General features: G+C 53.6%; 2 protein-coding genes across 3 annotated transcripts; both read right to left on the reverse strand.

The window, feature by feature from the left end:
* Positions 1-285: 285 nt before the first annotated feature.
* On the reverse strand, positions 286-15,001 carry GHRHR (growth hormone releasing hormone receptor). The gene is made up of 14 exons (XM_065939537.1): positions 14,945-15,001; positions 11,134-11,236; positions 10,898-11,005; positions 10,028-10,125; positions 8,783-8,880; positions 7,959-8,091; positions 6,419-6,572; positions 6,070-6,130; positions 5,404-5,473; positions 4,436-4,527; positions 3,816-3,945; positions 3,064-3,105; positions 1,083-1,181; positions 286-354 (listed from the first exon to the last, which is right to left on the reverse strand). The coding sequence occupies exons 1-14, from the start codon at positions 14,999-15,001 to the stop codon at positions 286-288; spliced, it is 1,314 nt and encodes a 437-aa protein (XP_065795609.1).
* A 17,592-nt stretch (positions 15,002-32,593) lies between these two features.
* AQP1 (aquaporin 1 (Colton blood group)) lies at positions 32,594-46,077 on the reverse strand. Of its 2 annotated transcripts, XM_065939327.1 has the most exons (5): positions 45,500-46,077; positions 35,496-35,660; positions 35,100-35,180; positions 34,477-34,635; positions 32,594-34,244 (listed from the first exon to the last, which is right to left on the reverse strand). In XM_065939327.1, the coding sequence occupies exons 1-5, from the start codon at positions 45,887-45,889 to the stop codon at positions 34,173-34,175; spliced, it is 867 nt and encodes a 288-aa protein (XP_065795399.1). In that variant the 5' UTR covers positions 45,890-46,077; the 3' UTR covers positions 32,594-34,172. The 2 variants fall into 2 exon arrangements, with proteins under 2 accessions (XP_065795399.1, XP_065795398.1); XM_065939326.1 differs by having other exon boundaries at positions 34,169-34,635; positions 45,500-46,074.
* Positions 46,078-60,529: the final 14,452 nt, after the last annotated feature.

A 60,529-nucleotide genomic window follows, 5' to 3' on the forward strand; every position in this document is an offset into this window, starting at 1 on the left:
AAGTAAAGAGAGAGATCTGAGCATTTTCCAGAAGGACAAACCTAAAAGGCTAACAGGCACGAGAAGAGAAGAGATGCTCGCTCATTAGTTATCAGAGGAATGTAAATTTAAACAAGGAGATGTCACCGTACACCCATTTGACTTGCAAACATTGAAAAGCTGGGTAATGCCAAGTGTTGGTGGAGCTGCTGGTGGGAGTGGAGATCTCGCTGGCAGTTCTGGAGCGCAATCTGGAACCACTCTGTCACGTTAAGAAAAGGCACGTCGGCCGGCCTGGCACAGCTTTCACTCCCCGGAGGGTGTCCCGGTGAAAGGCTCCCCGGCCCGGGGATGTGAGGGCACGTGATCAGTCACCTAGAGGCAGGGGGAGATGGATGGTCGCACGCGGCTGATGACACCATGTGGCACCATAAGGCAGTCAGAACAAGCCACAAGATGGGCACATGGCAAGACGGGTGGCTCTCTTAAAAGTACCGTGCTGAGAGGAAAAGCATTAGAAGCAGGATGAGGCATATAACCAGCGTTTATGTAAATTACAAGTACAGACACGCAACACTCCGTGTTTTGCAAGAACACAGAAACAAGCGTTCGCATTTAACACATTGGAATGTTTGCCTGTAGAAGAGGGGAATGGAAGTGGAGACAAAAAAGAATATATGTTTTTTTTAATGAATTAAGCAAGAGGATCCCTGCACAGACACGTGATGGTGATATGACAAGAACTGAGATGTGATAAATGCACACAAGCACCAGGGTCCAAACAAAGCTTACAGATCCCTCCCCCGCAGAGGTATATGGGTTCACTCTAATGTGTATCCATTCATTTACAAGTTTACTGGCTCCTCTGGCCTTGGGCTATGGCCCAGATTCTAGGAGCAGGGACTTGAGAAGAACAGCAACGGACACACAAGGACCCGGGAAAAAGAGTCAGGAACAAGACAGAGAAGGAGTGCTGGGTGGAAGCATGAGGGCTCCCGTGGGACGCTGTGGAGGGTGGTAGACCCCGGTAGCTGCCCAAGTTCAGGTGTGGGCTCCAGTCACACGCTGTGACCAGCCTGACACACGGATGCTAGCACCTTCACACTCGAGTGTGGAGGCGTCGTCCACTTGATATGAGTCCTCCGGGCTGGCAGAAGTTCAGGATCGTGGCCATGCCATCTCCGTGAGATCTCAGTCCTCACCTCCGAGAACAAGAGGGAGGATGTTAGGAAGGTCCCACTGCCACTTCTTTATTCAGCCCCAGTGGGGTTGATGGGACCATGCAGGAGAAACTGACACAGGGCTTTCTGCAGCAGGAGAAGCTATGGTTGGCCACAGCCACAGCTAAGTACTCCCTCTAGAGGATACTACTTCCTCCTTCCTGCAACTATTTCTGACCATTCCCTTTGGTCAGAGACAGAGATAGAGACAGAAGACCTTCTCTGTCTTCTAGTACTGCTTTTGTCTTGGCCCACTTAAAGACAATTATGGGTGTTTTCTTGAGTTTCTGGCCAAAAAAAATAAGTATTCTGTCCTCTCCAAATAGCCTAGGGCCCATGAGCCATTACAGGCAGGTTCAGAAGTCCCGTGTTTGCTCCCAGATCCCAGATAAGTCTGCAGGAGACTCAGAGAGGCTAGTGGGAACAAAGAATGTCAGAGGAGTGGGAGCCGATAAGCGACAGAAGTGTCAGGTAAGGGGTAGCAATACTCCACAGTTGGCAGACAGGTCTGTGTACCCAGGTTTCCAGCAGAACCGTTCAGTTCGGTCAGTTCAGTCGCCGAGCCCACCATAAATCCATGGCCACTAGAGGGACCCCGTGAGTCTGCCTGTGCGCTCCGCCGAAGGAGCTGGTAGTCTGGGACAGAGTTAAATTCTCTCACTACTGCCCGCTTAGCAAGTCTGTCCGAAGGGAAAAGCACGAAGTGTCTTCTGGGTTGGATGTTATAATTTACTCTTCTCTGCCATCTCTCCATAATTCTACAGTGCACTGGCACCATCTATTCTGTCTATAGGGACTTTGCTGCTGGCTCAGACAGTAAAGAATCTGCCTGCCTGGAGAGAGTAACATGGAAACTTTCAATACCGTATGTAAAATAGGCAGCCAAGGGGAATTTGCTATATGACTCAAGGAACTCAAACAGGGGCTCTGTGACAATCCAGAAGGGTGCGATGGGGAGGGAGACGGGAGTGGTCTGATGGGTGTACCTATGGCTGATTCTTGCTGATGTCTGGCAGAAAAAAAAAACAAAATTCTGTAAAGCAATTATCCTTAAATTTAAAAAAGTAATAATAATTAAGTGCCCCGCCCCCCCCAAAAAAGAATCTGCCTGCAATTCAGTATATGTGCTGCCGAAGCGAGCACTGCCTGCAATTCAGGAGACTTGGGTTTGATCCCTGTGCTGGGAAGATCCCCTGGAGAAGGGAATGGCAACACATTCCAGTATTCTTGCCTAGAAAATCCCATGGACAGAGGAGCCTCAAGGGAAAGAGTCAGACATGACTGAGCAACTGACGCAAGGACAAGGACATTGTCTATTCATGTGTTTGTTCACCTCTGTTTGGTCTGTTCTTCTTGCATATCTGTCTTCCAGGTGCTCTCTCTCAGGACCCCTGCCCCTGTTCTCCATCACCTTCGCTGTCTTTCACCTGAATCTATTTTCCTGGGCTTTGTATGTCTACCTTAGACTTCATTGTTTCCTCTGTGTCTTCTCTCTACCTCTCTTGGATCTGACTTATTCCTTCCCCCAACTCTCTCTAATGTTCAATTTCAGAAATACAGAATTGAGGGACCCTTTTAACCCCCCAGCCCCTATATCCCTCTTCTAATCCCTGAGAGGCCTTTTCTACCTCATGATGAATGGATAGTAAGCTTGGCCAAGACCAGAGGAAGGATAGATAAAAGATGTTCACAGAAAGCATTCAGGTTAAGCTTGATCCAGAAACTCAGGACAGATTTCCACAAAGGATTGCAGGACGCAAGTTATGGCCTGAGGTGGGATTTACAGGGGCTGAACAGGAGAGAGGCAGCCTTAGGAGTGGTGGGAGGAAAGGCTTAGAGAATAAGGATAGTCTGAGTCACATACCTCTTGGTTGAGGAAGCAGTACAGGATAGCAACAATGAAGCCCTGTGGGGTCAAAGAGAAAGGACCCCATCACCTTGGCCTGGCCTCAGGTGTCTGTAGTCTTCCTACTACATTTCCCCCACCCTCAACAGGCTGTGACTTGGACCAGGTCTTTGGAAAAATGCAAAGTAGACATATTCATCACATTACTATGTGCTAGGCATATTGTCATATGCAATTGCCGTAGCAAGCATACAAAAGCTTTGTCATTGGCCTGTTGGCCCTTTTCTCTGAGTTGATTTATTTCTGCATCCCCCAGTATTGAGCACAGGGCCTGGCACATAATAGGTGCTCAGTAAATGATGAATTTATGAGATGGTTAGATGGCATCACCAACTTAATTGTCATGAGTTTGAGCAAGCTCCGGGAGTTGGTGATGGACAGGGAGGCCTGGCGTGCTGCAGTCCATGGGGTCTCAAAGAGTCGGACATGACTGAGCAACTAAACAACAACAAAATATTGAATAGATTGGATGGATGGATATATGGGTGGATGGGTGGATAGATACAGAGATAGTTGAATGAATAAAGAGATAGATGGACATAAAATAACAAACAGATGGGCAGTTGAATAGATGAATGAGTATCTGGAAGGAAGAATAACTGGTCTAGTCACCCTCACCTGCCATGAAATCAACCAACCCTGTGGACAACAGCACCCACCTCCTACCCAAAGACTCAGAGGGAAGGAGAGAGTGCTGTGGGGACACTCACCTGGAAAGAGCCCAGTCCCAATTCTAGGGGGAGGCGGATGCCCAGGCCTGCACTATCAGGCAGGAAGTTGAAAATGACATAGTGAATTCCAAACAGTGGAATGAGGAGAAGCGTTGACTTAGAGAGACGCCTGCAGAAGAAAACAAGGCCTGAATTCTGCTGTTCTCTTTCTCAAATGCTCTGGTCTCAATTTATCCCAGTCAAGTCTATGTATCTTTCAAAGTCTAATTCAAAAACACCTCTTCCAGAAAGTCCTCCCAGATTGTACTCCAACCCCACGATCCATTTAGAAAGGATCTCCTTCCGCAGGCTCCCATAGAAATTGATCTCCACACTCATCACCCACAATGTGGGTTGCTAACTGGCTGTTCGGGACCCCCATCCTTCCTATATTGTTTCACTGGAAGACAGGGACCAGATCTATTCTCTTTCTGGGAACCCGGGGAGAAGCACGGGACCAAGATGATGGATACCTAATCGCGAATAAAAAAGAACCATCTGACTCCTGCACCAGTTATGTCCCCAGAATTTCCTGAAACACATACACACACACCCACATGCACACTCACACACACACACACACACACACACACACACACACACACACACACACACGTTACCAGTACTGAGGCTGGGTGTGGAGGCTGCCCTGAGTTGGCTCCAGTTTCCTCAGCAGGATACGGATAATATTGAGAAAAAGCCCAAAGTTCACCTGGAAATGGAGGTGCAGAAAGATGGAAAGCAAGTGGCAGGAGTGACCCAAATGTCTTGAGGTAGGACCTCTTTGGGGACTAGAAACCTCAGGTCTTTGAGGGCCAGGATGTGCAGGTCATTGCTTGAGACCTTGTCACCTGGAGACTGGGAGGTCCAACATGGTGCTCAGGGGATCCTGGGCTCAGGGTCCCCCTCCTCCAGTCCCAGGCCAAAGTAGGAGGCCATACCTTTCATCCTGCTTCCAGCAGCTCTCAGGGTCGTCTAAAAAGCATGTAGCCTTCACTTTGCACAATTACAAAATCGACAAAGATGTGTGCATTCACCCAGGCCACACAAAACAGTCCTGGCTGCCTAGCCTTGAGCGTGGGCAAGGTAGGGGTTTCAGCTGCTTTTCCTTCTACGCCCCCAGCCAGGCCTCACTGCAATGGTAGGTGATCTGCAACCAGGCTACCAGACTCATCAAAATTCTGAGTTAGAAGAAGCCTGAGCTCTGGTTTTTCCAATGGGCTATCCATGGGCTTCCCTTGTGACTCAGCTGGTAAAGAATCCACCTGCAATGTGGGAGACCTGGATTCGATCCCTGGGTTGGGAAGATCCCCTGGAGAAGGGAAAGGCTACCTACTCCAGTATTCTGGCCTGGAGAATTCCATGGACTGTATAGTCAATGGGGTCGCAAAGAGTCGGACACGACGGAGCGACTTTCCCTATTGAGATCCAGAGAGGGCCTCACAGAGCACCTGTGGGTGGAGCCAGGCTCGAACCCGGGGTGTCCTGGCTCCCAGCCTGGAGTCGTCTCTCCTACTGTGTATGGCTGCTCGGTGGGCCCAGGGAGACTGGCTGAATTATACAGGGGACGCCGGCCTCAGGCACTGACCCCAACGGAGAGGACGATGGGTCCTTTGATGATCCACCAGTAGGGGGAGCTGTCGTCCAGGTCCCAGCACCTGAGGAGAGGGCAGGCCTGGACTGATGGCGGGGTGGCGGGGGCCAGAGCGCAGTTGCTGGGAAGCCCTTTTCTGAGGCACCCCTGCCCCTCTTTCCTCTCTTCCCTCTACCGACAGCTCTAGGCTCCTCCCTCCAGAATTGGATCCTTATAGCCTCACCTTACTCCCAACCAGCCTCATCTCCTCGAGACACTTAGGCCCTTTCCAAAGGGACACCCTAATTCAAGAGGGGCTCACCCTTTCCCTTCACCAAGGTGGATGAGTTTCTCAAAAATCAGTTGTGTTTGCTGCTTTCTTGTGGCCCCAACACTTCCCCTGTTCTGGAAGGCCTTACTTACAGCCCCTATCCCCTGAGATCCCGAAACCTGAGACCCTGTGCTCCCTTCCTGCCCAGGCTCAAGCCTCTTCTGTGTTATCCATGGACTGTGTCCCCCACCCCTCCCCACCACCCACCCAGCCCTGGGAGTTCCTGAAGTCAGGACCAAGGACCCCCTCCTTCTCATCCCAGCTTGGAGGACAGCCTCATCGCCCGAGCATCCAATCCACACCCCATCGAGACCTGGTACAGGTGTGATGAAGGGATAGCCCAAACTCACGCAACATCTTCAAAGGCCAACTTGCAACCCACCCACGTGCCGGTGAAGAGCAGAGGAAGCCCTGTGGGGGTACAGAAAGGACATGAGCAAGGGTCTGCATCCTGCCCACCTCCCACCACCACCACCAGTCACACGGGGCACTGTGACGGCAGGACCACGTGAAGCCCGGGGCAGGGGACCTGGTCCTGATCTCAACACTCGCTGGACGACTACAGCCGTCCTTCCCCTTTCTGACCTTGGGGTCATCATGAGTGAGCTGAAAGGACCTTTGTGTGAGCTCCCTGGTCATCCCCAATCCTCCACCCCCTCCATCCCCCCACCATGGTGCCCACCAGCCCTCCGTGCTCACCCCAGGCAGCGAGAACCAGCCACCAGAAGACCCTCCTCGTGCTGGGCAATGTGGAGGCTAAGAGGCAGGTCAGGTACACAGCTTCTGCCAGCAGCCAGCTGAAGTTGGTCATGGTAGCGAAATGGGAGGCGGCCACAGAGACCTTGCACAGAACCTGTGGGCCGGGGGCCTGGGCACCTCAGAGCCAGGGCACCCACTGCAGCCCACCAAGTCTCCCCCAGCCCCAGGTCTCTTCCACTTTGGGCTACCGCCGAGGGGATGTGGTAGTATAATGTGGTGGTGAAGAACACAAGTTTGGGATCCAGAGATCCTAGCTTCAAGTTTATCATCTGGGTAACCCACCCACACCTTAACTTTTCGGGTATAAAATGAAAAACTTCCAACCCCTAACTCATGGTCTCATCATAAGGATTAAATGGAAACCCTGTATACAAATTGCTACTATTTTTACTGATACTATCTCACCATCTCTCCTGAGCTCAAGTCTATCCCTACAGCTGAGGCTATGGAACACCATTTACTCTTCCAGTGCTCCATCCTGCAAAGACACACTCATGCACCCTTGCATTCATTCATTCACTGAGTGACTCTGCTCATCTGTTGGGTGGCAGAGCACTTGACTCTGAGCTCAGAGGCGAGTGCTCTGAGTGCTTAACCCCATTCCCACTACTCAGCAGCTAGGTGACCTCCCAATTATCCCTCATCTACAAATGGAACTAAAATGAAAATATACATAGGAAAGAAAATGAGACAATACATGTAAAGCATTTAGCATAATGCCTGGTACCTAAGCACGAAGTATATATACTATTATTGTTTCTTACGTTAAGGAATGAAGGTCATCTGTTGGTTTGTTCATTCATGTATCTATTCATTTTCGGTACGGTGTCAGAATACCTAGAGCTGCCCTCAACACAACTTCTTTTATTTTTGGTCTCCTCTCATTTGTCCGCCTCCCCACCCCCATGATGACTTCCCTGTTTCTTGGAACAGCCTCAGCTTCTCCCGTCTGTGAAAGCTGCTTCACCCTGGTCCTCCCCCCTCCCTCCCTATCATTGCTGCCCGTTCCCCCCTCCCCAGAGCTCCAAAGCCACCTCCTCCCTGAAGCCCTCTCCTGTTCTTTCCCAGCTTTCAGCTCCCTCTACCTGGTGGTCCTGTAAGCTGGTACAATCTATCCCCTTAGGCATCCTGGGTGCTTCTTGAAGAAGGGGCCTGGCTTTGTCTAGCCCCTGGTACACCCACACTCAGCACAGACAGAGCCAAGCGGAAGTATGGGATGGAAAGCACGGATTGGGCTATGGGATGGGGAATGAAGCGAGAATACAGAATATGGAGCAGAGAGTGGAGTAAGGGAACGATGGGGCTGGGCACAGGAGGATTTAGGACTTGACCACAGGGAGAGGCGGGAAGGGGGAGGGCTACTTCCCCACTCTGTCCTTGGCAAAGCCAGAGCCCCAGGGTCAGCCCACAGGACTGGACAGGCTGACATCTCTAATCCAACCTCCTCACCCGCACCAGCACCCCCACCCATGACTGTTACAGTAGAGAAGCTGCAGTGGTCCGTGTTCTCGTGGTGAAAGAGGGTGGCGTCCTTCAGGAACACAGCTCCCGCCTTGAGGATAAAGGTGATGAACAGCTGGGTGTGGATGTAGTTCCTGGGGCAGTGGAGCCTCCTGGAGGGAGTGGGAGGGGTGAGGAAAACAGGAGGCAAGGAGGGAGAGCAGGCTTGGGAGGCTGAGCAAGGAGGGAGGTGAATCACAGGGGCTTGGATTGGCTCTTATCAGATTGGATCCATTGAATGTGAGGCTTCAGCTTTAACCTTGTAGGACAGCCTGGCTTGGTGCAGGTGAAGGGACAGAAAACAGCAGTCCCCTGCCTTCAGGGAGCTCATTATGTGGAGGACAGAGGCAAAAATGACAGGGGATCCCCCACCCCCGGATAATCAGAGAGACGAGGCTCATTCCCAGGAGACAACAGCTCAGGCCAGGCTGGAGAGGGTTTTAGGAGGGCAAAAATTAAAGGCTTGAAATAGTCAAGGAGGGCTTCACAGCTTCTCAGAAGAGACAAAGAGGATTCTTTAAGGCATATGAGAACTGAGTTTTGAATATTGACAGGTTTGAGGGGAAATGGAGGCAGGCATTCAAAGGAAACTGAATAAGTTCCCCAGAGCAAAGACGTAGAGGTGGGAGCAATCCTAGGGTGCAAAGAGATGGGTCCACTCATGGGGAAAGCGAAAGGAGAAGTTAGAAATGGCCACAGTGCACCCCGGGAATGTCTTCAATATCCAGGTGGAGGATCAGGTTTGGTGCTGCGGATGCCGGGGAGGCAGGGAAGGTTCTGGAGCAGGGAATGAGGATGGCAAACCTGAAAGCAACCAGGATGATGATGGCCACTAGAAGGGCCGCGGCCGAGATGCTGTGGCCCATGGTGTAGACGATCCTCACCATGGAGAAGTAGGACTTCTGGGGAGGGTGGAGACAGAGGGAATCTCAGCAGTGGGGCCTCTGAGGAAAGGGAGGCTTGACCATCAAGCAGGTGACGCTTTCAGTTCTACCCCCAAACTGTCTGTGGGGACCACAGCAAGCTCTCTTTGGAGTTTTCCTTTTGGAGTTTGTTTACAGTCTGTAGGCTAGTGAGGGAACAGGAGCGGGGAGGGAAGCGGGGGTGGGGGAGAAGGGATGAGGATCAAGATGCTTAACTCTAGCTGCTGCTAGAGATGGGGGAAAGAAGCTGCCACGGAAACTGCAAGTCCCTGGGGAGTGTGAAAGCTCAGGAGTAAATCGGGCTTGTTTATTGACATCCAGCTTGCTCATCAGCTTGGGAACACGACATCCTCAAATAAAGGGGACAGACAGCAGGGACAGCTTCAAGGCTAAGCTCTTTCCACAACCAAGTATTTGAATCAATCAACTCAGCCTGGACCCCGGAGATGGAGACAGAAGGTGTAGCCTGGCTGGGAGAGGATCAATCAGGGACCCAGCTCCCCTGAGGGATGCAGGCAATCACCCCTGACTGCCCCTCCTTGACTCAGTCTTTTTATCTGAAAGAATGTCAGACTCATGCTCTGCCTTCAGGCCTGGAGGGAGAGAGCTATGGGGTTATAGGAATGGAAGCAACTTGCCAAAGCACTGCTCAGTTTGGAAGCATGGAGTGTGCTACTGGGGTAGGTAGGAGTCACTTCCATCATTGGGTTTCCCTCGCTCTCCCACAGCCATGCACACCACTCCACAGACTGAGGACCAGAGAGGGCAGGGAGCTTTTGCAGCGGTCCTTGCCCAGAACCACTCAGCTAGTTCTGGGAAATCTGGTTTGTTTCCCGGAACCACCCCCAGCTCCCAGTCCTGGAGCCTGGGCACAGAGAGGGTGTCAAGGAGACGCTGGCCAGGTAACATTGCCCACCCTGCCTTCTGCCTCCTCCTCCTCCTAGCCCACCTGTCACTCTGGAGCAAGTTAGCACTTGCTCTCTTCTAATTCTCACGCCTTCTCTTCCAGCCATCTTCCAGAAGTGTGCTGTCATTCATATTCCAAACTGCCAACTTCAATGGAAGTGGCAGCCCCTTCCATTGTGCAGTCTACCGGCCACACAAACATCTGTGATGAGCCTCTCACCTCCTCAGTCAGCAGCTCCAGGGGCACAGGGCAGGCCTCAGGATAAGGCGGGAAGGGCTCCGACCAGCCTACGATGGTGCAGTCCCTCTTCACTGCCCCTAGGAGGCAAGCGGAGCCGGGGAAGGAGAGAGGTGGTCAGGACGACTCCCCCCTCTCCCCAGGAAGGTGGGGGAGCTGGGAGTGACCTTGGTCGGGTCTACACAGACAGCCCATCTCTGCAGCAGAGAGAGGGGAGCCTGTTCTCCAGAGGCCTGGTGTCCTGCCTGCTTGGGACACCTTCTGGGACCTTCCTTTCTGGCCTCAGACTCACCTTCTGTTAATTGAGAGAACGGTTTCCTTGGGGCAGAGTAGCGAACTGGATCCCCAGCATCCTAAGGAAAGGAGGCCCGCTCTGCCACCGGAGGGACCGTCCACCCCAGACACCCAGGCCAGGGAGGTGAGGCAGAGCACGGCTGCTCATCCGCTCTCCCCCACCAAGCAACTGGTAGCGCTTTACAAGGAGATTGATTCTGCCTCTCCACTCCCATGGCCAGGCCTCCTGCTCACACCTCCTGCTCACACCTTCTGCTCACACCCAGAGAACAAGTACTCCATGCCTGACCCCAAGTGCAGCACTCCCGGACCTAACCACACCCCCTGTGCCGCTAGCCCTCTTGTTATCCCCAGGTCACAGGAGGTCAGGAAGCTGAAGGTCAGGGGGGATAACTGACTCATCCAAGTTCACAGCGAAAGACAGGAAGGGATAAGGCGGTGCTCCATCCAGGTCTGCCTGACTCCAAAGCCAGGATACGGCCACCACATTCGGCCACCGCCTGAGGAAACCACCTTACCTCCGTTCTTCCCCCCATCTCCACAGCCAGCACCCCTCACCTGGCTCCGAGCTGAAGTGAGAGAAGAAGGCTGGGCAGGGGAGGCTCACCCACTCGCCGGAGCCCGCCGTCGGCCAGCAGAGCAGCCCGTCCCAGATTCTGGGGCAGCCTGGACAGCGAGGTGGGAGCAGGAGAGACTCAGCCCAGGGGACAGGCTTGTCCACCATCCTGAGCGGTGCGACTGGAGGAGATGGAGAAACCCACGACGAGCCACCTCCTCCCTCCCCAGCCCCGTACCCAAGGTGGAGTTGGGCATCCCTTCAGCAGCTTGTAGACATGCTTGCTCATCCTCTCTCAGCTGAGTGATGACGTCACATTCTGGAGGCACGTGGCCCAGGACCTGTGCAGGAGAGGATTAATGCCATGAGCCAAGCCACGTGTGTGCTTCGTCTAGGTTTGCTGGTCAAACGACCTGAGGACAGAGGTAAAGCCTGATCGTTTCCATGGCTGGGCTCTTAGTTAAGTACGGGGACCAGGCTGATCAAAGAAACTTAATGGCTATTTGGATGAAAGGCAGGCAAGCAGGGAGGCAGGGAGGGAGAATAGATGGAGATTTGGACAAAGGCTTCCCCTTTTCAACTCATGGAAGTCAGTTCTGAGACACATTAAATAAAAGTTTCCAGAAGATGACATGGGGATGGTCACCTCAACAATGCAGCCGTGTAATGGCTTTTTTTTTCCCATGAATGAGGTGAAGGAACAAATGAATATGTCTTCATGGATGAATAAATGAATGGATAACTGTGTGGGTGGCTGGTAGAATGAGTGAATATACATACAAAATTTAGATAGATGGACTTCTCAGGTGGCACTAGTGATAAAGAACCCACCTGCCAATGCAGGAGTTGTTAGAGGTACGGGTTCGATCCCTGGATCCGGAAGATCTCCTGGAGGAGGGCATGGCAATCCACTTTGATACCCTTACCCGGAGAATCCCATGGACAGAGGAGCCTGGTGGGCTACAGCCCATGGGGTTGCAAAGAGTCTGACTGAAGCAACTTAGCACACATAGATAGATGGATGACCGGATGCACGGAGGCATGGTGGATAGGTGGATGGATAAGGGGATGCACATAGAGATGGATGGGTAATGGACGGTAGATGGAGGGATAACTGCCTTGACCTGTAGTCCAACAATCAGGAAGAATTAGGTTTTAGGAATGTCCCAGAGCCTGGTATCCTGGGAAATGACCTGTGGATCATTCACAGGGAATTATGTCTGGCAGCTAGGAAACAAGCTGCTTTTCTGGAAATCCTCTAGCAGTATTTCTGAAAGTGTGTCTCTAACCCAGCCAGAGATCAACTGCAATGGAGCCAAGAATACGCAGAGATCTATGGCTGGATCTAGGACTTCACATTTTAACAAGTTCTCCAGGGAGCTGGAGTCAAAGGCAGGAGTTCTTAACACCTCTCCCTCCCACTTCCCCAGACTGGAGAAAAACTGACCATCCATCAGGCACAGTCCCAAACAGACACACGTGAAGGAACTCAGCTTTACAAGACACGCTCCCTCCACTGTGAACATGGATCCAGAGCCCACGCTCGAATCCAACATGCACATCAAATTCAGTCAGTGTAGATTTCTGTCCCCAAGGATTTCCCAGGGAAGAGTGTGGTGAGGAAGGGAGGTAACACCTGGTCCTATTACATCTAATACAAACTTAGCAGGGGCAGGGTAGTCGCTACGGGAGGGTGGCCCTTCTCACAAGGACTGAGGAGGTGGCATTTGAGCTGAACATTTGAAGAGAAAGGAGCGTTATTTTTAGAACATGCCCAGACAAGAGAGTGGGCAGATGTACCTGAGCTGCGTAAGGGGAGAGCCCTACCCGTGGCCATCCTCACAACCAGATGCACACACACAAGCCCCCAATGTCTGGTACAGAGTCCATGTCAGCAGGAGGTTAATTAACTCCTAGGGTCCTTTGACAGAAACCCAGGCACAGCAAAAGCATAGAGGGTGTGAGACAGTGGCTGCGGTCAGAGACTTCAAACACTAGAATGGGGACAGTCGACAGTAGGTGACCACATGTAGGGATCCAGTGGACTAGGAGAGGACCTGGAGACCCTGACCAGTAAGGAGGGTCACCCCCATCAGACCCGCCCCTGCAGGGAGGACACCCCTGTCCTGGCCGGCTGACCCCAGTCCCCCAAAGCCAGCTTGGGCTCAGCTCCGCCACCTCCTGCCTGGGCCCTGGGACCTCATGATGCAGATTCCACCTGCAGCCTGGGCTCTGGATCTCTAGTCTGGGAGCACCTCTTGGCTTCTTCCCAGGACTCAGTGAGCCTAGGGCCACCTCAAAGGAGAACCCCAGTCTTACTCCCCCACACGTCCACAACAGCAGTCTGATTATCCGCAGGGGGCTAGACGGGGAGGAGGGGGGCCTGATATGGGACCATGGTCTCCATCTGCCCTCCTCCCCCCCCACATCCACAACCCCATCCCTTCCTGAGATGCCTTCTCAGGGCCTGACTGTGGAACCACCGGGGCCAAAGGAACTAGGGCCGCCAGTGGGAAGCCTCCCACCAAAAGGAGAGACAGACAGCCACCACACTTCCCAAGGGAAGAAAAATTCAGGGAAGTTCAACTCGTGACCCAGGTGTGTGGGTGGAAACTGCTGGGGGTGGGAAGAGGTGGGCCCTCCCAAGACTTATCTCAATGTTCCGGTTGGATCCCCCACTCGCTGTGGGGTCAGGGATCATCTGGCCCATGTCCGGGACCCCACTCCTCCTCAGGGGAGACTGTCGTCCTGCATACCTTGGCCTGGCTGACCATGGCTATAGCTGACCTGGGCTCTGTGCAGGACAGAGGCCACACCAGGAGACTGGGGTTTAGTGCTAACCCTGACTTGGCACCAGCTGCTGAGTGACCCCCACAGGATCGCAGTCCCCCTTCTAGAATAATCATTTCCTGTGGGGTGCACACAGATGAGAGGGAGGAGGCCCCACTCTGTGCAGTGCAGGGAGGGCAGGGGAAGCCACCCATGATGCACTGCAGGCCCAGCCTCTGACAAGTCAGGTCCTTCTGCAAGCACAACAGCCCTGAGGGGCAGATGTTATTTTCTTCTTTTACAAAAGAGACAAGTGAGGCTCAGCAAGGGACTTACCTAGGTCACATGGAGAATTCACAGCACCGGTATCCAAGCCCAAAGGCCGTGCACAAGAGCAGGTGCAGCCCCCACCACACATACACACACACATACACACACTCACACACATGCACACGCACTCTCAAACACACACACACTCACACACTCTCACACATAGACACTCACACACAAGCCAGTGGAGAAAGAGGGCAACCTCAGTCCATGCGGGCTCGCAGGAGACCCTGGGAGCCACAGCTTCCAACCCGGGACTTGTGTCTCCCATCCTGGTCTCCAAGTCTCTGTCACTTGCATTAACTCCGGAAAAGCACAGAATACATTCAGAGAGGGCCCCTCCTGGCAGCCCACTCCCCAGCCTTCTAGGCCTCCCGGCTCTACCTGAATGTGGAAAGCTGCTCAGGGTCCAGGGTGTGGCCTGTTAGGGAGAGGCTCCCAGATGCTGGAGAGGAGAGCAACTTCTCACTTACTACCTAGACACACTCAATCCCTGGCCACACGCTCTTCAAAGGAAGCAACTCAATCAAGTGGCTCCAGGGATGTGAGGACTGGGAGGGCTCTGCAAGCTTGTCAGAGGAGGAGGTGTGGAGAAGACTCAGGGTGTGAAAGGGAGGCAGAGGTACTGTTTTAGGACAGATTCTTGTGGCTCCGAGGGTGCAGACGGGCCCTGAGGGATGCAATGGGCAGGTGAACTCAGTTCAACTCCAGGAAGGACGCTTTACTGTCAGAGCTCCGCAGGGGTGAGCAGGCTGTCTGGGAAGGGAGGGGGAGGAGAGGTGGGGACCGCAGGTGTCAGGAGTTCTCCAAGCCAGGCCACCAGACTGCTTAGTAGAGAGACTCCTGCGCCGGGGAAGGGTAGTGGACCCCAGTGGACCCCAGTATGGCCCAGTGGCTCCCAGATCTCAAGCTCAGTGGGAGGGGCAGGAGGATCTGAGCTGGCTACTCACGATCGGCAAGGGACCCAGCAAGCAGAGGACGCAGGCACCCCACACCCTGCTGTCCATGGTGGGAGCTCGGCGACGGCTCCCTGGGCCAGCCTCGGGAACCCTGCGTTCCTTCCACTGTCCCCTGTTGTCACCGCTGCCAGCACACCCTCTGTTTCTCCTTCCCAGGTGGCTGTTTGCGTAGACAGGAGCCAGTGAAGGGGACAGAAGCCACTGAATATGCACCAAGACTACAGAACACTGTGCCCAACTCCACCGCAGCCTCGGGGTGGAACTCTGCATTCCCGGCAGGAAGGGGTTGACTTTGTCTCTAAGTCTGCCCATGCGTGTCCTAACATTACCAGGGTCACAGACAAATGGCAGCCACAGGACACCTCTTGCCCCAGTAGGTCAATATTCTTTATAATTTTCTTCTCTGAGCCCAGCCCTCTGAGGCCCCACCGTGGAAAATTCTCCCCAAATGAAGGAGACTCAGCAAAGCAGAAGGCCCGAGTCCACACTCAGGGAGCCCAGTTTGGTTGTGATCTCAGCCTCATCTACAGGGCTGAAGGTTGGGTTCAGAGCCTGGGGGACCCAGCAGAAGTGGGTAGGGTGTCAGAAGAGTCTAGAAAATAGGAATAAACTTAGAAAAGGAAGCACAGTCACGAAGTCCCCATGCACCCCCATGGGCTGGTCGTGAAGATAATAGTTTCAGCAAAACCTTGTTTCTGTTCCCAGCAAGGATACCAGTCTGGATGGCAAGGTGAAGTCTGAAGGTATCCAGGCTCTGGACTTTACATGGGGGCTTGTCAAAGTCTCTTCGGAAGTCCATATGGCAACAGGGAAAAACAGGAAGTGTGCAAGAAGATTCAGGTAGCTAAGCCATCCTGAGTGGGGCAAAACCAGTGTTATCAGGGGCGGAAACAAGAGAACAAGCTACACAGCAGCTCAGGTTAATTTGAATATTCATTACCCGGTCATTTTTGTTATATTTTCAGACTTTAAAATGAGGGATCTCAGTTGGCCAGATGAGAAACCGTGTTCTAAATTGCCCTGGAGCCTGCGCAGCACTGGGGCGACTGGTAATGGCGTTAGATCTTCAAGGGTCCCGACGGTGCCAGAACCGGCAGGCCCCCTCATCTGTGTGCGGCTCTGCAATCCCAGAGCTTGTCAGGCGGGACTCTGCGACACATGTTTACAGCCTGACGCGGCTCATGAATGATGGAGCGCCTCGGCCTGCCACATCTGGACTGGATCAGTTTACATCAGCGGGGCTGTGCTTTTCCGTTTGCGTTCCTCATCAACAAAGAAAAATATTTTGAAAGGAAAGCACGAAGCGCCCCCAGCCCCGGACACTCCTGCCCTGGTACAAGCGTCTTCATGTGCTTGGCCGTGACCTGGGGCACGTCTCAGTCACACCAAGCTTGCACATTTGCAGAGTGAAGCAGAGCCCCTCTGTTGACAGGCTGAGTAAGGATGCCGTTTGCCAGAGACAGAGCACTGAGCAGGTGTAGCTTGAAAGGAAAACCAGAGCCTCTGTCCCCTAGCTACAGAGAGGCAATAGTCCAAGGAAAAAATCTGCAATCGGTCACTGTTGATAATTAATATCAATTGGTGCTACTGAGGGTTAATAATTGATATTAATGCTACTACTGATTATTGTCTATTTGTCAGTGCCTAGAGACAGTTTTCAGTGTCACAGCCAGCAGTCAGGGGTGGGGAGGAGACGTGGCAAGGTACTAATATTATGTAATGGATAAAAACCATGAAAACTGGGGTGCTGTTAAAATCCTACCATGCACAGGATGGCCCCCTACAACCACCCATAGAATTATCCACTCCAAAGGTCAATAGAATTAAGGTTGGGAGACCCTGATTTAATTGTCTGTGTTCCTCAAGCTTCCCCCAGGCCCACTGTCCCTTCTGAATGGGCCAGGGTCATTGAACTTCCATCTCCAACTATTTCTGTATCTGCTCAGGGTTCAAAGTTTGACTCCATTACTTGGAGTTTAATGGCAGAATTAAACAGGTCTCTCTCACACACACAGCGCGTGTGACCTTGGGCAAGTTATTTAACCTTTCTGAACCTCAGTTTTTCATTGAAATGGTTTCTGGGATAAGCAGAAAAGGAAAGATCTACAGAGAACCTCATACCGAGCCTAACTCACAGAGAACATGTTATAAGGCTGGACTCTCAGCAAATTAAGTTAGAATAATCAATTCTTTGGATGGAAAATATAAGACTAGCTCTTTAGCTTACATTTACAAAATATAAATTCCAGAAGGCTTAAAGTCTCAACTATAAAGCAGTAAGAATTTTTTCCAAAAATGCAAATTTGTTTTCACAACCTCAGAAGAAGGGAAACTTTTTTACATAAAAAGAAATCATAAAGAAAAGAGTAGTAAGTTTCAGCACAATTGGCATTAATAAATATAAATGTTCAAGAAAGAACCCCATAAATAAATCTACACGCAAACTACAGACTGGCAGAAATATTTGTGACCAACAATGATAAAGATACAGTATCAAAAATTTATTTTAAAATGCTTAAAAATTAATAATAAGAGGAAAATGACCCAATAGAAAAGTGAGCAAAGGATATAAACAGCAATTCAGAAAATAAGTAAAATGGGAGCAATGAACAGATGAAGAAATGCTCAACATCACTAATATTCAAGAAGATTAAAATAATAATGGGTTACTCTTTTTTACTTATCACATTGCTTAAAATTTTATGTCTGATAATATGATGTTTAGAATTATGTGGGGAAGTGGTACTTCTATATTGTACAGATGAGAGTGACCAATGGTACATGTACTCTGAAAAGACAATATGATATGATCTTTTATATCTATGAGTGAACATACCCTATAAACCAGGCAGATTATTTACCACTGAGCTACCAAGGAAGTCCAGTATTATTTGTAATATGCAGTAAAACCCAGAAAACAACACAAAAGTCCAATGATAATGAAATAACTAAATAAAATGTGATATACTCACACAACAGACTAGTATAAAACAATTGAAAGGGTAAACTAATTCTCTTCTTATCAACAGGGAAAGATTTCAAAAATACATACTTGAGGAACTTCTGCTTCCCTAAAAGGCATAGTAACAGAAAGTGATCTCAGCTCAGTTGCTCAGTCATGTCCGACTCTTCGGACCTTATGGACTGAAGTGTGCCAGGCTTCCCTGTCCATCACCAGCTCCTGGAGCTTGCTCAAGCTCATGTCCATCGAGTCGGTAATACCATCCAACCATCTCATCCTCTGTCATCCCCATCTCCTCCTGCCTTCAATCTTTCCCAGAATCAGGGTCTTTTCTAATGAGTCGACTCTGCATCAGGTGGCCAAAGTATTGGAGCTTCAGCTTCAGCATCAGTCCTTCCAATGACTATTCAGGACTGGTTTCCTTTAGGAGTGATTGGTTGGATCTCCTTGCAGCCCAAGGGACTCTCAAGAGTCTTCTCCAACACCACAGTTCAAAAGCACCAGTGGTCCAACACTCACATCCATATATGGCTGCTGGAAAAACCACAGCTTTGACTAGACAGACCTTTGTTGACAAAGTAATGTCTCTGCATTTTAATATTCTGTCTAGGTTTGTCATAGTTTTTCTTTCAAGGAGCAAGCATCTTTTAATTTCATGGCTGTAGTCATCATCTGCAGTGACTTTGGAGCCCAAGAAAATAAAGTCACTGTTTCCATTGTTTCCACATCTATTTGCCATGAAGTGATGGAACCAGATGCCATGATCTTAGTTTTTTGAATGTTGAAATTTAAGCCAGCTTTTTCGCTCTCTTCTTTCACTTTCATCAAGAGGCTCTTTAGCTCCTCTTCCCTTTCTACCATAAGGGTGATGTCATCTGCATATATTAGACTATTGATATTTCTCCCGGCAATCATGATTTTAGCTTGTGCTTCATCCAGCCCAGCATTTCTCATGATGTACTCTGATTTTAGCTTGTGCTTCATCCAGCCCAGCATTTCTCATGATGTACTCTGCATGTTAGTTAAATAAGCAGGGTGACAATATACAACCTTGACGTACTCCTTTCCCAATTTGGAACCAGTCTGTTGTTCCATGGCTGGTTCTAACTGTTGCTTCTTCACCTGCATACAGATTTCTCAGGAGGCAGATAAGGTAGTCCGGTATTCCCATCTCTTTAAGAATTTTTCACAGTTTATTGTGATCCTTACAGTCAAAGGCTTTGGTGTAGTCAATAAAGCAGAAGTAGATGTGTAATACTAGAAGTTCTAGTCAGAATAATTAGGCCAGAAAAAGAAATAAAGGGTACCTATTTGTGTCATCTGTGAACAGAGGTAATTTTAATTTTCCTTTCCAATTTAGGTGCCTTTTATTTCTTTCTGACCTAATTATTCTGGCTAGAACTTCTAGTACACACTGACTAGAAGTGGCAAAAGTAGACATCCTGTCTTGTTCCTCACCTTAAGGAAAAACTTTCAGTCTTTCATTATTATGACATTCACTGTGGGTTTCATATATGGCCTTTATCATGTTAGGGGAATTCCCTTTTGGGCTTCCCTGATGGCTCAGATGGTAAAGAATCCTCCTGCAATGTGGGAGACCTGGGTCCCATCCCTGGGTTAGGAAGATCCCCTGGAGGAGGCCATGGCAACCCACTCCAGTATTCTTGCCTGGAGAATCCCCATGGACAGAGGAGCCTGGCGGGCTACAATCTGCGGGGTCTCAAAGAGTCAGACACGACTGAGCGACTAAGTACTTAAGCATATATAGATATACATATACGTACACATTTTTTAATGTCTGGAAGCTCCCACATCAAACTTGTAAAATTGGAGAAAAAGGAAAGGGGCAAGGTATAGAATGTAGGGAATGGAATAGCTGCGTTGACTCCAGTATTTCAATGTTTAAGAAAATGTATTTGTGCACTACTTGTAAAATTAAAATTAAGATCACAGTAGCTAGTGTTTAGTTTTTCCTTGTCACCAGTGGGTATTGTAGGTGTCAGGGTAGAGTCTGTCCTCGCTACAAGCAGGTTTCTCCTTGAGAACCCCTCCAACCCACAGCTAAAGCCCCAAGGCACTTGGCCACAGAGGCTTTTCAGTCCAACCTGTGTCTGGTGCCCCCTGGTGGTGATGCTGAGTAACTGCTGCCTTTTCCTGATGTCAGTGGGAGGGGCCAGGCTAGAAAGCAGCCCCTGCCTCCAAATGGCTCCAGGCATGTCCACAACTGGAGCTGGGGTCTTATAGCTGATGGACAGGCCCCAGGGGGCAGCTCTTTCTCGATATTTGGCCCTGATCTCCCTTGCTGGAGTGGACTGCAGACAGAGGGTACTTGGCCAGAGCAAGGCTGAAGCGAGCCCTGTCCCTGGCTGAGTTTTAGCCCCTCTCCCTGTTCCATGACTCTGTCCTTTCTTCAGGGCTGGGCAGGAACGGGCTAGCACAGGAGCTGGAGTCCTGGGGCCTCAGAGTGGATCCCTACGGACAGAAGCCCCATCCTTGGCCCTCTGAGAGGGAATCACTTAGCTGAGGCTCAAGAGCTCCGACTGCCTGAAGCCATGACCACTCTCACATGTGCCTATGACCCAGCTTTGCATGAAGCTGGGGTCAGGGCTCAGTCTCTGTCTGGAGTCATAGTTCAGTCTGTGATCTCTTTGGGGTCAGAGTTGAATCAGGTTCTGAGCTCAGACTGGGGTCAAGGTTAGGGCTCAGACTGGGGTCAAGGTTAGGGCTCAGTCTGGGGCTGGGTCAGGGCTCAGTCTCCATCCAGGGTCAGGATCAGGAGGAGGACCAGGGCCAAGGATGCTTAGAGCCTCTGGGCTCTGAAAGCAAATCCATTTCTCTTCTCAGGTTTTCAGGTCCATCTCAGAGTCCCAAAGTGATTTTTTTCCCTGAGCAGAAATTATGGCCCCGCAGGAGCACCTGCTAAATGGGAGTGGGGCAGGGTGGGACAAGGTGTGAATGGGCAGGGGTGGGGGAGGCGCATGGCCTTTAGCCAGGCAGCATGAAGACAATGTGACACTTTGTTTTCCTCTAACTGAAGAAAGCGCTTTGATTTGTCCATGGATAACTCATTTCTTGATAAACTTTAAACTTCCCGCAGACTTTGCCCTCCTTCCAGAGCAGGCTTTCTCCAGCCAGGCCTGACGAGAGGCACTATGTGTGGGAGGTACAGACCCAACCGTCCCTGGCACTTGCCCAGTGTGGATAATTGTCCCTATTTTGCAGAAGGAGAAAGCGAGGTGCCCGAGGTCACCTGGGAAAGTGTTCTCTGAGTCGGGACTGGGATCCAGGTCTACAGGTTCCCAGTCCCAGGAGCTGTCTGTGGCCCAAGTTGCATGCTGTCATTCATGGCAAGATTCTGACTCAACATTTCAGACGCTTATTTTGGTGTTAAAGAGGATATTACACTCTAACTAAAGGTGCTGGGTCAGGAAGATCCCCTGGAGAAGGGACTAGCAACCCACTCCAGTACTCTTGCCTGGGAAATCCATCCCATGGACAAGGGAGCCTGGTGGGCTACAGTCCACGGGGTTGCAAAAGAGTCAGACACAACTTAGTGATTCAACAACAACAAAGGTGCTGGGAGTAGCGTCCCTAGAGCTCTGGGACATCATCACCAAGGAAAGGTGCCCACCATCCCCTCTACCAAGCTACATATATTATTTATAAGTATGTTATTTTTAATGTAACTTTTAAAAGTTAAAATGTACAGGGAGAGATATGTTCCATGTGAGATATCGATGTCCCCATCTGTTCTTCCCTTCCTCTGGTAAAATCCTTCCCTCCCTCCCCACCTTCCCACCTCCCCTCCCACCTCCTCTCTGCCTACCCAACAGCCCACACTCTTCTTCTCTGGGCACCCAGCTTTCATTTGCAAGCAGGGCAACTGGTGCAGTCAAGGTTGATGCGCTGAGCTGAAAAGATTAGTGGAGGAAGCCTCCCTGGTCCCCACTTCAAGAACCTGAGGGCTGGACCAGAGTTGCCTACCCTGGGTTGGGAGGGGCAGTGAGTGAAGGAGGGTCTGGCTGTCCTTTGATGCCTTCTCTTGGCTTCTTTCTGCAGTGTGGTCCTCACTCTCCCCAACGCAACCAGCCTGGCCCCACCCAACCCCTTTATTTATAAACCATATGTCCCCGTGCCCCTGCCTGTCACTTCCATTTGTCCAAAGCCTTAACTGCTTCCTCTAAGGACCAGAGGCCCTGGGGCACTGGGAGGGACCCCGGGCAAGCTGTGTTCAGGGATGTTCAGCTGTGCCTCTCCTGCTCTGGAAACTTCAGGGACTCCCATGAAGTTTGCAGGACCTGATGCATAGAAATTGCTCAAAAATTGTTGTCCCCATTTAAAATGTTAATTTCTGTTGTTGCCTCCCAGGAGCAATTCCAGATGGCTTGGTCAAGTCCCTCAAAGTTGGGAGGGGAGGGGAAGTGACCTGTCTTCACTCACACAGCAAGATAGTTTGAGGTTCTCTCCTCCTCACTGCACTGCCTTTCTACTCCATGCTTCCTACCAGTACGAAGAGATGGAAAAAACTTGGGCCAGACCGTGGCTCTGAATCCTGGCTCTGCCCTTGCTAGCTCTGCAACTTTGAATTGGTTGCCTAACCTCTCTGACTTAGAGTTTCTTCATCTTTAAAATATAAGCATATCTGTTTTGTTCAAAGCTTGATACCCAGAACAGTGCTTGACAAGTAATAGTATCTCCAGAAACATCTCTCCATTGAATTAACGAGTGAGTGATCCCTACATCTCAGCTCATTTATGAGTATCAGGCAAAGCAATATGGATGAGAAATCTTGCACAGAGCAAACACACAGCAGGACATTGTAGATGGCTTCCCCTTTGCCCCTTCACGGACCACTCTGAGGGCTCCAGCCTCCCTTCTGATCCCATCCAGGATCCTCCATCTCCAAAGCCCAGATCATCCTGAAATTCCCAGGTACCAGGCACCTGGAACCAAAGAAGTCAGCTCAGAGAGCCCCAGCCAGCCTCCTCCTCAGCAGCTCCTCTGGCCGGTGCCCCAGCTCCCCTGCCTATCCTGTGGTCCCTTCACTCAGTGCCTAGAGATACAGCGCCTCCAACTGCCTCATAAGGTCCAACCTGCAAGGTCTGCATCCCCAAATACCCCTTTCCTCTATTCTCTTCGGTTCGGTGACCATTTCCCTCTCTCCATGACCAGTGGATGTGCACAGGGGCGCAGCCTGAGTGAGCTAAGAGCAGGGAGCCAGGTGAGTCTGACAACCATGCCCAGGTACCCACTGTGTTCGGAGTGATTCTGGAGGCTGTAAAGGCCTTCACAGAAAGGGATTGGGGCTGCCCCATGGGGACAGGGAAAGGCAGAGGTGAGAAATGACCATAGTGAAAAGCAGCCAGAGATGACAGTCAGGGAAGTCCCAGGCAGCAGAAAGAGCTCCAGTTCAAGTGAGGACGGAGCCCCCAGGTGAGGGAGGGAAAAGCTGTTTATAAACAGCCTGCTAAGGAACCCTACCCACCCCCTTCTAGACTCCTTCCTCGATCTATTACACCCCAGAACCTGCCTTGTAGAGCCCACAAGGGATTAGCAGCCATCAGGAGAAGGGGGTAGGACATTGTGAGCATGAGATTCGGGCTGAGAAATTGTCCCCTTGGACATGCTCAGCCCTGGGCAGGGACCTCTCTGGCTTCCTCAAGAGTTGGGCTGAGGTGCAGGGTGTTGCTTCCATCCTCGGAAGCCCCAGCGGGTGTAGAATAAGGGCCAGGTCTGTGGGTGCTGCCCAGTCCCTCTCCTCCCTTGGCAGGGGCTTAGGTCTGGGTCTCCAGCACTTGCATCAGGGCCGAGAGGGGTGGGAATGATGATGCGTGTGGTCAGCCTCTGTGAAAACCCACCATGACCCACCTTCCTCTCACCTCCATGCTGTTACCAAACTAATTTGGGGGAGGGGTGCCCCAGGTGCCCCAGCCCAGGAGAGGTTCCAGCAACTGGGGAGGATGAGCATAGTGCAGTCCTGCACCTTCTAGAGTTAGACAGGCCCCGTCCTGGCTATGTGGGACATTGGGTCTTCCAAAGCATCCTGGAGCTTCCAGGATGAACCCAAGGCCTCCATCCCTCTGCCCACCCCCACAGCAAGTGCAGAGCCCAGAGGGTCTCAGCTGCCGAGGCACAAGCAGGGGTCTGAATACAAAGACCCCCCCAGGCCCACACATGGGGAGAGGCCTTCCGGCATGTGATTTGGAAAAGCCTCTGAGAAAATCCCAGATCTGAGAGGGGTTTCCTGGACTCTCAAATTCAATCCTCCTTGTACAGCTGGGGAAATCAAGGCCCAGAGAGAAGGAACGAAGCCAAAGTTTCATGGGAAGCGGGCGGCAGAGGCAAGCCCAGAACCCAGCACGTCCTGGTGGACTTGCGTCAGCCTGTTTCCAAGGCTCTCTATGAGATGTGGTTCAGCTCAGACTCATCCCCAGCCCACACCACCTTTGCCCATAGCTTGGGGAGCTTGGCATGGACACCAGACTCCTCTGGTTCCAGCACAACGAAGGCCAGTCAATGATTCATGAAGGCTCTTTTCCAGGAGGCCTTCACTGCGTACACCAGGCACCTGCTCCTGGCCACAGTACAAGCCCCCCTGGACTGGGCAGGATGGGGATTAATCAGTGATGGGCCCTGAGGCGGGTCCTCCCCACCCATCAGGCAGACTGTACGCAGCCCACCCCCAACCCCTAGCCTCTCCCTTTCTCTCTCTCTCTCTCTGTGTCTCTCAACCTTTGTAATCTCTCTGTGTCTTCTGATAACTGGTTATTTTCCTCTCTCTCCTTGCCAGTCTCTCTCTTGCACACACACACACACACACACACACACACTCACCTGCCTCCCCCTTCCCCGGGGGCCCCGTACTCTCACCCTGAACTCAGAACTTGTCTCTCTTCCACCCTCTCCCCTTGCGCCTGCCCTCAGGGGAGGCTCTGATAGAACACTCGCGTCCCTGAGGTTTTAAATAAGGGAATCTTACAGAGGAGCTCTCAGAGACAACGTGCAGGTCACAGTGACAATATGTGCTCTGTGGAAAATCGGTTGTCCAAAACAGTCCTCAAATTGCTTTCAAAAGAGTTCTATGGACAAAAATAAGTGTGGTGAACACTGGCTTCAACAAGTTCTTTATTGCAGGACTTGTCAGAATCTCTGCTACGATGAGTTTCCCAAAGAGTGATGTGTTTTTCAAAATTACCCCAGCCCCTGGGAAAACCAGTCAAGAGCTGAGGGGGCCAGAGAGGGCAGGAGAACCACCCACGCCATTCACTCGGGCCGTGTCTGGCCACACGAATGGCACCTGTCAGTAAAATCCCATGGCTGCTAAGCCTTGTCTCTAAGCTAATTCTCCAGAATTTTCCCTCCAGCTTGAGGTGGCTTCACAGGGAGAAAGAGGGAAAGAGAAGTGAGCAGGGAGCTGGGAGCCCTCAGAATTTTCTGGAACTGAAGGTTTGGGCCTGAGGGAGGCATTCCCAGGCTTGGTGTCTCGAGGCCCCACATTCCTGGAGGCAGAGGCAGTGACTCCTCCCAGGCCAGGAGGTCAGCAGTGCCAGCAGTGGAAATTCTTGGAGTTCGTCTCGGATGGAAGGTGCCGCCGGCTCATCAGTCACAACCCGGACACATCAGCTAATCCCGGAACTTCACGAACAGTTTAACAGAGTCATCCTCTCCATAGAGCCCAGGAATCCTCTTGCAGGGTGTGGAGCAGATACAGAGCATCGAGGCAGTGGGGAGAGAGAGAAGAAAACAGGCAGGAGACAGAGAGATACCGGTGTACAGAGGACCGGTAAATTCCCGTGTCCCTGTCTTTGCTGCTAAGACCTGGAAATAGGGGTGAACACACAGTATGCTAGAACAGGAGCTCACAAACACTTCTTTCAGAGTTGTATGTGTATGCCTGCCGGCTCACACCTGCCAGAGCCTACAGACAACAGGGGCCATGTGCCCCTGGACTGTGGGAGAGGTTGCCTCCCAAACTGGCCTGGGTCAAGGATTTGACCTAAGACACAAAACTAGCTCCATCCTTCTTGAACGTGGAGCTCACCTCCCAGTACTGATTCACAGGAATGTCAGCTGAGGAAGCGTGGTATGTGAAAATAGAGGTTGCCAGCATTTTTATCAAATGTATAATTTATTATGCATTTCTCACTGGCCAAAAAGGTAAAAACACCGCCACGTTATGCGTAATCTGCCCAAGCAAGAAGATCTGACTTGGCGCGGGCAAGGAGGGAGTCTGATCTCTACCAGGCTCCCAGGAACTTGCTTTTCCCAGCAGGCAGATCCACACGGACTACCTGGAACTTAGCGCATGCCGGTCTGCTCTGTGATCTGGGTAATGTGCCTTCATGGTGTTCAAAAACTCAGGCTTGGTGATTTAAAGGTTTCCTTGGAGTTCAGACAAATCGCCCCAAATGTGTGAGATGTTCACATCATTCAGTAGCAAACAGATGCTATACGAGGTTCCATGGTCACCTCGGGCATCACTGATTCCTGCTTTATGGCCTTGACATCACTCTTCGCCACACCCACACCCACCCCCACCAAAGTATATTGACACCTAGCATGACCCGGGCACAACCCACAGCTGTCAATGTCTATATGATTATGACTAACTTTATTGGTTTTATGCGTTTAGGTTGTTTGGGTTTTGGTTTTTTGTTTTTTTTTCTTTGAGTTCCTTAGAGTCATAGGCTATCTAAGTTGCATTCTGGAAAATATAAGTGAGTGAAAGTCATTCAGTCATGTGACCCCACAGACTGTAGCCCACCAGGCTCCTCTGTCCATGGAATTCTCCAGGCAAGAATATGGGAATGGGTAGCCATTCCCTTCTCCAGGGGATCTTCCCGACCCAGGGATCAAACCCAGTCTCCTGCATTGTAGGCAGATTCTTTACTGTCTAAGCCACCAGGGAAGTCTGAAAAATATAAGCTAAGTTTTTTTTTAAAAAGATAAAGTCCACATAAAGTAAGGGGTCAAAGATATGTTAACCAATTTTCAGAATGTTCGAGAGTTCTGTCAATGGTGAGCACCCATCCTTGAGAATTTTTTCATGTTTATTAATTCTTTGGGTTTGCTTCTTTTAGACTGATCTCAATTAAATTCACTGAATCTCTCTCTCTCTCTCTCCTCTCTCTCCCCCTCCCTCCCTCTCTTTCATTTTTCTCCCCCAAACAATACTTTTCCCCCTCCAAATTGTAGTTCCTTTGTTTCAAGCAGTAGCTTGTTGAAAATATATACCAGCTCCCCCTCTTGAGCACAGCCAGGCCAGTCATCCCATGCTCATATTCTCCATGGAGGGCAGGCTGGCTTCAGGTAAATTGAGCATAGCACCTGGTGTTGGACCTCTTTTAAGATACATGACCATGAGCAAAGGAGGTTTCTTTAGCCTTTGACAATGTGTCAGGGATTGGTCTGGATGAGGCTGCAAGAGCTAGCAGAGCACTGGGTCTGTGTACCTACATAAAACTGTCCCGTGACTCTCCCATGAGAATCACTGGCAGGTTCTCAGGACAGATCAGAGGATGATTCAAATACAGTACTATAGGAATTAGTCCTCCATCACACACAGTTTCTAATTTGGACCTTACTGGAAAGACATCTCTTTAAAAATATATATATAGATAGATAGAGAGAGAGAGAGAGAATGCACTCTTTCTTTCCCACCTAGAGGTGATGTGCAAAATACATGTCTCATGTGGCAAGGGCACCTATCTACAAAAAGCATCCCACAACTGTTGAGCTGGACAGGATCTTGGAGGTCCCCTGCTGATGACACTTTATCCCTTTAAGTGCTGAACTACGGAGAGGTCTAGGGGAGGCTAGAGACTAGAGAAGCACCAGGGTAGCCCGAGACCAGACAGCTATGGCTGAGGGGTGGGGGGAGTTACTTGCAGAATTCAAAACATATGGAGGTTTTTTTTATATTAACACATACATGCTACTATATATACAATAGATAACTAACAAGGACCTACAGAGAACTATACCAGTATTTTTGATAACCTATAAGGGAAAAGATTCTGAAAAAGGATATATGTATATATATGACATTGCTGTTGTTTAGTCACTAAGTCATGTCTGACTCTTTGCGACCTCATGGACTGTATAGCCTGCCAGGCCCCTCTGTCCATGAGATTTTCCAGGCAAGAACACTGGAGTGGGTTACCATTTCATTCTCCCAGGAATCTTCCCAACCCAGGATCGAACCCTATCTCCTGCATTGGCAGGCAGATTCTTTACTGTTGATCTATCAGGGAAGCCCTATGTATATACAAAAAACTGAATCTATTTGCTATACATCTGAAACTAACACAACATTGTAAGTCAACTATACTTCAAATAAAAAGTAAAAATGAAAAAGTTAAGGGGGAAGAAATTAAAAGGAAATAAATATTTCTAATTCATTACACTTAAGTTGATGTTTAATATATTTAGTAATATGTTTGACTTGTACTCAATTTGGTGCCATTTAGTATTTAAGTAAAATTTGTTACTTAAAAATATTTTTGAAAGCAAACAAAAAAAGAATTGGCGAGGCCATGCTAACCCACATGGCCAAAGATCAGTTCTGCCCTGGCCCCATTCCTCATCAATACACTGGCAAAAAACAGAAAAATAAGCACACATCTACATACTGAGAATAAGGTTTATTAAAATGAAGTAGAGTCATCTAAGCAGGACATGCTTGTTACAATTTCTGGGCTCCCTTCCCCTGCGGCCTCTCTGCACACTGAAGTGTTGGTGGGAACTGTTTCTTGAGGGCCAGAAATGATGGCCCTGTTTGCAAGAGCCTCATTTGCCTTTCCTACTTTCAGAATTTCCCCTTTTGAAGCACGAAGGACAGTAAATATCACCACCTGTGGGTCCTCAGCCCCAGAAATGGCCTCTCCCTGGCCCCCAGATCATAGCAAATTCCACTCATCGTCCTCATTGTATTCTAATCCTAAAGAAAACAAGGCGTCTTGCCCAGCAGCTCGACCATAAAACATTAATCACTATCTCCTTCCTTGAGAGGCTCCTGTCCAGTGAAGGTGTGACCCCCAGGAGTGGTGGAAAAATCCTGATGGCTCAGCACGTGGCCGGGCCACGCTATGGGTGGAGGCCCCTGGCACCAGTCCCTCCAGTGCTTTTCCAGACTGGCTCCTGGCTTTGGTGGCAAGGACACTGGGGCCAGCCAGGGAACCCCAACAGGGAGTGAGCCCTGTTAACTTCTGCCAAATCCCCAAAAGGCACCATACCCTTGAGGCTAAGTGGCAAATGGATGCCCTAAGCCACCCACAGCCTTTCATTTGGGACCTCTTGGAGCTCACTTGAGCTTTGGAGATGGACAAGGATGCTGGGTTCAGGGAGAGTTATGGGTCTCTAACCCCACTGAGGTCTCACGGCGTCTTTGTCTGACCAGTTGACTGACCCCAGTCTTGATCCAGAGATCAATTCTTCTCCTGTAGACCTCTCTAGAGCCCTTCACCCTGGAGGAGAAGGATATATCAAAAGGAAAATGCAAGTCTATGTGCGTGTGTGTGTGCTCGGTCACTTCAGTCGTGTCCAACTCTTTGTGACCCTATGGACTGTAGCCCTCCAGGCTCCTCTGTCCATGGGGCTCTCCAGGCAAGAATACTGGAGTGAGTTGCCATGCCCTCCAGTGGGATCTTCCCGACCCAGGGATCAAACCTGCGTCTCCTGCGGCTACTGCACTGCAGGTGGATTCTTTACCACCGAATCACCAGGAAAGCGCATATGAGTTTACAAGTATCCCAGATTTCCGGATATTTAGAAATCCAGGACTGACCTGATGCAGGAGGTCATATATATGTGTGACTAAAAGGCAACCTTGAGTTGACCTGAGCATTACTCACAGGTCTCTGGCCAACGTCCCCTATAAAGGACTTTGGAAAAGCATGCAAAAAGGTGTGACTCAGAACAAATGAGGCAATTGTGAAATCACAACTTTTTGCTCTTGTGAGTTTAATGGAGGGACAAATACTCTAGGATTCACTAACTGCTGAATTACATCCTGCTTCCTTCGGGGCCGAGTGCTGAGGGCACAGCCTTCCGGGCCAAGTGAGCCCCCTTCATGTGCAGGTCTGCCCTGAACCATGGGGAGCCCAGGGGAGAAAGCAGCCTGTTATCTGGCCTCAGCATGGATGGAGCTGGGGAAGGGGGGTTGGTGATAGGTGACCACCCCCCATCCATCAAAGCACCTCATGTGTGTAGTGGCTTGAATGCTCAGCAGCTGTGAAACCAAGGCTGAGTCATGGAACATTTCAGGAAATATACTCTCTCCATTAAATTTTGATGAACAAAACAGACAAGAGTTCTGATTGCTCCAGAAGCTCCCCTTCAATTCAGTTACTCTCCGAAAGCCTCCGCTCTGTGCTGGGCTGGACAGAACATGAGCAGATTTGGGGATGGCCTTTGGGAGAAAGAGGCCCTAAAGCCCTGAACCCACAGGCTGGAAGACGAGGAATCTGAGGCAGCCTGGTCCCATGTGCTTTTGCCCCCAGGCCTGAATGGTGCATTATTATCCCTCAGGGTATAGCATTGTCCTACTTCTTCCCATATATTCTAGTGGGAGAGGACAACCTCTGGATGAACAAGTTTATCAAATATTTTCCTCCTGAATAGAGAGAGGGGCAGTCAGGCCTGGAGGGCACTGGGTGGGGCCAGTACCAGGGGAGCAGTCTCGGGCCAGGTGGTAACAATAGGCCTCAAGCAGACACAGTGTCCAGTTGGCCCCCAAATAAATGGCATTTCTCCTGGTGCTGGAGTCCCCTTCAGTCAGTTATTATTTTCCCTTACTTTTTCCTCTCAACACCCTCCAGGCAAAGGAAGCCTAGCTCATCCAGAGGTAAATTCAGTGGGAGTCTTGACAAAATGGGACAGCGCCACATGGTAGAAAGAGCCCAATCTTTGAAGCCAGATAGAGCAAGTTCACATCCCAGTTTTGCCACAAACACACTCTGTGGACTTGGGCAAATTATTTCATCTTCAGGACCCTTAGGATCCTCTAGAAAAGGAGGCTGTTATCTCTGCCTTCCAAAGGTATTGTTAAGATTAGAAAAGCTGCATGTGAAGTCCAAGGGGAGTTCCTCGACCTCTTCTTCAGGCTCTGTATCCTGGCACTAGCATCCTAGAAGTTAAAACTAAACAGTTACTAAGAAAGGCGCTTCCCTGGAATGGTCAGAGGACAGCAAAGGAAGAGCAGGCATTGAGGTGGGGGTGGCCAGGCCCCTGATGGGGACTGAGAGGGCTTCACAGCAGGGAGGAGGGGACAGGATGGAGATAAGCCGAGAAGGGCTGTGACAGACAGTCTCGGCACCCCGCACAGGTAGGCCTAGCTGCCGCAGGCTCGCCTGGACCCTGCTCCCAGGGCCTGGCCTGCACCCTCCCACTCACAGCAGCTTGCCCTCAGCCTGGGAGGCGCAGAGGCAGTTTGCATGGACTGAGGCCCTAGCTGTCACTCGTAGCGGCCCCCTGCACCCTGGGATAAGAAAGCCTGCTCTGGCCACGCTGACCTCACAACTTCCACAGGCCAAGCTGCCCCTGTATCACCATCAGCAAAGGCCCCCACAGAGGGAGGCAGGATCTGGGCATCTCTCAGAGCAGAGTGGGGGTGCCAGGACCTTCCCTGGCATCCCTGACCTGCCCATGTGGCCCAGTGAGGTATCCAGGTTGGTGGTTCTTGGAGTCTCCCAGACTCTGGGCCTCTGTTACGGAGCACTAGGTTTCAGTGTAGTTGTCCCTGTTTCGAGAAACTAGCCCTAAGTGTGTGTGTGTGTGTGTGTGTGTGTGTGTGTGTGAGGGGCCTGCATCCAAATATCAGCTTGGCAAAGATCTGTCCTGAGACTTGGGCCTGTCTCTGAGGATCCTCTTGCCTCCACTGAATAAGGGTACGCAGGCCTGCTGGACCCCCAATACCAGGGGGCCACATGTGGGATGGGATTTTGTGATCTGAAGAGGGCTGGATGGAGCCTTTCCAGCCTGCACCAGCCTTGGGCTACACCAGCACGGGTGTAAAGGCAGGAGCAGACGGAGGGGTCCTCTTCTGGCTTCCTGTCCCCCTGGGGACTGAGGTCAGGCCACTCTGATTTCTTCTGCCCTGGGGATGCCCCATAGTAGTCTGACAAAAACCATGGGAAGATGCCCAGAATGTGGGCATCCTCCCAGAATGTGGCTCATGCTTTCAGAGCAGAGGAACCCTTCACACACACACACCCCTCCCCCCTACCCCTGCCAGGCCCTAAGGAACTGAGGGACTTTTCCCCTCTTAGCTACTGCTCGTCACCTTTCCCCAGCCTCCCCTGCACCTGGCACTAACCTCACTCTGACAGGTGAGTCCACCTCCATCCCCGCCCCCAGGGCTGAGCCCCCCAGGCAGAGCCCAGCCCCAGGGCGGGAGGGTCAGAGATGTGCGGAGGGCCAGAGGAAGTGTGGCCCAGGCATCCCTGGTGCTCCCGGGGCTCTGTTCTAAGGAGGGGGTCAGAGGGAACCCTCAAGCTGTCACACTTCAAACCTGCATGAGGCTGATTGTCCCTCAGAGGGAGCTCTGGTTGTGTCTGCCCCCTGAGACCAGGAGTCCTGGGGTGTAGTGGCTCCTCCGCAGACTGGGTCCAAGTTCTCAGACCCAGAGATCGCTTGTGGGAACACGGTGCCCAAAGAAGAAAAACCTTCATTCCAAGGAGTCTGGATGACCTATATTATGTTTATTTTCTTAACATATAATGAAATTCCAATTCCAAAGAGACATATATGCAGAGCAGACAGATGCAGGGTCCTGTGTGCAGCAGCCAGGACAGGACGGGATGGAGCGCCCCCTCTCCCCTCCCACACTCCCCTCACCCTTCCTAGCACCTGACCATTACCCAGGCAGAAATGCAGAATCCGGGTCTAAGAGGGCCCACCCTCACAGTCCAGGGAGTAGCCAGAGACATGGCCCTGGCTGCTAGGCCTGCCAAATCATCATCTTGCTCTGGGTCCTTGGGCCCTAGTTTCTTTCTCTGTTGAATGGACTAGAAGCTTTTGCTCAGAAGTGGAGGAGAGAGTGTATGGATGTCATGATGTGTTGTGAGCGTTAAGGGCCTCCTGGTCGTCCTGCTGCTTCCAGATACCTATGTGTTGTGTCTCTCAGTGTTTGTCACCGTCGTGGCTGTGGGGCATGGGGGGACCTACTCTGGCCCTGATGGAATTGTATGGAATGTGTAGATAGCTGCCCCCACAAACATACTGTGCTCAGAATTATCCTTGGGCTGCAGCCATAGCTACTTCATTCGATCAAGACCAACTCTCCCCTCCAAATAAATGAAGAGGGAAGACTATGGCCTGGGAAGCCTGTGCAGGTCACCCAGCTTCCCCCCAGTGCCTCCAACCAGGACCTCTGGAATAAGGGAGGAATCTGTTTCTCCTCCCACCTTGTCAGCTAGGGGCTCGGAACCCTCGCTGAGGGTCCAGCAAGGACAACTGTCTCCAGGGGCTGACCTTCAGATGACCAAGTGTCCTTCAGTCAACACACCCACCACTACATAATGTTGACCTGTGTCTGCACTGGCAAGAAAAACTGAAGAACCAAATAACGACGAGGGTGATACAGTGATAGGTAGAAAAGATCAACTACAACTCAGTGAAGGAACTCGGACATTCCTCTCTCTCCCTCTAGATGATCTTCATTCTGCAACAGCAGGCTCGATCCACTCTCAGCTCTGCTTCCCTAGGAATGGAAACTTCCTACGGTTGGATGACCTGTTGCTCTTTGCTTTGGAACATGTGTGCCTATGTACATGTGTTCACATAGATGTGTAGGTACAACTAAACATTGGGCAAGTGGAAGAAGCAGCGCTGGGCCAGACTAGGTCTTCCAGAACGTGCAGTGTGTCTACACTTACAGAATCCTGGAGAGGGGTCTCGGGCCCATGTAGCTCTCCCTGCCCCTGCCACTTTACAGATGGAGTCACTGAGTCCCCAAGACTGAGACGTTCCCAAGGTCGTACAGCACTTCCGGAGCTGGGGGAGTGGACCTGGAAGCCAGCTGGGCTGCAAGACGGGCTCTGACTGCCCCTGACCCCACCACTGCACTTGGTGGGGTCTCTCCCCCTCAGAGCATCCTTGAGGGGCAAGTGCACGTTACAGGAAAGAGGGCCATGCCCGAAAGCACAAAGCTATCACGGAGGAGCCCCAGGCACCTGCAGCAGTTGCTCACCTGGTGAGCAATTCTGGGATGGGGGGGTGCTTTCTGGCATACCTCACATCACACTCTGAGAAGACAACTTAGCAAGGTGGGTCCCTCTCTTTCACCTCCTTTGTGACTTCAACGGAATGGGTGATTGGAAAATCTTGGTCCTCAGAGATCCCCAAAGCCGGGAAAAGGAGAAAGAGAAAGAAGGTGATAGCAACAGTCCCAAGTCAGGCTTGACCATGCAGGCCTCGCTGATCTTTGGGAAGTGACTTTGGCCAGCTTGTCAGAGTGTCTATGATACAGATTTCACCCCTCCCCTCCCTCTGCCCTCCCCTGCCCCCCCACCCCCCAGGTGGATGCCCAGGCCTAGCCCCCTTATTTGGGCTTCATCTCCACCCTGGAGTTGATGTCGTCGGCATCCAGGTCATACTCCTCCACCTGACCGCTGGTCCACACCTTCACGCGGTCTGTGAGGTCACTGCTGCGTGGGGCCAGGATGAAGTCATAGATGAGCACTGCCAGGGCTGCTCCGATGAATGGCCCCACCCAGAAGATCTAGGAACAGAGAGCAGACATGCTCAGGGGGCATCTGATGGGACCTGCTTCCCATGAGAGCCCTGACCCACCCCCCCACCCCCTCACTGCATGGCTGTTCCCCAACCTGTGCCTGGGACAGAAAAGGCAGTGCTGAATCTCAGTATCTGCAGCCCTCCACCCCCTACAACTGGCCCAAGCCAGGACTTAGGTAGTGGTTTTCTCCTTGCTTCTGTGCGACCCAACTCAGCGTGCTTGGAATGGTCAGACCATGGTCTGATCTGGGAGGGGAGGCTGCCTACACTGCCCTGCCAGAGGTGTGAACCCACCACCCCTTCATCTCAGGTCTCTTCCCGAATTCCTCCCCCTGGCCATCTCTCAGGGCCTTTGTGATGGGAGATGATGCCACAGGGTCAGGGGTGGATCTACCATAAGGCACCAAAGTCTCCCTCCCACCTGCACGGAGCAGCCCTGCGACCTCTTACCCAGTGGTCCTGGAAATTGTGCGTGATCACGGAGGAGCCGAAGGACCGGGCAGGGTTAATACCGCAGCCAGTGTAGTCTATCTGTGGGAGGGAAGGGTCGGGGGAACAGGAGAGGAGATGGAGAGAAAGCGACAGAGGGAGGGGGAGGGAGAGGGTGACATGGAGGAAGAAGACCAGAGGGGAAACGGGGCAGTAACCATCAGACCTGGAAGGAGGGTCAGCCAGGCCCTGTGCGTCCCTCTGCAGGGCAGCTGGTCCCCCAACCCGCGGAATGAGCCCTGTCAGAGTCCCACCCCCTGGGCTCAACAGGACACGCCCAGCAGCCCGGCTCCACCCTCCCCACCACCACTCCTACTTGGGAAGATCCCCGCCACCCCCCCCCCTACCCCCGCTCACCGCCAGCAGGTGTCCCAGGGCCACAGAGAAGCCAATGGCCAGGGGGCCGGAGCCCCCGAGGTCGCGGCGCCTCCGGTCGGTGGTGGCCAGCACGCACAGCACCAGCTGCAGAGTCCCGATGATCTCGATGCCCAGGCCCTGGCCCGAGTTCACGCCGGGGGCCAGCTGTAGGGGAGAGGGGCGGCGAGCTCAGTGAGCAGAGCAGTGAGGATGGAGTCCCAGGGCCCCCAGGCCGGGGCACCAAAGGCCAGACCTCCAGGGCCCTCAGAGCCCAGTGCACCCACCACACTCAAGCACATACAGCCAGCAGTGAGCATCAGGCCTTGGCCTCTCCCACACCTGTGGAGGAAGGACCAGCTTGTCCTAAATCCCAAGGTATTCTCCCCAGAGGCCAGAGAGGCCTGGAAGCGGGATGGTGCTTCTGCATCCACCTACATTCAGACCAGGGTACGCTGGGGGTACCAAGGCCATAGGTGACAGGCAAGCCCTAGAAATGGGAAGAGATGATCAGGGACATTCAGGGACAGTCAAAGAAGAAGAGGAGCAAATGGGTAGGAGAGCCCCCTGGAGACATTTCTTCTTACCCCCACATCTTGAGCATTCCACCCCATCTCCTGCAGAGGTGGAGAAGGACTTCGGCAGTTAGCTGGCCGCAGCTTCCCATGTCCATCTCTCCCTTGAGCCTGTGTTCCTCGCAGCCCCCACCTCTGTCTCCTTCCCACCTCTGTCTGTCTCTGCCCTCTGCTGTCTCTCTCCCATTTCCTTTGGGCCCCACCCTCCCTATCTGCCCCCTCCTTCTCCCTCCTGGCCACACAGGCCCCGCCACCACCGTCTGGCTCCCACTTGCTCCTGGGCCACTTTTAGAAACATGACTCATGGAAAAAGAAGGGAATGGGAGCTGCCATGAGGTCACCAGAGCCCTTCCTCTGCAGCCGCAGCCAGGAGACCCCTCCCCAAGGAGCCCCTGCACCATCCCCCATGTGGGGGTCAGTCCCAGGGGCCAAATATGCCCACACAGGGGACCTGGGCCACATGGGCCAAGGCCCACTCACAAATATGCCTGGATATGGCCACGGAGGCTGCCTTCTCCCAGGCAGGGCTGGTGTGTCCAAATAAGACTGAACTTGAACCTTCTTCCTGAGCGGGGTGGGGGTGTCTCCAAGGCCACAGGGCATTTTGCAGAATCCTAGGTGGAGGGCACCCCTCCACCATCCAGAGGTTTTCACAGCCCCACCCTGAGGCCATCTTACAAGAACAATTCTCTTCCCGCCTTTGTCTGCCGCCCTGGATCACAGGGAAAATGACTCATATCCCCTCCCCTCGGTTGCAGCCCCAGCTCTGCGCCCCAGCTCTGCACCCCAGGGCTGCAGCCCCTCAGCTCAGCCAGCCCTCTGGGAAATACCCAGCTTTCTTTGCTCCCCAGTGTGGGGCTGTAGAGGTGACCCTGAGTTCAGGTCCCTGCTCTCCTACTTGCTGGCACCATGACCATGGTCTTTCCCCTCTCTGGTCCTCAGTTTCCCCATCTGTAAAGTAGATCTAATTTTCCCTTCCCCATTCTCCAGAGAGGCCAGAGGTTCTAAGGCGTGGGGTGGAGGGAGAGGGGCTGTCTTGGGGCATTTGAAGTGTTGCAGAGGCAGGCAGGCTCAGGATAGTTGTTGTGGCTTTGTTCTGGTTCTTTCTCTTATCCCCAGAACTAGGTGGGGCAGGCAGAACAGGAGGGGTTGTGCTGCTCAGGAGTGTGGAGAGTAGAGTGAGGCCCACCTGGAGCGGAGATAAGCTCCACGGAGGCCAGGCTGGTGAGGCCAGGCAACTCGTACCAATGCCCATCACATTCACACCTGCCGCTGCCCTCGCGTCTGAGCGAGTACTCGGGAAGCTCGGGGCTCCTCCTCCCTCGCGCCTCCGCGCGCTCTCCTTTGCTCTCCAGGGTCGGCCTAATTGCTAGCTGGCAGGAGTCCTGAAAACAGCCCTTCCCCTCTGATTAATGGAATGATCACTCTAAGTGGCTCCTGCCTCATACTCCTCATCCCCACCGCACTCATCACAGTTGTGGCCTGGGCGAGCTCATCTCTCCCGGGTTCTTAACCAGGTCTCAGCCTCTCCGCTCCTGCTCTGCCTAAGGACACCACTTTTCATGCAAAGTGAGCAGACCAGGGGCCCTGGTGCCATGCCCAGTCCACAAGAAGTGATACCTGCCCTGGGGACTCTAAGATGCACCTCATCCTAGCGGCCCAGAGCCCTTAGAATTTGACTGCCCAGAACCACATGGGTTAGTAAATTTCCTCTCCCTAAACCCATTACCACCACCACCAGCAGCAGGAAGCCTCCCCTGATTGCTTCTGTGATCTCTCTTTCAACTGCCTAAGAAGTTGTGCTACTTACGTCTGAAAAAAAAAGCATCAATCATTCCAAATTGAAACGGATAGTTTAAGGTCTGCTGAAGTTTGATGTCCAGAAAAGAGCAAGTAAAAACTCAGACCCTATGTTCTGATTTTGTTGCTAAGTCTCTAAGTCTTTTCTGACTCTTTACGACTCCATGGACTATAACCCTCCAGGCTCCTCTGTCCATGGGATTCTCCAGGCAAGGATACTGGAGCCGGTTGCCATTTCCTTCTCCAAGGGTTCTTCCCAGACCAGGAATCGAACCAGCATTCCCTGTATGACAAGCAGATTCTTTACCCCTGAGCCACCTGAGAAGCCCGTGTTCCTGTTTACAACCTATTGAAATTGACACAATTGCATAAATAGGGCTAATCCCAGTTGTGGTTACTTGTTATTGAAAAAAAAGTTTGCACATCCCCAGAGCATTTTGCCCAGCCTAGGTCTTATATTTCACTAATTAAGGCCAAAAAGAAAAAAAAAAGGGTAACAATTTTCAGAACACAAGTATAAATAAGAGGAAAAGCCAGGCATTTAAGCATCAGAAAGATGCAAACTCTCCAGTTTTGTATAAAACCCACTGAAGCTCACTCTCAAGGTCCAGTTCAGATTCCAACATCAATTCCAGTTCAGTATCAAGAAGTTTTCTCAGGTCTCTGGCTGAAATTAACCTCTGCTTCCACTCATCAAGCCCTCACTGAACAGCTTGCAAATCTTACAGAAAAGTAACCTTTCTGTTGCCTATGGGGTGCCTCAGAACCCCTGGCCTGGGAGCTCCCACTGAGCTCAGTGGGGACAGAATGTGGACACCTTCTCATCTCCCTGCCCAGACCTCGAAGGGACACTTACTGTGTGGAGACAGAAGGGGCAGACAAGGAAATTTCTTGGAGGCCCAGTTGTTAGGACTCTGCACTTTTCACGCTGAGGGCCTGGGTTCGATTCCTGGTCAGGGAAGTAAGATCCCCAAGCTGTTCGGTGTAGCCCCTCTTCCCCAAAAGAAGTGGCAGATTATGTTAATTTTCTAGCATTTCCACCCACTCTAGAGGGAAGTTCTCTGGAGCCAGGGCTGGTTCATTTGCTTTCTAGCTGGGAGATTGCAGGCCAGTATTAATCTCTGTGGACCTTGCAGAGCAGCCTGCTCAAGACTCTGTGAGATTACAGATGCAGAGGTCAAGGCCTAGGAAGGAGATAGCAACACCAGAATTCTTGCCCCAGAGTCTATGCTGCCTACGCTCACAGGCAAAGGTGCTGGCTACCTATGCACCTGGCTAAAGTCCTGTCTGTTGCCACCTTAGACTGAGGAGCTGGCAGAAGATGTTCTGTAGCTGCCAGGGTGTCCCAGGCCCCAGGGTGGCACAGAGGTGACCTCTCTAGGCAATGAACTTCTAACCCTCCTCTCCCTGCTGCCCATGAGCAGACTGATCAAAGTGACTTCTGAGGCCCAAGGCCCCAGCATGACCTGAGCATCCTGGTATCCCACCCTTCCTAAACCAGGCCTGGCTGGGCTCTGGGCATCCATTAAAGAACAAGACATCAAGGACTGCCCCACCCACCCGCTGCCTGCAGGACTCAGTATCCCAGTGAGGGGGACCTCAATGACCCCCCTCCCCAAGTATCACCCTTTCATCAGTGATTTTTCAAGCGCGCATGTGCCTCTGGGTATCCATGACTCTGTGTGCCTCTCTGTGTCTCTCTGCACTGCTCTCTGCAGAGTCCCTGGGTGACCACATATGTCCAGGTGTGACTCTTTTCTTTTTCCTTAGACATTAAGAGGTTTACTAGACACTAAGTAAGTGAAAAGTCTATCTAACTTTTATAAAAGTTCTCAACCTGTATGCACTAAATTAGAATACAACCTTAAAAATAGGTGACACAAAAGTTGACAGAATTACAAAAAGAAAATGATCAATCCACTGCCAGAGTGAAGGGGTTTAACAACCCTCTCTTAGAAACCGATGGAGGGAAGTATCAATAATATAAACAGCAAGAACAGGGAAGATTTGAACCACATAACTAACAAGCTTGATTTAAGGAAAATACATAAGCCCTGCACTTCCAAATTCAAGAATATACCCTCTTTTTCAGCCCACGGGGGTGAAAAAGTCATGTATTAACCCTACTAGGCAGGACGCCGTCTCTTACAGAGGTGGGCTCTGGGGGTGGGGCGGGGAGGGCTCTCTGTGTGGCCTTCGGTGTCTGTCTTGTGAGTCTAGTGGCATTTCTGAGTTGTCACCCTGTCCCCGTGTGCTGCCCTCCCACATACATGTCCACCGCTGGCTGGGGATGGGGGAGGAGAAGGGATGGAAGCACCCTTGAGTAAGAGAGAAAGAAGCAGGTCTCAAAGCACCCTTTATTTGCTCTCAGAAGCCATTTCATCTTCCTGACAAGGAACAATACACAAAGCAAGGGCTTCCTCCTTCCCTCCTTCCTTCTTTCCTCGCTCGAGGGCAGCCCCCGCCTTCCTGCTTGGGAAAGGAAGAGGTACCATTGAGGGGCCCCCACTCCACCCTCCTAGGGTCCCAGGGCTTGAGAGGGACCACCCAGGCTTCAAAATGTGCTTCACGCCCGCCCGTGTGTGTGTATGTGTGTGTGTGTGTGTGCGCCTGTGTGCATCATATCGCTGTGACCGTGCACGCACACATGTCTGCCAGTGCAGCGTTAAGTATGTGCAACTTGCAGAGATTTTCAAGGGTTGTAGGCAGGCGGCTGGGGTCACAGTCCTGTTCCACCATCATCTGCTGCACAATCTTGAGTGACTCCACCCGTCTGTGAGCTGTGGTTTCCTTATCAGTAAAATGGAGGCCTCAGCCCAGATTATAGCCCCAAACTGTCTCTAGGATTCCTTGCTGCCTGACACGGGGCCCTTTCCCCCAAGGCCTGCGGTCACCCTCCAGGCTAGGGTCCTGAGTGCAGGATTCCCACCTGGCCGTGTGAACGGCCGGTCTCCGCGTGGCACAGAGCCTGTCATAGGGCCTCCCGCCACCTGGAACTGTCAGATGGCCCCACCACTGCCCCCCGACAAGAGCCACATGCCTCGGAGCCGCAGCTGCCCAACGCACGCTTCCTGCACAGCCCTGGTGACCAGGAACTTATTGATTTGGAGGCTGTCCCTCCCCAGTTTACAATAGTAAGTTCTTTCTTTACCCTGAGCAGACACCAGCCCCAGGTTGTCCTGATGGTGGGGTTTCAGGCACTGAAAGCACGTGCTCATGGAAACAGGCCTTTTCCCCCCTTTTCCACCAGCTTGTGAGTTGTTTTCAGCCTCAGGGTGTACTCGCCCACTGGCCGCAGCTCCTCGGATGTGTGAAGGGAGCCCCTCACTCACGCCCGGGGAACCGCCAGGGTTAAGGAGCCGCTCTGAACCCGGACAGAGGGTCTGGCTGAAGGAACTTTGCCTGCCCTTATCTCCAGTTGTGTGGGCTCAGCCCACACCCATTCAGGAGACCTCAGATACATCTGTTCTTCCAGAGGGCAGGGACCATGGCCCCCAGGGGGGCTCTGCCAGCAAGAACCAACGGTTCCTTGTGCCTCCAGGAAAGCTTGCCCAAACCAGTCTTCAAGGTGCAGGCAGGGGGCATGTCTGAGCTGCTTGGGGGAAGCCCTAGGAGGGTAAGGCTAAAGGCACCCTGCTGGGTGGGGTCCTAGAGAAAGTGGGGAACACCATGTGGGCCTGAGGTCAGGTTGGGGGAGACGGCATGGGATTGGCCTGCAGTCAGCTGATGCAGTGAGGGAAGGCTGTGACCTGGGTTGGGGAGAACAATGGAACAAGGTGAATCCTTGTCCCTCAGTCTGAGGGACCCCGGTGGGCCATATCCCCTCTCAGGGCATAGCCTCTTCACAGGAGGATTCCCAGAGCAAGCCCTGGTTAGGGGCCAGTGTCATGACGGACGACATGGGGCTGGCAGGGCGGCTCCAAGGGCTCTAATGGGGAAACCACCTCAGAATTTTCCATGGTAAGGAAAGTCTCCACCGCAAAGCTCCTGCCTCTCTCTGCGCTTCCCCCTCATCGGGCTCTGGCTGGAAACAGTAATTACATGTCCCATCTGTGGCACCACCACCCAGCCCCCAGCCCACTCCCTGGACAGGGCCGTCGGAAAACTGGCTTCCCTTTCCCCAGTCCACCCTCAACTCCGGGGGAGGCAGAGGGCTCTCAATGCTGGAAGACCTGGTGGCGTGGGGAAGAGGGGTTGGGGGGCTGGGGGTGCCCTCATTCTGTGGTTGGGAAAACGGAGGCTCAGGAAGCTGGGGAAGTGGAAAGTTTGGGGCTAAAGTCAGGTCCCAGAAGCAACAAGTAGAAGTGGTTCCCCAGGCAGTCAGGCCCATCTTCAACAGGGCTAAGACCCCCCAAATAAGGGAGGTTTGCACTCTGCCTGAGCTCCCAAAGGGGCTGAATCCACAGACTCCGGGACGCAGGCAGATACCGACCTGAATCCTGAATCCTCACTGCTCTCTAGAGCTCCAGCTTCCCACCATGATCCATCTCCCAACCCGACCCCCACATCAGCCACACCCTGTGATTCTCAGACCATGACCTCCTCTGCAGGAAACCCCTTTCTTCCACCCTGGAATCTCTTTTAGGCTCCTGGAACACCTCTTCCTTGAAGGCCTCCTGGCCCTCACCACAGCTTGAGGTCAGAAGTTCCCAGGTGCCCTGACACATCTCATCACACCTGCCTCCTGCCCCCTATCATTGACAGATGCGCAGCGGCCTTATCTTGCTCGGGACCATGAACTTCTCAGAGCAGGGAGCGGCCTGACTCAGCCCCGAATTTAGTCTGCAGTAGTGAAAGTCATGTTTGCAGCAGACATGGATGAGCAAGCAAGAGAGGGGAAGAGTGAAACGAGTCAGTGAGTGGTCAGAATTTCAAGGTTCGAGAGCATCTTCCACTTCCCAGCTCCCAGCCACGCCTTGCGATACACCCATTCCACAGATGGGACCTGGGACCACACAGATGAGGTGGCTTGCCTGAAATCACACTGTATTAGTAGCTGAACTAGGACAGGGCAGGCCAGGCACCAGCTGCTGCCTGCCTTTCACTCTAGAAATAAACTCAAGGTCTGGTTTTGAGAACCAGCTAGGATGTGGCAGGATGGAGAGAGGTCCATGGTCGCTCCAGGGCATATCCTGAGCCCTGACTCAGTGAGGAGAAAATTTTCTCCAACATATCCCCCTGGGACACCCCCTGACTCACTCCAACCACTTCCTGCCACTTTTTTCCCTATTTTCCTTGAAAATCTCCATGCCAACGACTGGTTTAGGCTTGGAGAGGCCCAGGACTCAAGGGGCTAGGGGAAACCTCTCCTGGAGTTTGGAGGAAAGAGCATGTCAGCTGCTGTGTAGACTGGTCTCTGCCCTTCTTGAGGCATTGAGGCCACCTCCTAGGCCCCTTTAGATCCCAGGCTCAGTGTTCTGAACCCTTTCTGAGTTCTTCAACCCAAAACACGTGTTTCTGTACCCCAAAATTCCATGGTGGGGCCAGGGCAATCCCTGGGCTCCCACCTCAGTATTCACTGCCCTTATGTTCAGCCTGGCACTTCTTGGGCTCCTCTTAGCCAGCCCCTCCTGTGAAGAGTGATAAACTCAAGTCCACAAAGTGAGCTTGCTGGCAGTATGGGTGTGGCCAAGAGATATCAAGAGACCTAGGTCCCCTCTTGGAGACTTAAGGGCTCTCAGCTCCAAGAAAGTCAACAAGTAAGCAGCCAGGCCTTGAACCCAACTTGTCTGCTTCCCTGCCCAGGGTTGAGTTCCCTTTTCTCCCTCTCCTGCAAACCCGCCCAGCTCAGGTATTGGGGAGACTGGAAAAATGGAGTCTGGCGAGGGGAAAAGACACTGAATCAGGGTGTGGCCAGATCAAGATTGCACAGGGATGCTTGCCCTCCTCAAGTCTGCCTGGGATGCCCGTGTGAGAGAACAGAGTCACCAGCAGATGTCTGGCCTGACTTGCCCTGGAGAAGAAAGGTCAAGAGGGGGCCAGAAGGCCTGGGGAGACTCTATTCATCCCCAGGAAGGATTTTCCCCTTGTCCATCATACCCAGCTGAGCCCTGCGGTGATCCTGACCCTATTCCATGGGCATGCCCTGAGGTTGCCCGGCTCTGCCCCCACTAGAGAGACAGGCCTGGAGGAACTTACACCCACGGAGACAACATCTTCCTTGACTAAAGTTTAAATTCCAGCCCGAAGGGCTAACCTTCAATCCTGGACTGGGTGAAGTGTCACGGTGACACAAGGAGTGCTAATCCCTGCTTGGCAGGGTCATGCCAACTGCCCTCTGCGTGGACCTTTGCAGCCGTAGCACCAGGATCTGGACTTTGGCTGGGAAGCGGGAGGACGTTTGCGTGTCTAATCACCCTGCCGCTCTTTCTGCGGAGCCTTTGGCCGGCTCCCTCACTGTCCCCACACCTGCCTGCCTTGCCCAGGCCCAGCCAACCCAGACCTGATCTGATTCCTTCTCTCTCCCTCCCTGTGAAAACACCTCCTCGGGCACTCTGAGACCTCCTCCAAGCCTTCCTTGGCCTCTCAGGCCAAATTTTCCCCCTGCTGTGGCCCAAGCCAGGTCTGAGTTTGCACTTGGCTGAGGGTCTGGAAAAGCCCAGGTCGGCGACAGCAGGCAGCTGCCTGCCAACGGCCAATTAGCTGTGCTAAGCGGCCCGGGAGGAATTCTTTTCCGCAGCTTCCACCCAGTCGCCCACATCTGCTTATCATGAGTGCCCCCAGGTCAGGCCCGAGCAGTGGGCACATGCAGGTATGCGCTCACCTCCAGACACACTTACACCACAGCACTGACACGCTCACAGATACACTTTCAGAAGTAACACAGCCAGCTTTCACAGGTTCGGAGACCCATGCCGGCATCCACATGTGCACACACTGCTCACAGACACAAATACATGTGCCACACCTCTCTGTGTCCGGTGATAGACAGCAGACCCAGAGATGGAAGATGTGCATCTCCATCAGAGCGGAGGTGAGATGTCCCTGCTCCGGCCCCCACCCTTTGCTGCAATCCAGGAAAGTCACCTGCAGGCTGTCCTGAAACTGTTTTTACCTCCCATCTTTGTCCCATTCCTGGAGCCAGCAGAGCAAGAGGAGCTTTTCCCTTGAAGGCAGTTTTTTTGGGGACCTGTGTGAAGGTGGGGCTGCCTAGATGCTCGAGGAGCCCCTCTGGGAGAGTTCTGCTCACACAGGATTGTGTGGCCAGCTGCAGACATGCCGGACGTGTGGTCCAGGGGAGACTGGGGGCAGCAGGCAGAGTGTAAGAGGGTCCAGGCTGTGTGGGGGAGGGAGCCGCTGCCCAGAAGGGGCTGAGCAGAGGGAGGGGAAGAAACTGCAGCCCAGGGGTGAGGAGCTGCTGGCCCCACTGTTAGCTGCCTCCAGAGCTTATTCCCCACAATAGAGACCCGCAGGGGACATTGGCAAGACCATTACGCTCTGGGTCTCAGCTTCCCACAGTGCCTGGCAAAAAACAGACTCTAGCTGAGTTCCAGGTACAGCTCTGCCTGACCTCCCACAACCTCTCATCCTCTCTGTTCCTCAGTGTCCCCATCTGCACAATGGGTGGAGGATGAGACGAACCCATCTCAGCACCATTCTAGAGCCCCCAGAGCCTGGGGCCACCCCACTCACCGCATTGAGGCCAAGCGAGTTGTCGGGCAGAGAGGAGGTGATGCCCGAGAGGATGGCAGTGGCGACGATGGCCCCCACGCACTGGGCAATGATGTACATGATGGCCCGGAGGACACTGATCTGGCAGCTGAGCAGAAGCCCCAGCGTGACAGCTGGGTTGAGGTGGGCACCGCTGATGTGGCCCACGCTCTGGGCCATCGTGGCGATGCTCAACCCAAAGGCCAGTGACACCTTCACGTTATCCTGGACTGCACCTGTCGTCTGGTTGCTCTTTATTGGGTAGTGGAAGCCCAGGGCTGAACCGATGCTGATGAAGACGAAAAGGGTCATGGCCAGGAACTCGGCCACCACCGCCCTCCAAAAGAGCTTCTTCTTGAACTCGCTGGCCATGCTGGCAGGGGGCTTGGCTTGAGACCGCTGCCTGGTGCTCGCCTCCCTCTGAGAACTGAGCCACAGCCCGGGCTGGGCCTATTTATAGGGCCCCGGGGGGAGGAGAAGGGGGGAGCACAAAGGGAGGAAGGCCTCTCCTTGCTCCTGGCCCGCCCCACACTGCACAGGCCTCCTCTCAGCGATGGATGCAGACACAGCTCTGCTGTCGGACTGCCAACTTTTTTTCCCTTCCTCCTCTCTCCCCTCCCTCCCTCTCTCCCTCCGCCCTCAGCCCTGCCCAGCCCGAGGAGGCAGGCAGGAGGCAGCCACTGCTCTAATAGGCTTTGAGAAATTCCTCCAAGTTGGCCCCACTCAGGGGGCCAGAGAAATCCAGGTGTCCCCGCCCTGTGTGCAAAGCTCAGGGGTGCCGGAGGGCAAAGCCAGGCCTCCGATGGACAGGGCAGGGTGAGCGGCAGGGATCAGCGGGTGGACATTGCCCTCCAGGAGGCGGGCACCGTGACCCTGCTGGCCTGGCATCCCCATCCCACTCTAGAGTGACGTTAGCCTGGAGCCCACAGGTCCTGGGGTTCCTAGGGGCTGTCTGCGCCTCCCACACCTGGTTCAGACCTGGCCACTGGATGTCACTGTAGGAATAGCCCAGGGCCCCCAGCCCCACCAGCCAGATCTCAGCTGATGGAGACCCGGCAACACCAGAGGGTACAGAGAGCTTGTCTGTGGACCACCCCCGACACTCCGGTCAAGGGCAGGCCTGAGATAGGTGAGAATATGGAAGGCCCCCACTCTGGGAGCCCTCAAGCTTCTGGAGCAATTTGAGCAAATGATCTCGGGGCAGGAGCAGGGAAAGAAAGGCAGGTGAGGATATTCGTCTCAAAGACTCACTCTGGTGGACCACAGGGGAGACAGAAGGAATGGCAGACTAATCTGGAGACTGGAGGCCTAGGGTTGGCGGTGGGGATGAGGGAGCATGAAAGTGAGGGATGGAAAGACCCAGAGAGAAGGAAGAGGGAAAGGAGACAGAGAGAGAAGGATGGACAGAGAAGAAGAATCAGCAGAAGTGGAAGTGAAAGGGCCAGATCCCCAGGCAGAGACCGGGAGGTGGGTCCAGCTGAGTAGGAGAGACAGAGAGGGCGTGCAGGGTGAAGAGACAACCTGGACAGAGGGGAGACGGGACTGGACCCAGAGGCAAGAGTCCAAAAGAGAAAGATGAGCAAGCAGGAGGAGTTGGGGGAGGGATCAGACAGTGTCCCCAGCAGGGGAGGGGCAGAGGCTGCCCTGCAGACCATCCACACCCCCACCCCGCCCCGTAGTCCAGCCTCTACCCTGTGCGGCCCCAAACCAGACGCCCAGAGGCAGCCGAGGAAATGAGAAGAAACTGGATTCCTGGGCCAGGAGCCCGGTGAGGGGCCACCAGCCTGCTGCACGTTATCCTGTGAGAAGAGGAGCCAGGTGGGGCCCAGGGTGAGGTTGGACCCACGAGGGGGGGGCCTTCCCAGCGCTCTCCTACCTGCCTCACCACAGCCCTACCTCATTTATACCACGAGAATGCTGGCTTCTCCCCATTTTACAGGTGGGAAACTGAGGCCCAGTGAGGGGAAGGGCTTCTCTGAGTTCTGCGTGTGTCCAGGGGCCATCTGCAGAAGATTATTCTGGCCCTCACTGGCCTCCTGCTGCCTGACTGCAGCGCACCAGAGCTGCCCTCGCCCTGGGGTCAGCGGTCAGCCTGGTGTTTACTGGGAGAGGAGGCCCTCTGGGGTGGAGCTGTGGGGAGCTGTGTGCCCCTAAGCACACCTAAGTGTCTGTAAATACAGGATGGAGTGGACATGAGGCAGGGAGGCAGCATGGTGGCGACGGGCCCAGCCTGCCCAGAGAGCCCTGTGGCCGGAGGTAATTGGTGCCTTATTAACCGTCTGAGAGAGGGAGCCAGCCCCACTGGGCCACTTCCCGGAACCTCCTCCACGTCCTTCACTCTGGGCAGGCCCAGCTCGGCTCTCCACACCCTGGGAGGCTCCTTGCTCCCTAGCCCTGGCCCTGTGGCCTGGTGGCCACCATGCCCCTCAGTGAAGGGTCCTCTGGTCAGTTCCTAGCCTCCGACCAGAGCTCCCTCCACGTGGCCGGGATTCCCGCACTCTCAGGCTTTGGCGGATGGCCTGTTTACCCTCAGACCAGGCTCTGAGCACAAGGTTGGGGTGCACCTCAGAGCAGGGTCTTCTGGAGCAGGACTGTTCCCTTCAAGACACGGGCTCCACGTCCACCAAGGAGGGACACACACCCTCGGCTTGGGCAGCGACCAGCTCTGACGCCGGTAGGTGCTGGGACCCAGCCAGGAGGGCTCAAGGGAGGCAGCGGGGTGAGAGCTGACCAGCCCCACAGGGGCCACTAGACAGGCTGGTGTGGGGGCGCAGCACCCCGGAGACAGGAACAGGAGTCTGCACGGGCCTGAGTGGGCTTTGGGTTCTGTGACAGTGTCCACGGGCCAGGTCAGGATCCAGGCATCTTGTGTTACTGTGCCTGGGGGTGAGGGTCGCCTGGGAAGTACTAATTCACCCAATAAATAATTATTGAGCACTTGTCAAGTGCCAGACACCGTTCTGGGCACTGGGGGGACAACTACAACCCGATGGCCCAGCTCCTTGTCCCCCTGAAGCCCTGCATATGAGCCTGCAGGCTCTGTGTGGGTGACCAGGCTTGTGACAGTTGGTGCATATGTGTGTGAGTGTGTACTTGCTAGAGGCCCACGTCCATCTGGAGCTGGGCAGGAGATGGGGGATGTGGAGGGATTGTGACAAAGCAATTTGCCCAGGGAAATTAGGCAGCCACCAATCTCAGAATGATACGAGGGTCCTCGGGGCAGTACCCTCCAGCCCCCTGCAGTTCCTACCCCCTCTCCCAGGCCAGCGTGGCAGCTGCCTTTCTTTGGATGAAGGCACTGCCATCAGTAGGAGGCGCCATCAGAGTGCAGGCATCTCCAGAACAACGGCAGGCATCTCTCCTCGTTGGCCCGCCATCTCCCATTCTGCCAAAGGGCCTCTGTGGCCATGTCCTGACCATTCCAGTGGGGAAGGGGGAGCCACAGTTTGTCGCTGGTCGGCCACAAATCCAGCCCAACCAGGGAAGGAAAAAATGGAAACAGCCTTTATCTGAAGGCCTGTCTTCACCACAACCCTGGGAGGCTTGAGACGATAAGTGGTTTGCCAAGGAATGGCAGGGCTGGGGGACTCAGGAACCCCAGTCTGGTTCTCTGCCAGCCTAGCAGGACCCCTAAGAGGAAACCCCAGTTCTGCTGGCCCAGGAACAAGTACAAGGACTGGGGAAGCTGGCCTCAGAGGCCCTAGGATGGGTGAGGGGTGAGTGTGTGAGGACCACCTGCAACTTCCCAACATAATTCGGGTAGGGTCAGGGGTGCATGGGGAAGGGAGCATCAGGGAGAGAGTGGGTACATGGAGAAGCTGGGAGTCACCCCTGCAGCCCCACCAGCTGGGGAGCTTGGGCTCCAAGGAGAGCGCTTCCCCCACCCAGTTCTGCCTCCGTGCGGCCTGGCTCGGGCTCCGCGGCCCTCCCGTGGGCAGTGGTGTGGGCCTGGCCTCCAGAGCCCACAGGCCTGAGCCAGGCTACATAAGGGGGGGCTGCCCCCCTCCCCCGCCCCTGAGGCCTGGGCCCTGTCTGGCCCTGCCGGAGCAGCGGCCTCTGCAAACGCTTTTCCAGATGTGCCTTCTTCTTCCTGACGTGCCCCGGAGACCTGCCTTCCAGTCAGAGTTGGCTGTTCCCAGGGCCGTCTGGTCCCGGTCCCCACCGGATGCAGCGGGAGGACCTCCACTTGGTCCAGAGGTGGACGCACAGAGACTCACACTGGCCGAGGATCGGCCCTGGGCTGCGCGGGGGGAAGACGCCCACGGGTGTGGCCGAGGCCGTCACTCTTAGAGCCAGGAGCTTCTGTGCAGTGCAGAGCAGAGGGACGAGCGGATGGACCCTCCCTTCTGGGCCCACAGGGCTTCCCCACCCATGGGCTGAGTTGTGGGGAACAATGACTTCATTCCCTCCAGGAGGCCCACCGGGAAGATGGAGTTCGAGGTGGGAGGAGACACAGACAGCAGACTGGCCATGATCGTCATCAGCTCACCAGCAGCTTGGATGAATTCCCCAAAATCCCTCACGCTTTTCTGAACCTGGCAGAGTGCACTCTTGGAGGGCAGAGATACAGGACAAAGTCTCTGGGGGTCTTGGAGAAGAAGCCATGAATGCCCACTCCCAGAGAATCCCTCTGGTCCTCGTATCTCTTCCCTTCAACAGGGCACCGGCTACCATACCACCCTGACCTTGACCTGGGCTGCTCAGATGGGGCCTGTCTGCCCCCATTGCCTGGGAAGCAAGGATTTGACTCCAGCACAGAGTCATCATCCCTGGGAGGGATGGCCATTCCCCTCCAAGAGGGAGGAGAGGCGGGACCAAAGCCCAGAGTACAGAGACCAAAACGGAGACTCAAATCCTTGGCTATGTCCTCAAGGCTCTCCACTAACCACCCTGTGTGGCACCTGCCACCACCCCTTCCAGCCCCAGACAAAGACCCAGGTTCCTGAGCCACCAGGCTCACTTTGCCCAGATGTTTGCGTGTGAACCCTGTCTCCTACTCCCTCCCTATGCCAGCCTCCTCTGACCCCTCCTCCACAGCAGTATTCACAGCTACAGCCCACCCCAGCCTGGGCTGTCCCCTTCTGACCTGGTGGGGTGAGGTGGGGCCCAAGGGCCTGGGTCTTCTCCCTCCCCATCCACAGTATCCCAAGCAGAAATGAATGCACGGCTGGGCATGACAGACACGATCTTGGAAACTTCTGCTGGCTGACTGTCCACCTCCCCCCGGAGACAAGGTACCCACCTCTGAAAGCATGTGAATTCTTCCCTGTGTGACAGATAACTCCTGGCCATCGAGGCGTCACATGATCCCCCTTAAATCAAAACCGGATTTAGCGGCCACCAGTGATTCACCAGAGGCGGAACGATTTAGTAATTTTCTAAACTACTGCCTCCCATTCAATTCTCCTCATGCTGCCCTCACCCCCTCCCTGCCTACCCTGTATAATATCAAAGCTTGTTGGGGAGGTAGGGAGGGTGGGACAGTGTCAGACCTCTTTCTGGAAAGCAGGATTTTCTATTTTGACGTCTTGGCAACTCTCCAGCAATAGCCCTTACTTGAAGCTACAGAAGAGGATCTAGTGAGACAGTATGGGATAATTGTCCCCCTTCCTGGCTGGGGGTGTTGGGCTAGGCTCGTAGGCCTGAATGAGGACACGGGACAGCCCCGCCCCCTTCACTCCCTTATGCCCCTGTCTGCTAGGACTGGAGGAGGTCCTCCAAGAGGGAGTGAGGTCACGTTTTCCCCAGCCCTGCCCTGCGGGTGAGGAGGGCGGCATCTCTCACTTCCAGAAAACGCTGGTGGTGCCATTTGTCCCGAGCTGCTGACCACACCCTTCAGGAGATCACTGGCAGGACAGGGAGCTCCACCTGGAGCCGACCTCAGCATACTGGGTACCTGGCAGGGAAGTGGGTTTGGAGCCTTTCCTCACCCTGGGCACACGCGGGGCACCCCCTGCTCCACTGGGCTGGCTGCCCCTGCAGCTCCCACTCGACTCTCCAAGACCCACACACCCTCCTGCCCTGGACTCTCAAACATCTCTTGTCTTTTCCTTGTTAGATCACAAAGCATCAAGACTTGAGTGGAGGGGTCTGAGAACAAGGAATCTGATGCCCTCATTTTTCACATAGGGAAACGGAGGCTCGGAGAGGCCAGGAGACCTGCCCGAGGTTCTTTGGTGGGTCAGAGTGAAGCCAAGACTGGAGGGCAGGTCTTCAGGTTCCTGCCAAGGCCCAGTCCACCAGCCTCATCCAGCCTCTTCCTCCTCCCTTCTCTGCTGGACAAGAGGCCACCTCCTCCTTGGTCTCCAGCAAGGACCCAGAGAAGTGTCTGGGCAGCTGGAAGGTATCTTTGGGGGAGCCTGACTTCTATGTCCTGTGCCACCCCAGCCTCACCTCTGGTCATTGGTTCGGAGGGAGTGTCCAGGTGGGCACTGTAAGTCCAGCAGGCCAGGACTCTAGGCTCCCTGTTGTCTTGCTCCCGCCCTTGCCTAGATGCCTCCATGCCCTCCCTGCCCTGGTGGGGGCCCTGGTGGCCTCCCTGCCCTCCTGTGGATCCCACTGCCTCTGCTCCTCCTCACGACATCTCCCAGGGCCCTGCCTCCTCCTGAGGACCATCCCAGCTGCTGGACCCTGCTCCAGCTATCTCTTGCTCCCTTCACACCTGCTGGATGCCATGGCCTCCTCTGGGCCCTGCTGGGACACCTGGGCACTTCCTAGGGCCCAAGCCTTGCTGGCTCTGTGGCGTTTCCAGCAACCACACCATCACTGGGTTCTAGCGGTGGGAGCAGGTGCCAGCTGGTGCCACGTCGTGCCCGCTCCAGGCCCCACAGTGGGACTGCCTGGGTCCTGCAGGTTCCAGAGCTTTAAGGAAATCCCTCTTTCACTGTGCTTGTGCCTCACCACCACAATTAACACACTTGTCTTTATAGCCACCGAGTCATCAAATTCCACATTTAGTCTGGTTTTCATACACAAAACACATGTTGCACTCATACAAACACGTGTGCATGCCCAAATATATACCCCTGCACGTGCACACACATGCAAACACACAGAGTAAAGATATACATCATGGCTCACAAACACCTGCACCTCTGAAACACTCTGCCACATACATTTTGGCCTCTGCTGCCTATACCCTGAGCCCGGGGACATCTGCACGGCCTCTCTGGCACCTCCGAGCACTCACAGCGGCAGCCACCCATGCTGTTCACAAGCCCGGGACCTCCCTCTGCTCCTCAACATGAAGCTGAAGTTAAATGGTGGAGAGGAGGAGCCAAGGGCGAGAGAAACGGAGCGGTGGGCACTTCCGTGACACAGTGGCTTTGTGGATTCTCTCTTGGAAATTATCTTATCTCACTTACTCTCCAGATGGGACCCCGCCCCCAAGCCCTGGGTGGGTATGGGTACTGAGTCTGACCCAGTTCTCTGCTCACAGCCGGGTGGGGAGCAAGCTTACTGTGAAGGGCAGCTTGGGCAAGTTTCCAAAGGTGAATGGAACCAGCCAGCTGCCAGCCCACCAGCCAGTGTCAGGGTGGGTGTGCTGAGCCCCTACAGTGCCAAAAGGGGCAAGGCCAGCTATGGGGACCCCCTCTTTCACTCTTTGATTTTCTAGAATTCTGTGGGCTGGGGCTGGTGGGGGGAGTCTAGGACGGTGGGAGGAGGTAGGCAGAGCCGCCCTTGTCCGCATCCACCTGAGACCCCTCCCTCTGTGGTCCAGTCTGGGGATTCTATTCATGTGAAGCCAACATTCCTTGAGCCCACAGGGCCAGCAAGATCATCTCACACAGGCGGATCGCTGTCTTGCCTAATGAGAAAATGATGACATGGCCCCCTGCCCTGGGTTCCTGGGCCCCGCAAGGGCCCTAACTCCCCAGCCTCCAGTACCAGCAGCCTCACCCCAACACACACACCTCCTGCTTTGTGCTACTGCCTTCAGGTATACCAGACAGTCCTAGGAAGTCAGCTCACAGGGTGCCTGTATAACCCTTTCCAGGGCCCCCCTGCCACAAAGACTGAGCACCTCTGACCTCCTGAGTACTAGACCATCAGGATAGGAGGGCCTCCAGGTCATCAACACCTTATTGCACAAAGGTAAGCTGAGGCCACAGACTAAAGTGGCTTTCCCAGTGTCATACACAGTGACCTAGTCCCAGCCTAAGCCCTTTCCCCACCATCAGAGCGGCAGTCAGGCAAGCACAGAGTGACCAGGAAGGACTTGCCTCCTGAGAGAGGCAGGACTCGCCCCTCCCTGCCACCCTCTTCAGGCTGACATCACTAGGACCTCTGAAGAGCCAGCACCTGAGGAGCTGAGGCAGTATTGCCCTAAACTCAGGAACCCCGGGTCCCTTCATGTCAATCCTGCCTCTGTCCAAGGCAGGGTCAGACCTGAAAGCAAATAAGTAGAATGGTGGCAGCAGGTTAAGAGGTGGTGAGAAGTCGTCCTCTGAGCCCTCCATGTTCAAGAGTCAGATGCCCTAAAAGTGGCTATTTTTTGAGTCAGTGGGAAAAGGGACCCACTGACCTGGATCAGCTGCCGGCACCTTCCTCTCATCTGTCTCTCATCTCTACGCTGCCAATCAAAGGACAGGGGGGGCAGAGGGGGAGACCTAGACTTAAGTTACCAGGTTGCTTGAGGGGGCCCAGACTCACAAGTACAAAGCAGTCAGAGAAGAGCCTGGGCAAGGTTACCAGCTGGTGGGGAGAGAGAGAGCAGTGAGGGCAGGAGAAGTCATAGAAGCCTTCTTGGAGGAGGAGGACTTTGAATCATAGAATCTCAGAATCCGAAGTGATCGTACAGGCTGCCTAAAAATTGCATTTCATCAGACCTGGGAAGTTCTTAATATTTTCCCTGCCACAGGGCTATGACCTCCTCTGTGGCTACTTCTCCCCTTAGGAACCTCTCATCTGCTCCTGGTGAGGAGCTCTTGTGATTAATGAGTGGTTCTTTATATGTCACTTCCCAGCAATACTGCCACCTTCACCAGCACTGCCCTTCAGGGCCATAGACCAAGTGTGCCCCCTAACACTGACCAGCAACAGCTTTTTGCAAAAGAAGTGGGGGCTTAAGGACTATTTTTCAGGGCCTATCATGTGTCAGAGGGGCCATCCCCAAGTCTCTCTGGCCTTCTGTGCTGGTGGTGGTAGGGAGCCCAAACCCAGCAAGATCACACCAAGACAATTCCATTACCCCCAGGAATGGCCAGGAGCAGCCACTGCCCAGAGCCCAGTACTGTAGAAAGATGACCTTGATTCATGAGGGAGCAGACAGCTGGTCCATGGAGGGTCCCCTGTCCTGGGGCATATGCCCACCACCTGCCTCATCCTATAGATGACAACTTAAGAAGACTCCCATTCCATCTCCTCAGTGACCTAAGCCTGCTAGAGAGCGTAACTGAGGACCAAAATCAGAGCCAGGGCTGGTATGAAGGGGTGGGGTCAGCTTGATCAAGGCTTCAACAGAGATAAATTTCGTTGGTGAAAAAATCAGGGTAGAAAATGGGAGAATCATTACTGGTCTTATTTCAAATATCTTTTACATCTGTTCCCAAAGCATCTGAGGAGTCCATCAGTGCTTCTCAGACTTTGATGGGAACGTGAATCCCCTGGGGATCTTGTTAAAGTGCAGATTTTGATTCAGCGGATCAGGTGGGGCCCAAGAGTGTGCATTTGTAACAAGCTCCCAGATGATACCAATGCTGCTGGTCCCAAGACCCTTGGTCTCAGGACCTTGAGCTGCAAGGAGCTGAGTTACGAAAACAGGCAAGCAAAATAAACTCCTGATCTGAGTCTAGTTAAAACACAAACACGGAAAGGAAGGAACCTTCTCATGATACAGGAGAAAGATCACAACCGAATATCATTTTCCATCGGAGTTTCCTGGAAGCCACGGCAAGAAAGGACTGAAGTGTTTACCTACTCTCACTGTATGATAACAGACACAGCTCTCTGTTATCAGGAGAAAGTCTTTCCCCTGATTCTGGCTGCCCAGGGAATTGATGAAGCAGCCCTCACCATCAGGAGATTTGAGAAACAGGCTATGTTTTAGGGGCACGGTAGGCCTTTCCGTGAGAAGGACTGAGCTTGGGCAGCCCCGTGGGATGCACCCACGAGGGACACAGTGCTCCTTGTGCCCAGCCTGAGTCAGCGCCATGGTCAATGCCCACGGGAGATGGCCCTTCCAACCACCTACTGGCTCAGACACTAGCTGGCTCAAGGGCCCTGACAGCAGAGGGAAATCTGGAGCTCTGAGGCTTCACCACTCAACCCTGAGTGTTCAGAAAAGGGCAGCTAAGGCCAGGGCCTGAGCCTCAGGAAGGGGTGAGGTGGACCTGTGGGCAGCGGAAGAACCCCACCTCTTCCCAATAATCAGGAAAGGCTTCCCGGAGGAGGGGACATGGCAGACAAACCTGTTTATGTAAAGGAAGGGAGGTAGTCTGCGGAGAGGAAAGACCAAGCCGAAGGAGGGATGGAATGGGGTGGGCTTCCAGCTACAGCAGAGGTGGGGAGGCTCCCCACCGCCCCTCTCTCCGCTGCTGGCTCAGACCCGCAGAGGAACACTGGTGGAGATGGGATGGCACAGCGCCCCCCTCACGCCCGGGACATCCTGTATGAGTCTATCTTCTCTTCGCCGCCCGAATCTCTGCTTCCCATCCCAGTTGGTGTGGAGGGGGAGGCCTGGGCCCTGCCTACTCATGGAGCACCCACGCCAGGGGTGGAGAGACTGTGGCCTCAGAGAGCTCCAGACCAGGGACAGTGGGAGCTGGGGCTGAGCAATGAACGCCAATATGGCCTCAGAACACGACCATGACCCAGGAGGAGAGAGATTTGGTCAGCCTCACGCCAAGAGGCCTTGGGAGGTCACTGCCCCCGCCCAAGGCCCTTCACTCATAAACAGGTTTGTTCCTATGAAAGGCCAACCCAAGTGGTCATCTCGGCCTGAAGCAGGGTCAGATAGAACACAGCGGGGTCACCTGGGACCTGGGTTCCTAGTCTTCCTCACTAGCTCTTCCCGTGGTGACTCAGAACTTGCCCTCGGCCCCCAGCTTTCTTTGTGATGAGAGAGATGTGCAGGGCTCTGATGATTTCTCAGAAAAGGAAATGGAAAATCTAGACAAATAAAGCCAAGGTGTGTCTGCGTTAGCAGGGAAGAAAGACAAAAGCTCTTGGCATTTTCTGTGATTGCCAAAGTCGTTGGGAGTGGATGGGGAGAACTGGGGGAAGGGGCATAGGAAACGGGGTTTGCAGGAGACACTGGGGCTGGATGGCTGCTCCCACCTTGGCAGGCCAGGCTTCCTTCTGGGCAGGGCCCAATGGGGACTCTGACCCATCCTCTCCGAGCTGCTCGAGGGGAGAATTCTGCAGCCTGAATTGAAGGAAAGGCTGGGCTCCCACACAATTGCTTGCTGGTATAGAAACCAGGACACTCGCAGATATTTCCAGAGCCCCCAGAGTCTCAGGCCTGAGCTGGCGACAGGGCAGGAAGTAAGGGAAGATAGGAGAGGAGGGGTTCCAGGAAGCCCAGCCTCTCCTCCACCCGCTTGACCTTCAGGAGGCAGGAGAGCAAATAGGAAGACTTGGCACCTGCTGTCTGTCAGCCTGGAGCCCTGGGAGAGTGCCCTGACGCTCTGAGACTCTGTTTCCTCATCTGGAAGCAGGAGGTTGGAGGGAGATGCTGGTCGGGTGCTGGTCTGGGTCTTAACTCGCAAGCGGTCACTACTGAGACTGTGGGCCCAGCTGTCTAGGGCCACATCATCCAAGTGCCTCAATTCACAAACGGCACAAGAGGGGATCAAAGTCCAGAGTCAGGAGGGAGGGCCTTACGGGGGTAACCAGAGAGGAAGACATTTCTCTATCTAACTCAGAAGCAGTAAGAACTGGGGTAGGAAGAGGAGGGACAGCTATTTGGGGATGGGTTTGGAAAGGTATGAGGAGAGGGACTGACCTCCAGGGCTCAGTGGACAGGTTAAGGTCCAGCTGGCCTCGCCGTTACTCAGCTTCCTCATGGGCACCCTTCTTGGACACTCAGTGAGTGAGACCACCCCCCCACCTCAATTTCTGTGCCTTCCCATCCAACTCCCAGTAAAAGACTAGCATCTACCCAGCACCCAAGCACCCAAACTGGGTGATGGGCTCTAATCCAAGCACTGTACACTTACTCCTCACACCAAACTTCAGAGGCATGGGATGTGATTATTCCCATTTTACAGGGAGGGAATCTGAGGTTCAGAGAGGTTTTAATTTTGCTTGTTTTATAACTTAGGTGATATCGGAGCTAAGATCTAAACCCAAGTAATCAAGCTGTCTGGGCCTCTTTCTCACAGTGCACACCCCATGGTGGTTGCAAGACAGATTCGCCCAAAACCAGCGAGAGAAGAGCAGATGGATAGACTCGGGCCCTCTGATCAACAGGTCCTAGAGAGCTGAGGCTGCGACACAGCAGACATGAAGGAAGTATGAACCTGGGACCAGGATCTGGGAGCTCTCTTTACCTTCCTGCCTAAGAAACTCCTGGTCCTCAGGAGTCGAGCAGTTTCCAGAATGCCCACCAACATTCCAAATGGCCAGAGCTGGGGAGCTTCAGCCTCTGAGAATACAAATGAGGCCCCGAGCCACCCCCCTGCCCCCGGCCATGGCAGAGGCCCTCCCCAAGGCCGCCAAGGGACGGAGAACCGTCCTGCTAGACTGGCTGTCTTCCATGTGCATTTGGAGGTGGCCAGGCCCAAGGGAGCCGACCGGTCCCGTCCAGCTGGCCCAAGGTCACCAACAGCTCTAGAAACAATGGGCAGTGGGTCCAGCCGTGGCCGGGGCCAGAACAAAGGCTTGGGCACTTCCTCACATTGAGGCCCCCTCCTTCATGGTTTGCCAAGGCAGGAGATGGAGGAAACCTTCGTCAGGAGGGCAGACATGTTTTGCAAAGACTGTTCCCAGGAGAATCGCGGTCGCCAGTGCCGACAGGGGAGCTGACCGAGGGGATGGTTACTCATGGCTGAAGTCTGCCTGCCAGGAAGCAGAGGAGAGGGGGGCCCTGACTCCAGGCAAGCCCAAGGGATTCCACCTTGCTCCCCAGGCTGGATCACTAAAATGCAGGGTATCACCCTGCTGCCCCTCTCTCCATGGCCCTAGCTTGGAAGTTGGCATCTTTTCTCTGAGCTGCCTCGCCCCACACACTGTTGCAGTTTTCGTCTTCTAAACCAACTTGGCTCTACTGCCGCCCTGCTCTGAAACCCCCCGTGGCTCCACAGTGCTCAGAGACAGCTCAAGCTTCTTTGCTTGCCGTGCAAAGCCCTTCAGGAACCAGCCCTAAAATCTTCCATCTTCCTGCCCACCCCCACCCCCTGGGCTCCCCAGGCCCCTTTCCCCTGGCAACTCTGCCCTGCTCCCATCCCACATGGAGCGCCCTACGCCTCCAACTCCCCTACTCTCCTTCAGGATCAGGCTTCAAAGAAGCAACTTCTTGCCCATACGAGTTTCCTCCTCTGAGCGCTAGGCCCGCAGTGAAATCCAAGAAGCATCTGAGCCCAGGAATTTGGAGAACAGGGTGTCAGGAGACCAACTGATAATGGGACAATTCTTCCTCAGACTAAACTTCCCCACACAGCACAGTCTGTTGACACAAGTGTCCTGACGTCATTGTTAATAGCACCCCCTAGGTTTGGCCCCTGTGCTGGGGCAGAGGAGGGGTGAGGCAGAGGGGGTAGGGCCCAGTGTCCCCCACCCGTGGCCTGAGACTACCTGCCCCGGGGTGCCCCAGCAGGGCCCGGGGAGATGGAGAGAAGGGCGTTTATCCCCCAAGACTCCATTCTGCATGGAGGTGGGACTTGGCTGAGCCTCACAGAAGTCCATGGGCCTTAAAACAGACCTTGCCAGATAAGCACCCAGGATCACCCTTATCAGAGGCCACAGGAAAGGCGCTGGCTTTAATCTCAAAACCACACCTAACTCAACAGTTTGGACACCTCAAGCAGCTGGGCTGCCTGGCAGCCAGACACCCAGTGACTGGGGCTGGAGCTGGGGCACAGGGTGAAGGGAGGGGGCAGGTGTGGGCTGGAAGGGGCTTCTTCAAAGAGGAAAATGAACCTTGGGCTTCTTCCCCCACGACAGAACTGGTATGGGTTGCTGGCGGGAAGGAGGGAGAGAGTGAAGACCAGGACCCCCAGGTCAGGGATAAGGAAACACAGTCACAGTGTGTGGTATAGATGTGTGTGTGTGTGTGATAGGCATGCACACACACACACACACACACACACACACGAAAGGGGGAAACCTGTAGCTGTGTGACCTACCCCGACTCACTGGGCTCTGGGCTTGTTAGAGAGGAGCTGACCAAGGACATTAAGCCGGGTAATCCAGGAGGGCTTCCTAGAGGTGGGGTCTTAGACACAGGCCCTGAGGGACGGGCAGTATTTGACAGACGGACACAGGGCACTGGAGGGCAGGGACCCAGGTGCAGCAAGGAGCACCAGGGAAGGCCTCAGGCACAAGGAGTTCACTGGGCCAGCAGCTGCTGTGGTCTAGGGTGGGGAGTGCATGGAGATGGAGAAGGGATTGGGGGAGCCAGAATTAGAGGCAGTTTAGAGTCAGCCTTCCCATCATATGTGCTCCTTTCCACCTGAAGACCTTAGTGGTGGTTTGGTTTCCAAGAGACGCCTGTGAAGGAGAACCGTCCTAGGAGGACTCTTAATTACGGATTTCTCTCTGATCAGTTCCCCCATTTGTAAAGAGAAGTCCTTCGGTGTCTTCCTGAGGAACAGGATGGGTATTTTATGGGAATGTGGGCTGGACGGCAGGATGAAGCACCATGATATGAAAGTGGCATGGAAGGAGGGGTGGGAAGGCAGACTGAGTACTTGGCCAGGGTGGGTGCTCTGCCCCCTCTCATGCAGAGTGGTTCTGCTGGAGCAGCGACCCCAGCAACGTAGAGGCCCTGGCAGTGTGCACTCCGACCCACGGAAGTCTGCCTGCCCACTGGTCCAGCCCACCTCTCGACCCGCATTAAGCAATCTCCATTAT

This window comes from Muntiacus reevesi, chromosome 6 (genome assembly GCF_963930625.1).
Source record: "Muntiacus reevesi chromosome 6, mMunRee1.1, whole genome shotgun sequence".
NCBI classification, from domain to species: domain Eukaryota; kingdom Metazoa; phylum Chordata; class Mammalia; order Artiodactyla; family Cervidae; genus Muntiacus; species Muntiacus reevesi.

Bases quoted from the DNA above. Each gene is read 5' to 3' on its own strand.
- GHRHR (XM_065939537.1), bottom strand. From the start codon at position 15,001: ATGGACAGCAGGGTGTGGGGTGCCTGCGTCCTCTGCTTGCTGGGTCCC. The intron at 11,006-11,133 runs GTACGGGGCTGG...CTCGCTGTCCAG, and splicing joins GATGCCCAACTCCACCTTGG to GCTGCCCCAGAATCTGGGAC. The intron at 4,528-5,403 runs GTCAGTGCCTGA...CTCCATTTCCAG, and splicing joins CCATCGTCCTCTCCGTTGGG to GTGAACTTTGGGCTTTTTCT.
- AQP1 (XM_065939327.1), bottom strand. From the start codon at position 45,889: ATGGCCAGCGAGTTCAAGAAGAAGCTCTTTTGGAGGGCGGTGGTGGCC. The intron at 35,661-45,499 runs GTGAGTGGGGTG...TCTCCCCTACAG, and splicing joins ACTCGCTTGGCCTCAATGCG to CTGGCCCCCGGCGTGAACTC. The intron at 34,636-35,099 runs GTAAGAGGTCGC...CTCTGTTCCTAG, and splicing joins ACAATTTCCAGGACCACTGG to ATCTTCTGGGTGGGGCCATT.